At 37.6% G+C, this 72,089-nt stretch overlaps 1 protein-coding gene and 1 pseudogene across 2 annotated transcripts in view; both read left to right on the plus strand.

The window, feature by feature from the left end:
- The window catches only part of PRR16 (proline rich 16), a 278,577-nt gene extending 269,337 nt beyond the window's left edge, over positions 1-9,240 (plus strand). For both annotated transcript variants that reach the window (XM_018050670.1, XM_005682718.3), the window contains exon 3: positions 9,062-9,240. The gene's annotated coding sequence lies outside the window, so the exon portion shown is untranslated. The remainder of the gene's footprint in view (positions 1-9,061) is intronic.
- LOC102170867 lies at positions 44,093-44,492 on the plus strand (annotated as a pseudogene).

Genomic DNA, 72,089 nt, shown 5'->3' on the forward strand with positions numbered 1-72,089 from the left:
ATCCTTGGGTTGGAAAGATCCCCTGGAGAAGGGAAAGGCTACTCACTCCAGTATTCTTGCCTGTAGAATTCCATGGACAGAGGAGCCTAGCAGGCTACAGTCGATGGGGTTGCAAAGAGTCAGACACGACTGAGTGATTTTCATTAACACTATGTATTATACATGAATTTTACAGAGTATGTTCTTATTTCAGAAGGTAACATTTGTATGGCAAGTTTACACACTAGATAAAGCCTCTATTTTTCATTGAAAAAAAAAATCTTAGCAAGTGGGCACTAATAATTTACTTACAATAAAGTGGCCATTTGCTAAGATGTTGCCATGTCATACAAACATTTTAAGGTGTTTCTTTAGCTTATTTATGTAAATAAGCTTATTTTATGTAAATCCTTATATAGGTATGTGTATTGTTCTTATGTAGTTGCTTTTGAAGAAAAAACGGAAGATAACAGAACATAGTAATAGACAAAGCTAGACCTGTGCTTGGGGCTATTCTGAATTTCAAAGCTTAACTCCTTAAGCTTGGAGTGGGGCCAATGAAACACTCTATTTGGGACAACTTTCAATCATGGGTGTGTGGCCATTGCAATTGCATAGGGCCTTGTCTTCAGAAGCATCCTGCCCCCGCAATGTACCCACATACCGGTTTAAGCTTGGGGTTTAATGCTTTGCGGTCAATGTCTTGTAATTTTTATCTTTGAATTTGTGTTGCATAAGTAAAGTCTGATAGGATAATAGAGAATGTTCTGGGGCTTGAAGCTTTCCCTCAGGTGTGGTTCGACATTCACCACCCACCAGGATGAGCTCCAGGCTACCCACTGCCCCCCACATGCCAAGATCATTGCCTCCCTTTGGCTTGGCGGAGGCCAAAACACTGGCAGCCGCGTGATGTGCTCTGATTTGCAGGCCAACGCTTGTGTGAGTCTGCATTCAACCTGTCTCAGAAGAGCAGGACATTACATAGCACACAAAAGAAAGAAAGACTAGGGAGGAGAGGAGAGAGCTTTTGTTCTTGCTTTTTGCACAAGGGACATTCATTCTATTTTTCACTGGACTCTGCATATTTTGGAACTAGACTTAGTAATTTAGAAATAGTATTATTGAATGTCATGTCTGATACACTAGCTCAAATGAGAAGGGAAATTCTGAGGTGCATGGTATTTTAGGGTACCAGTTAGAAAATGACATCTGATTCTAAAGGCTTGGCTATTGCCTCTCTAAACTTGCTTTGTCAGGCACATATGTACTTACTAAATATCCGCAATAAATCCAGCATTACCTAGTTTGTTCAGTGTGTCCTGCTCATGGAATTACAGATTTCTTAGTCAGTATCTGCACTGCTCTGGGATATGAAAAACAGGGCAGCTATCAGAGAATCACACATATTTTAGAAAATGTCATAGATAATTCATAAGAAGAAATTAGTTGTGCCAACGTAGAACATGATGCTGGAATTAGCAGTGTGATTTTCTTCATATCAGAATAAACATTTTCAAGGTAATTTTCTCAGTATTCATAGTTTGTGAAGCATGAAATAAAATGTTATGCCAAACTAGCTAGATGTTTAATGGAATGCAAACATGATAATGAAGAACATCCATAACTGGCTTTTCCTAATTTAATTGTTTTAGACCAAGTTATATGTGTATCTGTGCAATAACTAAAAAAATTCAACTTTTTATAACTTGGACCCAATACATGGGCAGAATATAAAGCATACTACATGAGTGAGAGGAAATAGCACATAATGTATTTTAAAGTCCACCTAGGTCTTCTTATCTATGTACTAGAATGCTTCATTTACATTCTCTTTCAAACAGGTAACATTGCTTACCTATCTTTTGAGAAAAAGATTGCCTCAGAATTCTTATCATTAAAAGGTTTTTGAAACATTTTTTTTTGCACATATTAAAAAGAAAACAAACTCTGTCCAACTTCTTTTGCTATAGTGGCTTGTTCATTTTTATTAATTCTTTCTGGAAGACTGTTATTTAATCTCATTCAAAATTCTCACTTGCATCAGACTTTGTTATTGTAGGCTTATCATGACTAAGACAACTTTGGCATCATCCAGAGGGGACTCAGGTGTTAGTTACATCTTCAGATTATAGGACAAGATGCAGGGGGTACACAGTTTCCCCTTAAGCCTTCTATACATCACAGAATATTGAAGCCAATTACATTTTTGTAAATGCATGGATGAAAAAGAACCTCCATGTGTACAATACCCACTACTGGTTTTAGGCTCAACTGGGCAGTCAGTCTCACATGACCCTAATAGGCTACACCTGACAATGGTTTCATTAGAAGGATATAATGCAATAAACAAAGTGAATCAGTTGGGCACAGTCAGGTGATTCTTTAACATGACAGTTCCCACAAGTGTCTAGGGCTAAAGGCTTTCTCTAGCACTGTGAAATGACAGCTCAGGTATAAATCTGAGATCATGGGTAGGAATGAGACCTACTCTAACATTTCCCGTGTCCCAGATAGGAATTAGTATCTTTTATAATAGCCCATAAGCAAAAAATATCACCAGTTGCAAAAATGTACCTCACTCAAATTCCACAAGGTATTTATAGTCAGCCACAGTACCCCCAGACTAGATTCAGTTTACAAATAAGGGCTTATTTTTATGATAAGCAATGTAGCCTGATAATACAGCTGACATAGGTTTCCATGGAAACTAAGCTAGAAAGTTCTCTCAAGGTCATATTTCTTTTCATAAAGAAGGAGAAAATATTTTGCCATCCCTCCATTCATTTTGGACTTCCCTGGTGGCTCAGACGGTTAAGCGTCTGTCTACAATGTGGGAGACCTGGGTTAGATCCCTGGGTCAGGAAGATCCCCTGGAGAAGGAAATGGCAATCCACTCCAGTACTATTGCCTGGAAAATCCCATGGACATAGGGTAGGCTACAGCCCATGGGATTGCAAAGAGTCAGACATGACTGAGCGACTTTACCTTACCTTTACCACTCATATTAGAAAACACAAATATTAGGAATTTGAATTACCAAACAGGCCTTATTCTCTGACTTACAATGCAATAAAATTCAAAATTACAGCTATAGTGTAACTCAGAAAACTGAAAAAAGAATAATAAAATCTTCTCAAGAAAAGTAGATAAGAAAACTAATAAAGATTAAAAAAATTAACAAAAATTATCAAACTATGAAAGAATATTTGATTAAAAATAATTTGTTTCATTTTGAAAAGAATGTCAAAATAATTCTTTTTGCCAAATGTCTAAAATGTTAGGACTGGGGTTAACAAAAATACTAGACTGGGTGGCTTAAACAACAAACATTTATTTCTCACAACTGGAGGCCAGGAAATCCAAGATCAAGGCACCTGCAGGTTCAGAGTCTGGTGAAAGCCCAATTCTTGGTTACTTATCCCTGTACTTATTAAATGACAGAATGGGTGAGAGCTCTTTGTCGTGTTCTCTATAAGAGTACTAATCCCATTTGTGAGGGTTCTGCCCTCATTACTTAGTCACCTCCAAAAGGCCACACCTCCAAATGACATCAGATTGAAGATTAGGTTTCAATGTGTGAATTTTTAGGCACACAACTACTCAGTCTATCATGCCATTGAAGATGAGGAAGAAAAAAATAAATGAGGAACTTCAGGAATCAGAAGGAAAAGCATTTAAAGGGTTTCTATGTTTCAGTGTAGGTAGAACAGTTAATTTTATAGAAAAAATATAAATAACCCAAAAGCCTCAAGAAATATTAAAAACAATAACAAGAGAAGAAAATAAAAAAGCAGTCAAGACTTTCCCATATTATAGGAATAATAATAAAAAAATTTATGAACTACTTCTATCACTGACACTGTTTTAACATTTTACTAGAGATACTAAACAAATGAAAAAAGACAAAAATAAAAACCACAAAATGTCTAAACTTTGAAAAAAAGATGAAACAGTATTTATAGATGATATGATTACTTATCTTGATAATCCAAGAGAATTGGTGAAAACCTATTAGCTTCCCTGGTGGCTCTGCTGGTAAAGAATCCACCTGTAATGTGGGAGACCTGGGTTCCATTCCTGGGTTGAGAAGATCTGGAGAAAGGAACCACTACCCACTCCAGTATTCTGGCCTGGAGAATTTTGCAAAGAGTTGGAAATGACTGAGCGACTTTCACTTCACTTCACTTCATGTATTAGTACCAATAAGAGAAAGTAATTAAATTAGCTAGATATAAGGATATTTAAAAATTCAACATAGTCTTCTATACCAGTAATTAACACAAAATATGATTTAAGATATTCTATCAAAATAGAAACAGCAGCTATATACTATCTAGGAATAAATTTAACAAGAAATATTAAAGATGCCTATGAAGAAAATAGTACTGAGCAACCTAAAATGGAAGTCTAAATAGTTGTGATGATCCAATAAGTTCCTCATATTAATATTATAATAAAGATGTCAATTTTGTCCCAATTAGTTTATAAATCCCATGCTAACCCATAGAATTTTAAAAGAAATTTAAAAGAAAAAGACATCTGAACCTGAAATGTATACTGGAGATGACTAGTGTCCAGAAATACATCATGTATGTATGTGAATTGTTTAATAATAGCAATAGCATAGCAAAATACAAAAAGATTTAGTAATTCAGTAACCATAGTTAAAATAGTTGGCAATCCATTTGGAAAATATGAAGTTAGATTCATAAGTAATACTACAACAAACAAGTTAGATAGATTCAACCAGGATGGACAAACTTTTTCTATAAAGGGTCAGATAGCAAATATTTCAGTCTATGTGGATCCTACTCTGTTTTACAAATAGTCATCTCTATAGTGATAGTGTCAAATGGCATGGGGATAGTGAATTTGGCTTCAGGTTGTAGTGCTGACCCTGATTTAGTCTCACCAGAGCCAGAATGTCCACACTTGGAAATTGGTTAGAACATCTACTTCATTAGGGGCTTCCCTGCTGACTCAGCAGTAAAGAATCTGCCTGCAGTGCAGCAGATATGGGTTCAATCCCTGGGTCCAGAAGATCCCTTGGAGAAGGAAATGTCAACCCACTCTAGTATTCTCACCTAGAGAATTCCGTGAGCAGAGGAGACTAGCAGGCCTACAGTCCATGGAGTTGTGACTTAGCGATTAGACCACCACTATCTATTTCATAGCTTGATATAATGATTGAATAATATGTGAAAGTATTTAGCTCTGTGTTTAGATATAAGAGAAATCTAAGTTTTTATCCTCAATTTTCCATGCTTGGCCTAATATCTTCCTTAGAATAGGTACTTCATACATTTTTATTTGACTTTATCTTGCTGCTATCAGTTTAACAGTTTGGGGGAAATAAGACAGACTTTATTGAAATGACTTTGATCTCTTCATAGTTACTACTTCTTAAAATTAAGCAGATTCATGAAACATGACAGATTATCCCACAGTTTAAAATATTTTAAATTATATATATGTGTACATAATATATATTTATATATAAATACTTATTTATTTTATAAAATATATTTTAGAATAGTACATATTTATATAAAATTTATGTATTTATATTTAAGAAATATAAAGGAAATAATCATAAAAATTACAAAAAGTTTCACATAGATATAGAATCATGAGACACTTCTGTCTGGACAAAATTTTTGTAATATTTTCAATTTTTCTTTAGCATTATTTGCTGTTGTTGACATTTTAAAATCTTGTTGTTCTTGCTGTGTAGAAATGTTCTCAGTTACTTAAGATGCTACTTACATAAAGTAACTTGACATTTAATGACTCACAGCCTAAAAATTTTAAAAATGAAGCAATTAACCCACCAATCTGAAGAATGGATCAGAAAGCATTTCCATGAGCACTTCAATTTATTGATTATACAAAATTTTGGTATATGTTATTTATGTTTCATATTTCACTGCTGAGTAAATTTATTTAACTTGTGCAATTGTGATGTTGTATTACATGTTTCCATATTTGAAGCAAACATAAAAAAAAGAGAATACTGAGATTTAAAAATGTTTGTATTTTAAGACCTATAATAATGAAAATTAATGAAAAATTTTAATTGGGAAATTATACACAAAATATTATTTGGGGTTTTCTTTAGTGGGAGGAAATATTTGAGTCTGAGATTAACAGATTGAATTGATATCTAATACCATACAGTGAAAGGCCTGGATATTGGCAATGCATCTTCAAAACTCAGCAAGACTTAAATGTATTCCTTAATACCCAATCTTAGAATCTAATTGAGGACTTAGACATGTACTAGTTATTGAACAGAAGATTTTATTCTCTACTTTAAATGTATGATCACTTAGGGCTCAGAGGCAGTATCTGCTTCCATGAAAAACTTGGTGGAACAAGGAAAGTTTCATAATGTTTGCTCTTATCATAAATAGGTAGAAAATGAATGAAACCCTGTCCCAATGAAGTAAGAAAGAATGAGTTATTTTTCTCTCTTGAGTTTGCCACTAAAAAATCATCTGCAACTGGAATTATTAGTTGTTGCTTTCAGCCGATGGCTTTTCTATTGCTTCTCTGTGAATGTCTGCCATATGCATCCCTCCTCCCTTGCATTGTACTCTCCACATTTCCTCCAGGCACTCTTCTCATCAGAATTCTCCAGCTGTTCCTATTACATTTAAGATAAAAATCTAAATATTTTCACATGGAATAAAAAAACATTTTAAGCCCCTGCTAGCCTCATATTTTCTCCCTCCACTTCTATGCTATACAATATTAGAGGTACCACACTCTCCCCTGCTTCTGCACTGTTGCCCATGTGGTTCTCTCCATCTGCAATACTTACATTTCATAATAAATAGCAACATATCACTTTTGCAAACTCCAACCCATCCATCAAGTTTCAGTTCAAATGCCTTTTTCTGTAGGCTTCTACTAGCATGCTTCCACTTGTTATTTTAAATATATTTTTATGGCACAACTCTTCTTTTACTATGACTATTACCTTCTGGTACTAATCTTTTTGAGGGCAGGAGATTACATTTTTGTATCTCTGATTCCTAGAGCATATTTGATATACAATGGATGGTGAATACATATTTTAGAATGAATGATAGATTGTTTTACCAGTTTCAGTAAGTTGTAATAAATAATGATATAGCCTACTAAGGAGTTCTATATCACAGAGTTGCTGCTACTGCTAAGCCACTTCAGTCATGTCCGACTCTGTGTGACCCCATAGACGGCAGCCCACCGGGCTCCCCCATCCCTGGGATTCTCCAGGCAAGAACACTGGAGTGGGTTGCCATTTCCTTCTCCAATGCATGAAAGTGAAAAGTGAAAGGGAAGTTGCTCAGTCATGTCCGACTCTTTGCAACCCCATGGACTGCAGACTACCAGGCTCCTCCGTCCATGGGATTTTCCAGGCAAGAGTACTGGAGTGGGGTGCCATTTCCTTCTCCAATATCACAGAGCTATGAAAATATAATTGGCACATTGACTTTTGTCTTGGTCCAAAGTACATGAATTATGTTCCTATATATTTGTAGAAAGTCACCTTTGTGCATTTTGCATACTTTTAATAGTAAAACTGAAAGTTTAATTATTGTAGAACTGTTGCTAATACATTAGTAATTATTTGAATGCCAATTGCCTCTATATAAGCAAAAGAAAAACATATATAAAGGATTTATATTTCTAGGTGATACAAAATGACACAGGCAGATATAAGCCATGTTGCACTGAGTACAGGTTAGGCCAGTTCAGTCCAGCCTTCTCCACTCCTCTGTACTGATACAGTCTCGCATCATCTTAAACAACTACACGACCAAAGCTTGTCTTCTATGACTTCTCTTTCATAAAACATCTTTAATGATGAGCCAGATTAAGTCCTCAACACACATTTACTAATTATGTTGGGTGACTTCTTTAGTTTTAATCTTAGAGTTGAGTGAGAGCTTTTTTTTAAAAAAATTTTGATTATTTAAATTATTTCATTGTAGGACTGTATCCTGGTAGTTGAGAGTAAAAATGAAAATAATTCTAATTCATCCAATAGAATGGTAATGATTAAGGGTCTCTCACAGAAGGACTAAAAGATTTATGCTGTTGTCTATATGTATGTCTGTGTATTGGAGAAAATATCTTGAACTTGGGCCTTACCTACCCTCAAATGAAAAGGTTTAAAACAGGGGGTTCTCAGATGGATTTAAGGGATTAAAAATACACTTAAAACCATTACTCTGTGTCTTTGAGATTTCTAATAATTTGCTATTCAATTATGGCCCAAGATTTATTTTAATAACTTTTGGGATCTAGTATAATAAATTATTGCAGAAATATTCTCTATTACATCATAATGTAAAGAGAAGACCATACTTGCTCAACATTAGTGGTTGTTTGATGTCAGGAGGGCAGAGTGAAAATTGTGGCTAGGTTTTATTTTCCAGTGTTTTCAGAAAAATTTATTCATTAATTACAAATGTGGATATGCATTATTTTAAGGTGCTAATTTGAAAGTACCATAGATTCTAAAGAAAGGCTAGTTCTTGGGCAGTTGTGGTATATCATGAAAAAGGGTGTCTTTTGGCAGTTTGATAATATATTTAGGCTATATAAATTGCAATGAAACATTATATTAGGCAAAATGTTTGGAAAATACTGTTTGGTAATTGAAAATGAAGGCTCTACCTTAATAGGTCTGATTTCTTGATTAACTCTTTTTTGGGGGTGATGCATGTTGAAAAGTTTCTTGTCTTAAAATTTATGAACTATTTTGAGAACTTGGTACAAGTGGACAAATTTATCCTAAGTTTTAAAAACTGTCAGAGGTAAGAGAAGATCTTTTAATTGAAATATAAACATGCTGCTACTAAATTTTGATGAGTTCTCAAATATTGTTTTTATATATAAGATTTAAATGGAATATATGTTCAAAATGTGATTATACTTTTAAAGTACAATCCTTAATAATTAATTCAAAGAACTTTAAATTGCATACTACTAACAAATTATTTCTTCATTTTAAATAATTTTTATATGCTTTATTAAACTATACTTGCTATTTAAACTGATATTTTGTCTTTTGTTTTCTTTTTTCTGACAGCTCCTTCAGGTTGGAAGGAACACCTTTATTTGGAGGCATGTCAGTTCATTTTTCTCACTTCAGATTCATCATTATGACTTCTTGAGGCCAGATCTAATTTTGAAATAACCAGAAAACTGTCCATCTTGGAGCAGCAAACCCCTCAACTTGGAGCACAAATGATCACTGATATGGTCTGCTTAAAACTATCTGCCTCTAGTCTGACAGCCATGAGCAGAGCCCTGGGGGCAAAAAAAAAGCCACAGCCTTAAATGTCTTCACTCAGAAATTACCAAGAAGATTAAAAAAAAAAAAGAAATGAAAAAGACTAAATAAGCAAGCCTACAAAAAACCAAAAAGCAAACAAACAAAATTCATCTCACTTTATCACTGAAATTATCCCCAGATGTGAACCTCCCAAAATTCATATTTAGTAATTAAGCCAGTAAATTATAAATTGATGTATCATTTGGGAAGGTGAACATATAGAAATAGGTGTCTATACCTAGAACTACTCAGCATTTCAAAATATGTAAACAAAACAAAAACAAAAACATACAACAACAAAAACTGAACAGAGGAATATTGCCGCAATGAACAGTGTAAGGACAGAATGTCGCTGTTTGCAAAGAGAGAGGACGTTTTCCATTTTGTGTACACCTTCAAAGCCATAATGGTGTAAGAGTATTGTTGTCAATTGCTTGAAAAGTTTCTGTATTCGATCCTTCACTCCATACTGGCTGAGAGAGGGGAGGTCAGTTCTTACTGATTACTTCTCAATGCACTTCTACTATTTGCACTGTCACTTCCATTCAGGGTAATGATATGTGCTGTTATTTGCACAGATGGTCCCATGAGTTTTGAGACCACAACCAACAGTTTCTTGCAGGAGTCCGAAAAGGAAACATGTAAGAATTCTCCAGGCATTGATTTCTCATTCTTCTATTAAAAAAATCAGTTATAAAAAAATGGACTTGTCTCAGATTAAAGAACAACTACAGAATCATAATGAAAAAGCATCAGGGTGGTCGAATGAATGAAAAAGGGATCAAAAATTGTTGTTGGTTTTTTTTTTAGTGAGGATCATTTTATATCATTAACAGCGAAGAAGTCAAATACAGTGAACTGTACACTAAACATCTGTGTTGAACATCTATTTGTTCTCTTAACAAAATCATTTGTAATTTGTATTTGACATATAAGAGATTTTTATAGCCATTTATCTATGCCTCATGGGGAAATGTACTACACAAACAGCATTTTCAGTTTATTTTTCTAAATAAATGTGTTGTTTGTATTATTTGTAGTTGCTCATTTGATTTGCTTTTGATTACCTGGAAGATAAGTTTTCTTTGGTCATAGGCAAGCTTTTGCATACAAATTCAGAACTTCTAGAATACTAAAATTTCAAATGTTTTGTGGTATAAAATTGTATTTTCTATTCCCTAAACTCTGAAGAAGAATTGATATATTTTTCATCAGAACTTTCTTGTCAAGGGTTACTTTTTACTATTCTAGTTATGTTATCTGAAGTTAGTTTCAAAATACTGAGGACATTGCTGGAAAAGAGAAAGAAGAATAATTATTTTATCAATAAGGATGTCCTCTAAATTGTCTTGAAATTCTGCTCTAAAAGAAGATAATTTATGTATGTGTATATATATATGTATATATGTATGTATATATGTATATATATGTATATATGTATATATATAATTTATGTATATATATATCTATATGGGCAATTAATCATATCTAATGAGTCCTCGGTCCTTCTCAGAGGTCTGCTGAAAACTTCCATCATTGTATGTAAAAATGACTAGGCAATTATACTGGAGCAAAAACAGTGTTCTCATCAACAAGGGCTTATTGAGTGCCCACAAAATTCTCATCTTTACTTGCAACTCATCAGCTGGAGCCTGTATTATGATCATTGCTATCACCAGTAAGTAGTGTGCAGCTCCCACAAATTATTCCTTTTTTTAATTGGAATATAATTGGTAAAATTATGTTAATTTCAGGTGTACAATATAATGATTTGACATCTGTGTATAGTGCAAAATAATTACTGCAATAAGTCTAGGTAACATCTGTCACCACACAGTTATTTCTTGTGGTGGGAACTTGCAAGACCTCTTCTCCTAGCTACTTTTAAATATTCAATAGAGTGTTATTGACTATGGATATGTCTGTGATGCTCTAGAGAGTGGAAGACATAGCACCGGTCCTCTGAGGTCTTTGGAAAGGATTACACTCAACCCTTAGATGAGTATTTTGTAAGAGACTCTCAAGAAAACCTGTTAGTAAATGAACAGGGTCCTTTCGTAGAAAGACTGATCTGTTTCTGTTGCCTTTTGCTGTGCCCTGGGGACAGCAGCCCTTTAAGAACTCATTTTCCCTTGATTGAAATCACGTGGGACCCACAAGCATAAGCCCCACTGGCCACCAGAGCCAAGGCAATGTAGAAGTGTTCTCTGGTACCAGGCTGAAAACTTGGGTTGTTGGACAAGGAGATAAGTTCCTTTAGGGGACACACCAGGGAGCTGGAGCACGCAGAGGGAGAGCGCAGAGACTGCCTGTGTAACTGTCTTCATACAGACCCGCCCCAACCCAGGACCTTCTTAGGCCGTAAGCTGTGCTTTGGACCAGAAGCCTGCTGCTCAAGCTAAAGCTCCAGGAGAGGTAAGTAGGCCTTTTCCTCAGAAAGACTGGTCTTTCATTCTGGTCTCTGTGCAGTACCCGAGGGTGGTAGTTGGCCAAGAAATGGTTCTCTGGTTGAGCCCAGGGTCATATATCCCCCTGACCTCCAGAGCCAAGCAATTAAGGGATGTCCCCTGAGTGGCAGCTCACTGCACCCCTCCCCAAACCGGGGGCACTAGATGTGTGATAAACTCCCCTCTGAGAGGTATTTATTTTCAGGAGGAAGGCATAGAGAGAGTGTAGAAGGCACCATCGTGAAAAAAGAAAAAAATAAAAAAACTTAGAATTAAAAAAAAAAAGATGGTGTCTGCTACAGGTAAAAGGAAGCAGGGGGCGGAGCATGTAAGTGGCTCCAGCTGGGGAAAAAACATCTAAGCAGAATGTTGGAGGGGACCCGGAAAGAAATGCTTAAAAAAAAAAAAAAAAAAGATGGTGCCTGCTGGACAGAGCAACAGAGCAAGGAAGAGGGACTGCTGAAGGCAGTGCCACTAGCCAGCAGGTCCCTGGATGTGAACTCAATTAGATGCCTACCCCTCAGGCTGATGCTTTAAGATCAGCAAGCAAGGCTGGAGTTTTGTTCACTTAAGTCTGAAGTTTCTGGGTTGGCAGCCAGTGCATTGAGCCCTTGGTCAGGTGAGTCAAATGAGCCATTTAAAAGCGTTTCTTAGTTTGTAGTAGTCTTATGGAGGTGGGTTTTTATTTTTTATTTTATTTTATTTTTTAATTTTTTAATTTTTTATTTTTTTAAATTTTAAAATCTTTAATTGGGTTTTTAAAGTTAGATGTTTTAGGGTCTCGTTTCTCAGCTGCAGGTCTTAAAAGTTGAGGTGCTCAATGTGGAATTCAAACCCTTTGTTCCACAGGGAGAAAAGCTCCTGATTGAGTCCACTCCAGATTGTGGGTCTCTGCTCTATGGAGGCCGTTTATGGTGAGATTGTGTTCCACCCTCTCTCACCAGCTTCACTGTGGGCTTTCTCTTATTAGCCTATGCAGATGAGTTGCTTGGTTTTTAGCTTTTCTTCAGAGGAAGTTGTTCAGTATGTAGCTACAGATTCGGTGTGTTTGTGGAAAGAGATGAGTCCAAGAGCCTCCTGGGCCTCCTGCATCACCATCTTGTACTGGAACCCCCAACAGCCACAGACAAATTATGTTTAACAATTAGAAGAGTAGGTGTTGAGGTTTATTCCCAAAGTATGATCTGAAACTAAATTTTCGTTATATTGTTCTTCACGCTTAGATTGATTTACTCCCTGCAATATCTCTTGGTAATACTTAGAGTATCCTGTAGCATAATGAAGAAAATTAGTTTTTCACGCATGATTTCAACTCTTGAAAATGAAGACATTGTACATGAGAATAATCCAGCTAAGAATCAGATTGCCAGTTCTTGTGGAATGTGAGGCACTAAAGTATAGATACCTAGACTCTTTCAAAGTCTTTTAAAATCCATGCTGATTGCTTTGAGCTGTGAATTATTTAAAACTGTAAATAGAAAGCTACTCTCCAAATATCTAAAAATAAAATCCATTAAGAATGAATGGATAAAAATTGAATAAAACTGAATAAAAATTGCAGTTCTTCATTTTGTGAGTATTCTTAACAGTACACAGTGTTATATCTGCTGTGGTCTATGGAGAATCTCTAAAAGATTTTACAAAGATGTGACATAACCAGGAGTGCTATTTAGCAGGATAACTGCTAGTAATTTATAAAGGGAATGAGGCTAGGGAAGATGGGGCACAGACCAGAAAAAAGTCCAAAATTTTCCTTGGATTAAATGTATTTATTCTCTTCAACTTAGGTTTACTTTCCAAGTAATTTCACTTGTCTTTCATTGGATCTTCTTTCATCCTCTTCAAGAGGGTAGCTTTGCTGTCTTCACAATTCAGTATTAATTTTGCAAAATCTATTAAGCAATCTTCAGTTCCATTGAAAAGTACAACTTATACATACTTTTAGAGTTGAGAATGTCGGTGTAGGTAATCTCTGCTTCCTTGCAGTTGCTTTTAGAGTACAGGTGTGTTATATTTGCATGCACCTCTCTCCTTGCTGGCCCCACTTCATGTAATTATCAGGTTTATTGGATAAGAAATTCTCTTTATTTACTAAGTGCTCACTCTGGAACATGAATTGTGTTGAGCAGTAGGAAAAAACAGATTAACAAAAAAGATGCAGATGGTATTTTAATGGAATTTAAAATCTAGTTGGAGAGAAATACATGAAACATGTAATTTCACTAGTTAACAAAAAAAGTACAACTATACTAAGTTCTATGCAGAAAGGTATGCAATATGTCCAGACCATGTATCCAATGGATCTTACTCAGTGAGGGAAGTAAACCTAGGAATAAGATCTGAAGGGTGACTAAATCTGTAAAGGGGCCAAAATCACGGACAAAGCAGTGAAAAGGGGCGTAAAAATAGCATGTCAGACCACCTGAAAACAATTAGCTTGGAGCAAAGGGTAAAAAAGGGTAGCACAGGGAAAACTGGTGGAATAGAAGCCAGATCTTACTTAGTGAAGCAGAAAACAAACATCATGAAAGGTAAAAATAGTAAGTATATGGAAGTAATAGCATATGTATCTGCTGTAACAAATGTGGGTTTAATTCCTGAAAAGACTAAAGCTGATCCCACTCCTTCCCTGCCATACAAAGGTTTTATTTCTACTCCCAAACAAAATAACGCATACCGTTGCACAATAGAACAATGGGTTAAAGTATGTCTCAGTTCAGTTCAGTTCAGTCGCTCAGTCGTGTCCGACTCTTTGCAACCCCATGAATCACAGCACGCCAGGCCTCCCTGTCCATCACCAACTCCCGGAGTTCACTCAAACTCGTGTCCATCGAGTTGGTGATGCCATCCAGCCATCTAATCCTCGGTCGTCCCCTTCTCCTCCTGCCCCCAATCCCTCCCAGCATCAGAGTCTTTTCTAATGAGTCAACTCTTCACATGAGGTGGCCAAAGTACTGGAGTTTCAGCTTTAGCATCATTCCTTCCAAAGAACACCCAGGACTGATCTGCTATAGAATGGACTGGCTAACTGAATGCAAACCAGCAGGATTAAGAAAAAGCTCACTTTCTCCTTAAGGAAACTTGCTAAAATGTGTTCACACAATATTTTGGTATATTTGTTCTTGTTCTAACTGGCCACAGCAGCATAAGGGGGTAAGGAATGTAGTCCCTTGGGTGGGCACATTGCCGCCTTAAACTTGGAAATGGGACATTCCAGAGGCTGGGGAGAATGAATGAGAGTGTACACAACTGTCTAATTCTGCCACAAGACGTTAGAAATGTACCAATTCATCATGCCGTGAATTGAGTGTTGGAGATTTTGTTCTGCTTATTTTAAAAAACTGTATTTATTTCATTTTTGGCTGTGCTGGGTCTTTGCTGAGCATGGGCATTCTCTTGTGGTGAGCGATGTCTACTCTTTATTTCGATTCTTGGACTTCTCCTTGTGGTACCTTCTCTTGTGGAGCACAGGCTCTAAAGTGCCTAGGCTTCAGTAGCTGTGGCTTGTGGACCTAGTTGTTCAGAGACATGTAGGATCCTCTCAGACCAGAGATTGAACCCATGTCTCCTGCATTGGCAGGTGGATTCTTAACCACTAGATCACCAGGGAAGCCTTAAGTGTTGGAGATATTAGTCACTATAGTGACGTCGCTCAGTCGTATCCAACTCTTTGCGATCCCATGGACTGTAGCCTATCAGGCTCCTCCATCCATGGGATTTTCCAGGCAAGAGTGCTGGAATTGATTGCCATTTCCTTCTCCAGGGGATCTTCCCAACCCAGGAATTGCACCTGGGTCTCCCACATTGCAGGCAGACGCTTTACTGTCTGAGCCACCAGGGAAGCCCAAATTATATGCAAAACTTAGAAAATAAAATTTTCAACTCATCTCCAAGAGCAAACTAACATAGTCGAGTCATATCCTGTCAACATTTAATTTTTTTTTAAATGAATTCTACTATACTCGTGTCTTTTCCTTTCTGTAAACGTATACTTGATTGGTATCGATATGGATAAACCTCTATACATCTCCTGTTGTGAACATCTCATCACACTAATTGTGATTGTGGTCCAGAAGATAATGTGCATTTATAGATGATATAATAGATTTTTGACTTTGGAGATTTTGACACTTCATTGTGGTATTCTAATGTGTTGGTTAGTACAATTAATCAGTACCTCATTTGTGCACACCTTAGGGTGTTTTATCAGTTGTTTTTTGGAGAAAGGGAACATTAGAATTTGAGGTCTTAAATGTTTTCCCTTAATAGGCACCAGAGTTTGGGGGACTCATTAATTTATGCTGATTCTAAGAAAGCATTTTCTCTTTTTTTGGTTTGAGCATAGCTAAAGAGATGTTTTTTCATTGGTTCTGAGTTGTGTCTGACTCTTGGCAACTCCATGGACTGCCTGCTCCTCTGTCCATGCCAAGCTCCTCTTGTCCTGCCAAGCTCCTCTGTCCATGAAACTCTCCAGGCAAGAATATTGGAGTGAGTTACTATTTCCCTTCTCCAGGGGCTCTTCCCAACCCAGGGATCAAACCTGGGTCTCCCGCATTGCAGGTGGATTCTTTACTGTCTAAACCACCAGGGAAGCCCTGAAGAGATGTTTGTTCATTGGTTGTGGTGACAAGATTCAGATATTTCAAAGGCTTTAATAGAGGAAATCAATACACCATACAATTAAAAAGTAAATATTTAAGAAAGTAGATTTATGGGTTTCCATAGAAAATGTAGGTCCCCACAGATGTGTACACTTCCCTAACAAATCAGAGACATTTTAGGTCCTGTGCCAGTTACGAATGCATGCAATAACAGCTATTAATAAATGTATTTGAGATAATTTGACATTTAGAGGTGAAAAATAGAGCACATTATGGTAGGCAGTGTCATCTGTTAGTGAGAGGTAGTCCACACTTTCCAAGTTATGGCGGTCCTTTTAACAAGCTAATCCGTAAGTGACAATTTAACCAACCACAGTGAGCTTTCTACAACATGGAAACGTGCTCTGTTAGCTCCCTTCACTTTTCCTGAGGAAGTATTTAAACATTTCAAAAGTGCTTTTTACTTAATGTACAGATTGAATAGTCAATTTGCTAACCTGATATATTTTTCTGAATCATTTTTTGTTCCTATACTGAATGCAAATAAAATATAGAGTACTTTTTTAAAGTCTCCTTTTATTATAGTTTGTTTATTTTTGACAGTGCTGGGTCTTTGTTGCTGCACAGGCTTTTTCTCTAGTTGCAGAGAGGGGGCTATTCTCTAGTTGTGTGCTCAGGCTTCTCATTGTTGTGGCTCCTTTTGCTGCAGAGAACAAGCTCTAGGCATGTGGGCTTTAGTAGTTGCAGCACATGGGCTCAGAGTTGGGGTTCCCGGGTTCTAGAGCACATGCTTGGTGTCAGTAGTTGTAGCACAGGGGCTTGTTTGCCTCGTGGCATGTGGAATCTTCCCAGATCAGGAATGGAACTCATGTTTCCTGCATTAGCTGGCAGAGTCTTTACCACTGAGCCACCAGGGGAGCCCCTAGAGTAACTCTTTAATGAAACAAGAAAATAAGGCTGCGCAAGTGAATATCATTTAGTGCATTAACAATTTCTTTGGAAGATTATCAGGAAGGAAATATGCAATATGTTACCATAATCTAAAGAAATACTCTTTTTTTAAAATTGAAGTATAGTTGATTTACAATATTTTACTGCTCTCTGCTGTTCAGCAAAGTGACTCAGTTTTACACACACGCACTTTTAAAAATGATTTTCCATTATGGTTTATCCCAGGAGATTGGACACAGTAACCTGTGCTATACAGCAGGACCTTGTTTATCCTTTCTAAATGTAATAGTTGGCATCAACCAACCTCAAATTCCCAGGCTATCACTCTCCCTCCCCTTCCCCACCTTGGCAACCACAAGTCTAATTTCTATGTCTGAGAGTCTGTTTCTGTTTGGTAGATGGGTTCATTTGTGCTATATTTTAAATTCCACATGTAAGTGATATCATATAGTATTTGTCTTTCTCTTTCTGACTTACTTAAGTTAGTTTGATAACATCTAGTTGCCTTCATGTTGCTGCAAATTGCATTATTTTATTGTTTATTTATGGCTGAGTAGTATTCCGGTGTGTGTGTGTGTGTGTGTGTGTGTGTGTGTGTGTGTGTGTGTGTACATCACATCTTCCTTATCCTGTGTGTGTGTGTGTGTGTGTGTGTGTGTGTGTGTACATCACATCTTCCTTATCCTGTGTGTGTGTGTGTGTGTGTGTGTACATCACATCTTCCTTATCCTGTGTGTGTGTGTGTGTGTGTGTGTGTGTGTGTGTGTGTGTGTACATCACATCTTCCTTATCCATTCATCTGTTAATTGATATTTAGGTTGTTTCCATATTTTGGCTATTGTGAATAATGCTGTTATGAACAAAGGAGTGCATGCACCTTTCTGAATTATAGTTTTGTCCATGTATATGCCAGGACTGGGATCGCTGGATCATATGGTAATTCTAATTTTAGTTTTCTGAGGAGTTTCCATATTGTTTTCCATGGTGGCTGCACCAATTTATATTCCTACCAATAGCATAGGAGGTTTCCCTTTGCTCTGTGCTCTTGGTGACATTTGTTATGTGTAGAATTTTTGATGACTGTCATTCTAACTGGTGTGAGGTGGTACCTCATTGTGATTTTGATAAACATTAGAGTAAAATTCTTAACACTTTAATTTTGAATACTAAGAAATTGAGGGGAAGGAACTTAGGCATAAAATGAGGAAGTATGCAGTTTTCACTTTATTTTAAAATATATTTATAATTATTGCCATAAAAACAACCTTTATAAAATTTCCCACTTCCCACCATTTGCCCACCCCCATCCAGTCTCCAAAGGGACCTCTGTAACCTTTGGCATAGATACCTATACCAATAGAGAAATACTTTATTGATGTGCATATGAGTATATGTGTGATTTCTATGAATGGCATCATAATTTATATAATGTTTTATAACCTGAACTTGTACTATTCAAGAATAAATCTTATCTTTCCATGTTGCTGTTTGTATCTCCTGGTAATTCCCTATGCAGTTTTAATTATTCACTTCTTTGTGTTTACATGTTTAGTTTACTTGTTTTTTGCTCTTATAATCAGTTCTTCATGCAGCACCAGTTGAAGGTGATTTTCTGTGCACACGTACACACTCTAAGGCGGAAATTGAAATTCATTTTTTATTTGAACACACATGGCCAATATTATAGCATTTCAAATTTTATTATTAATTGGTAGTAGTAATAGTGGTATGTGAAGTCTTCATATCAGGAAATTCTACTCAATTAACAGGAAATGAAACTAAGAAGAAAGTAAGAACTAGATTTGAAAGGTAATAGGAGATTTCACTGGAAAAGTGCCATTTGATGGAGTAATTATTACTTTCCAAAAGTAGATGCAGGAATTAGTTTAGGAAACATGAAGACAGGAGATAAACATATTTCAAAAAGAAAAACATACTCCTTAATTATGCTTACAAAACATTGAAAACTTTGTTAAATGTGTGGTTTCAGTCACTATGGAGTTAATCTTTAATCTTCCTTTTAAAGATGCCATTAAACTTTTCTGAAATGATAATATGTTTTTAAGATAAAATAGTTGTTCAGTTATAGTATAAAATGGAAGATGTATTTTTCTGCATGATGATTTATGAAAACTGTTTTAGTCATGGAATTGCCTCCTTTCAGTTCAGTTCAGTTCAGTTCAGAGCTCAGTCCTGTCCGACTCTTTGCAACCCCATGAATCCCAGCACGCCAGGCCTCCCTGTCCATCATCATCTCCCAGAGTTCACTCAGACTCACGTCCATCGAGTCCGTGATGTCATCCAGCCATCTCATCCTTGGTCGTCCCCTTCTCCTCCTGCCCCCAATCCTTCCCAGCATCAGAGTCATTTCCAATGAGTCAACTCTTCACATGAGGTGGCCAAAGTACTGGAGTTCCAGCTTTAGCATCATTCCTTCCAAAGAATACCCAGGGTTGATCTCCTTCAGAATGGACTGGTTGGATCTCCTTGCAGTCCAAGGGACTCTCAAGAGTCTTCTCCAACACCACAGTTCAAAAGCATCAATTCTTCGGCGCTCAGCCTTCTTCACAGTCCAACTCTCACATCCATACATGACCACAGGAAAAACCATAGCCTTGACTAGATGGACCTTAGTCGGCAAAGTAGTGTCTCTGCTTTTGAATATGCTATCTAGGTTGGTCATAACTTTTCTTCCAAGGAGTAAGCGTCTTTTAATTTCATGGCTGCAGTCACCATCTGCAGTGATTCTGGAGCCCCCAAAAATAAAGTCTGACATTGTTTCTACTGTTTCCCCATCTATTTCCCATGAAGTGATGGGCCCAGATGCCATGATCTTCGTTTTCTGAATGTTGAGCTTTAGGCCAACTTTTTCGCTCTCCTTTTTCACTTTCATCAAGAGGCTTTTTAGCTCCTCTTCCTTTTCTGCCATAAGGGTGGTGTCATCTGCATATCTGAGGTTATTGATATTTCTCCCGGCAATCTTGATTCCAGCTTGTGTTTCTTCCAGTCCAGCGTTTCTCATGATGTACTCTGCATAGAAGTTAAATAAGCAGGGTGACAATATACAGCCTTGACATACTCCTTTTCCTCTTTGGAACCAGTCTGTTGCTCCATGTCCAGTTCTAACTGTTGCTTCCTGACCTGCATGCAGATTTCTCAAGAGGCAGGTCAGGTGGTCTGGTATTCCCATCTCTTTGAGAATTTTCCACAGTTTATTGTGATCCACACAGTCAAAGGCTTTGGCATAGTCAATAAAGCAGAAATAAATGTTTTTCTGGAACTCTCTTGCTTTTTCGATGATCCAGTGGATGTTGGCAATTTGATCTCTGGTTCCTCTGCCTTTTCTAAAACCAGCTTGAACGTCAGGGAGTTCACGGTTCACATATTGCTGAAGCTTGGCTTGGAGAATTTTGAGCATTACTTTACTAGCATGTGAGATGAGTGCAATTGTGCGGTAGTTTGAGCATTCTTTGGCATTGCCTTTCTTTGGAATTGGAATGAAAACTGACCTTTTCCAGTCCTGTGGCCACTGCTGAGTTTTCCAAACTTGCTGGCGTATTGAGTGCAGCACTTTCACGGCATCATCTTTCAGGATTTGAAACAGCTCCACTGGAATTCCATCACCTCCACTAGCTTTGTTCATAGTGATGCTTTCTGAGGCCCACTTGACTTCACATTCTAAGATGTCTGGTTCTAGATTAGTGATCACATCATCATGACTATCTGGGTCATGAAGATCTTTTTTGTACAGTTTTTCCATGTATTCTTACTACCTCTTCTTAATCTCTTCTGCTTCTGTTAGGTCCATACCATTTCTGTCCTTTATCGAGCCCATCTTTGCATGAAATGTTCCCTTGGTATCTCTAATTTTCTTGAAGAGATCTCTAGTCTTTCCCAATCTGTTGTTTTCCTCTCTTTCTTTGCATTGCCTCCTTTAGAAATCATCATTTACAGAAGGAGAGTACACATAGTAATTAAGGAAGACCAAACAGTTGACCTAAAACAAGTTGACTATCAGTTATTCCTCCAGCAAAATTGGGTTAATTTGGATTCAGAGGAGAATTGCAATTTGAGGTCTGCAGACTTCATGAGCCATGTGCAGGTCCCTTCATGGCAAGGGAAGAAGAATGCTTTCTTAGAGAGGATGGGGGTGTTGGGAGGGCTGTAGAACACAGTGTGCATGTATTTTTATTGGTTAAGTTCTTGCCAGAAAAGAAAATATTTTCTTCTTCCTCTTGTGAGAGCTGCCCCTTCTGGTATCCTGTGCATGCATGCTCAGTCATGTCTACCTCTTTGAGACCCTATGGACTGTAGCCCATAAAGTGTCTCTGTCCATGGGATTCTCCAGGCAAGAATACTGGGTTGGGTTGCCATTTCCTTCTTCAGAGAATCTTCCTGACCCAGGGATTGAACAGACATCTCCTGCATTGGCAGGCAGATTCTTTACCACAGAGCCACTTGTGAAGCCCTCTGGTCTCCCAAGTGTACCTAATTGAGGCATCTGTATTTAATTGAGGGTTGGGGTGGGTGGGTGTGTGTGTGGGTGTGTGTGGGGGTGTGTGTGTGTGTGTGTGTGTGTGTGTGTGTGTTTTGTACAAAACTGACATATCTTGTACAGTTACATTATTAATGTTCTGTATTAGTGTCCTCCCAAATAATAGTACCATCGGTTCAGTTCAGTCGCTCAGTCGTGTCTGACTCTTTGCGACCCCATGAATCGCAGCAAGCCAGGCATCCCTGTCCATCTGTATTTAATTGAGGGTTGGGGTGTGTGGGGGTGTGTGTGTGGGTGTGGGTGTGTGTGTGTGTGTGTGTGTTTTGTACAAAACTGACATATCTTGTACAGTTACATTATTAATGTTCTGTATTAGTGTCCTCCCAAATAATAGTACCATCGGTTCAGTTCAGTCGCTCAGTCGTGTCCGACTCTTTGCGACCCCATGAATCGCAGCAAGCCAGGCATCCCTGTCCATCACCAACTCCCAGAGTTCACTCAGACTCGCATCCATTGAGTCAGTGATGCCATCCAGCCATCTCATCCTCTGTTGTCCCCTTCTCCTGCCACCAGTCCCTCCCAGCATCAGAGTCTTTTCCAATGAGTCAACTCTTCACATGAGGTGGCCAAAGTACTGGAGTTTCAGCTTTAGCATCATCCCTTCCAAAGAATACCCAGGGTTGATCTCCTTCAGAATGGACTGGTTGGATCTCCTTGCAGTCCAAGGGACTCTCAAGAGTCTTCTCCAACACCACAGTTCAAAAGCATCAATTCTTCGGCGCTCAGCCTTCTTCACAGTCCAACTCTCACATCCATACATGACCACAGGAAAAACCATAGCCTTGACTAGATGGACCTTTGTTGGCAAAGTAATGTCTCTGCTTTTGAATATGCTATCTAGGTTGGTCATAACTTTTCTTCCAAGGAGTAAGCGTCTTTTAATTTCATGGCTGCAGTCACCATCTGCAGTGATTTTGGAGCCCAAAAAAATAAAGTCTGACACTGATTCCGCTGTTTCCCCATCTATTTCCCATGAAGTGATGGGACCGGATGCCATGATCTTCGTTTTCTGAATGTTGAGCTTTAGGCAAACTTTTTCGCTCTCCTCTTTCACTTTTATCAAGAGGCTTTTTAGCTCCTCTTCACTTTCTGCCATAAGGGTGGTGTCATCTGCATATCTGAGGTTATTGATATTTCTCCCGGCAATCTTGATTCCAGCTTGTGTTTCTTCCAGTCCAGCGTTTCTCATGATGTACTCTGCATAGAAGTTAAATAAGCAGGGTGACAATATACAGCCTTGACATACTCCTTTTCCTCTTTGGAACCAGTCTGTTGCTCCATGTCCAGTTCTAACTGCTGCTTCCTGACCTGCATACAGGTTTCTCAAGAGGCAGGTCAGGTGGTCTGGTATTCCCATCTCTTTGAGAATTTTCCACAGTTTATTGTGATCCACACAGTCAAAGGCTTTGGCATAGTCAGTAAAGCAGAAATAGATGTTTTTCTGGAACTCTCTTGCTTTTTCGATGATCCAGCGGATGTTGGCAATTTGATCTCTGGTTCCTCTGCCTTTTCTAAAACCAGCTTGAACATCAGGAAGTTCACCATAGGTAGGTTTTAAAATTATCGTGAACAATTAATAGATGAGAATAAAACCATCTAATTTTCTCAGTTAGAAATGCACCCTAACTACCCTTTCCCCACCAAAAAGAAAAAGAAAGTTTCTTTTCTAAATTCCTAAACTCCTCCATCAAAGAAGAAAGCCATTAGAGAGTAGACAAAGAGGCATAGTGAAACAAAAGTGGTCTTTGCCAATAGATTTTCCTTTGCATATCTTGTTTTCTCCAGCATGTGCGGTATAATCTGGACACTCAAATGCTTTCTTGAGTAAAATAATGTAATTTTACTGAGAAAATTAAAATAACTGGAGCAAGCTAAAAGCAAAAGAAAGCAGCCACAAAAGGGGTTTTTTTTAAACAAAATTTGAAAAACAGCCTCTTTTTTTTGTGAGGTGGCTCTTTGAGATTTAAATCTTTCACAGTAGAAAAGATCTGCTAACATTACCTGCTAGAGATACTGGGCTTCCATTGTGGCTCAGCTGGTAAAGAATCCACCTGCAGTGTGGGAGACCTGGGTTTGATCCCTGGGTTGGGAGGATCCCCTGGAGAAGGGAAAGGCTACCCACTCTAGTATTCTGGCCTGGAGAATTCCATGGACAGTACAGTCTGTGGGGGCGCGGAGAGTCAGACATGACTAACTTTCGCTTTTCACTTTAACTAGAGGTTCTGGCTGAGATAACCTAGATATTAAATTACTGAAAGACACCCTAAGGTATTCCCTTTCAGTCTCTTCTGGAAGCAGTTATCTCAACTTAAGAGAAATTACTTCCTTGAGTCTTCTTATAATCTGAAACGTTCAGGCCCTCTGTACTTTCTCCTACAGAGCCATGATCCTTGAATTTACAATAGATCCAGTTTAATATCTTGCTGTTATCTTCTTCACTCGTTCAACTAATATTGAGTGGATATTATGTCCCACATTTTCATTGCTTCAATGTAAAATTTAACTTGTAACTTTCTGTAAGTCCAGGCAAAACTGAAAAGGAGAGCCACATACTTTGTAGAAAGAGGAAGACAAACTGTCAAGGAATTAACTGTGCATTTCAGTAAGAGGAGTTTTGTGAGTTACTAGGCTAATGCAGTCTGTTTATTATTTTTCCAAGTCCAAACATTGGAATAACTGGAGGACTCAGTGTGTAAGCCCATCTTCTGTGTAAGCCAAACTTAGGTTGCTTGGGAGTTCCCAGATCCTCTGGATTTGTTTTGTCACCCTGAATAACCTCCCTCTAATCTCCTTCACATTGTGGGAAAAGCCAGCTTCTTTGCAAAGTCTCTGTGAAGTGTATATTTCTCCTCACTTCCAGCTGCTCCCCTTGCCCATGGTCACTGATCTGTCTGCATTCTGTCCCCTGGACCTGATGCTCTTCACAGCTTTTCTGCTCAGACTGAACACTGCACCTGTTCTGTTCTCGCCAAAGCACAAGCAGCACAAGACTTCTGAAGTCTACGATGTTTTACGAAAAGTAAGGAGAGATGGTGGAGGAGTTTAGTCTGGCTCGCATGCCAGCACTCACTTTACTTTATAGTTTATATGACAGTGACCTAAATTTTCACATTTGATAATGCACAAGGGGAGATTTCTCTTTGATTAGATCCCACTTTTCCTTTTTCCTTCCTTATCCAAATTACAGCCAGCTTCTCAGCCAATTCTGTTTAGGACCTTTATTCTCCCCTTCTAGCTGCCTTCAACCCCATTACTGTCACTTTATGATATACAGCACTTGACCAGTAAGACCCTTTTTGGGATATTTTCTTCAATAAAGACCCATCTCTACCAAGCTTCCTACTAAAACGTAGAAGTTAAGAGAGTACTCATTAACCCAAAGAGATTTTTAGGAACCTGGTTGGATTGCAGCAGAAATATTTTTTGTGTGTTCAGAATAACTCCTCAGAAGTTGTGGAACTGGGAGTAATGGTTTTGTTGCTACTGTTCTGTTTCATTTGTGTGTTTTCTTTCAATTACATCAGCACTCAGATAAATAGATTTTTATAAATGAATGTGTAACCCCTTATGATAAGATGATTAACCTGCACATTAACCTGGTTTTTTATTTTTAATTCCTGTGTTTTATTTGAGAAGACAATGTATTTGAATATCTGTTGTTCTGTCCATATTAATGGCTAAAATTCCAACGTTTGCTGGGAGTGACAAAGACACAGTAACCAAATGTTTACACAGTTAGATGAGTAGAAGAAATTTGAGAGAATAAATATATTTGATTACTTGAGAAGTATATTAATTTTAGAAGAAACAAATCTGTTAGAATTTCAAGAAGACAGGCTACCAGCTCTATAACATTAATTAATGGATTCAAAAAATATTTAAGCACTGTCTACTAGGCTAAGGTACTATTCTTAGAACTGGGATATAATAATACGTAGGAAAAAAACAGTGTTTGCATTCTGATGGAAATAGGCAGATCAAGTAAATACAAATTTAATATCAACTATAGAATATGTCTTTTTTTCAGAGTGAGGGGTTGCAAGTTACAGATGTATAATATAGAGATTCACAATTTTTAAATGTTATATTGTACTCAAAGTAACTATAAAATATTGGCTATATTGGATATATATTGTACAGTATATGCTTGTGGCATATTTTATACATAAGTTTGTACTTTTTACTCGCCTACCCCTATGTTGCCCCTCTGTGCTTTTCTCTCCCCAGTAGTAACCGCTAGTTTGTCCTCTGTGTCTGTGAGGCATTAGTTGTTGTATATTTTAGATTCCACATATAAGTGATATCATACAGTATTTGTCTTTCTCTGTCCAACATATTTCACTCAGCACAGTGCCCTCCACGTCCAACCAGATTGTTGCAAATGGCAAAATATTACGTTGTAAAATATCTGGAGAAAAATACAGTGGTATATGGGAAATAGGAAATGACGAAGGTTGGAAAGCCAGGGTTGTAAAGATGCTATTTTATTGAGCACTTGATAACGTGACATTTGAACATATCCAAAGGAATTTGTGGAGCCAGATTTGTGTGATCTGTGAGAAAACGATTTCAGGAAAGGAAAGTATATGACGGAGGACCCTGTGTCAAGTGTGGAAAAGTTGTTTGGCTTAGAGTAAGTGAGGGAAGAGTAATGGGAGATGGGGCTCATTGTTGTAAGGGTTATGTCAGGTTGTGTGGAATCTTGTAGTGATTTTTAGCACTTTGGATTTTATTCTGAGTAAGTTCAGTTCAGTCTCTCGGTCGTGTCCGACTATTTGCAACTCCATGAACCGCAGTATGCCAGGCCTCCCTGTCCATCACCAGCTCCTAGAGTTAACGCATACCCATGCCATTAAACCGTCTCATCCTCTGTCGTCCCCTTCTCCTCCTGCCCTCAATCTTTCCCAGCATCTGGAACTTTTCAAATGAGTCAGCTCTTCGCATCAGGTGGCCAAAGTATTGGAGTTTCAGCTTCAACATCAGTCCTTCCAATGAACACCCAGGACTGATCTCCTGTAGGATGGACTGGTTGGATCGCCTTGCAGTCTAAGGGACTCTCAAGAGTCTTCTCCAACACCACAATTCAAAAGCATCAATTCTTCAGCACTCAGCTTTCTTTATAGTCCAACTCTCACATCCATACATGACCATTGGAAAAACCATGGCCTTGACTAGACGGACCTTTGTTGACAAAGTAATGTCTCTGCTTTTAATATGCTGTCTAGGTTGGTCATAAATTTCCTTCCAAGGAGTAAGCATCTTTTAATTTCATGGCTGCAATCACCGTCTGCGGTGATTTTGGAGTCCAGAAAAATAAAGTCAGCCACTGTTTCCACTATTTCCCCATCTACTTGCCATGAAGTGATGGAACTGGATGCCATGATCTTAGTTTTCTGACTGTTGAGCTTTAAGCCTACTTTTTCACTGTTCTCTTTCACTTTCATCAAGAGGCTTTTTAGCTCCTCTTCCCTTTTTGCCATTAGGGTGGTGTCATCTGTGTATCTGAGGTTATTGATATTTCTCCCAGCAGTCTTAATTTCAGCTTGTGCTTCTTCCAGCCCAGTGTTTCTCATGATGTACTCTGCATATAAGTTAAATAAGCAGGGTGACAATATACAGCCTTGACGTACTCCTTTTCCTATTTGGAACCAGTCTGTTGCTCCATGTCCAGTTCTAACTGTTGCTTCCTGACCTGCATATAGGTTTCTCAAGAGGAGGTCAGGTGGTCTGGTATTCCCATCTCTTTCAGAATTTTTCACAGTTTATTGTGATCCACACAGTCAACGGCTTTGGCATAGTCAATAAAGCAGAAATAGATGTTTTTCTGGAACCTTCAGAATGGGCTTGGAAGCATTATTGTTGTCAAAAACATTCCTTAATTGTGTTTCTGAAGTGGTAAGTGTTTCTATTCTGCCTAATAGCTGTAATTAGCAGGTAAAAAAATGAATGTTTTTTTAATCATTCCATAGTTAAAATCTGTCAAGAGGAAATAACTGAATTCATTAAATACATCATTTTCATCCTCGAAAATGTAAAGTGATAAATCCAGGTGTTCAGTTAAAGACTGAGAATTAAAGTAGAACAAGATAATTTTCTCATTCTGTGCACTGTTGTAGAAATTCCCTAAGTGAGCATCTTTTTCTTTTTCAGTTAAATTCTTTGTTTGTTTTTGATTTATTTTAGGTCAACATTTAATTTATGAAAATGAAACTCTATTAAGACAGACCACACATACACAAATGAAAAATTGCTATTTGTCATTATCGTCATTGTCTTATAGGTAAATACAAGGTCTACAGAGCCAGATTCTCTGGCATGAAATCCTAAATTTAAACACCTACTAGTGTTGTGATCTTAGCTAAGAGTATTTAACCTTGTCTTTCAGTTTTGTCATTTGTAAAATAGGGATGAAAATCACATGTACTTCATAATGTTTGAATTAACTGATTTAAAACACATATATATACACATATACTTGGCCACCTCATACAAAGAGTTGACTCATTGGAAAAGACTCTGATGCTGGGAGGGATTGAGGGCAGGAGGAGAAGGGGACGACAGGATGAGATGGCTGGATGGCATCACCGATTCGATGGACGTGAGTTTGAGTGAACTCTGGGAATTGGTGATGGACAGGGAGGCCTGGTGTACTGCAATTCATGGGGTCGCAAAGAGTCGGACACGACTGAGTGACTGAAGTGATAACACATTTACATTGCTTGGCATCTAATAAATGCTTAATATATATTAGCTAAAAATATGAAAAGTGAAAGTGTTAGTTGCTCAGTCATGTCTGACTCTTTGTGACCCCGTGGACTGTAGCCTGCCAGGCTCCTCTGTCCATGAAATTTTCCAGGCAAGAATACTGGAGCTGGTTGCTGTTTCCTACTCCAGGAGATCTTTTCCAGGAATTGAAACTGTCTCTCCTACGTCTTCTGCATTGGCAGGTGGGTTCTTGACTGCTGAGCCACCTGGGAAATCTTGGGCTTAACTACATCTATGCCTAAATCTAACTCTTCAAGTTTACACACACACACACAGAATGAAATTGGATATGACTTAGGAACACATAACTACACACCTTCATTCCACTATAAATTCATGAACAAGAAGAGCAAATAAGCCTTTAATGCTTTCTAAAACTCTTACTTTATTTCACTCTTCCACTCATATATTCTCCTTTCTCTTCACATCATTAGTACGTGTCCTCTCAACTCATTCTCAGAGGTTGAGTTTGATTACTACTTCACTGTGCCAACTGAAGCTGTCAGGAGAAAACTTTCACAGACTCCCACTCCTAGTCTTGCCATCTACAGGTATCTATACCTACATAGTCTGCCTTTCCATCTATTATGACAGAGGATCCACGAGTACTTATTTATGTCCAAAGGAAATTCTTCTACTTGTGAGCTAGAGTACATCTTGCCTTATCTGCTTAAGGATAGCACTCCAGTAGCTGTCTCCAACTCTGCCTTATATCATTATTTTGTTTTTCTTATTTGTTGAATAATTCCCATAAGCGCAACATTTTCTATTACTCCTTATATTAAAAAAAGGCACAGCTATATAGATAGTTAAAGGATTTGTGGTTGTTAAGGATTTGGAGTACAGATGACTACATGGAACACAGGAAATTTTTCGAGCAGTAAAAAATACTCTGTATGATACTTTAATGATGGATGCACATAATTATACATTTGTCCAAACCCATAGAATCTACATGAGTGAACTCTGATGAACTTGGGTGATTGTGATTTGTCATTATAGGTTCATCAATCATAGAAAATGCACAAATTCTTAGTGTTTATTAATAATTTGGTGAGTTTCATAAATGTACAACCTTGTCAAGATACATGACATTTCCATTATTTCAGAAAATTTTCTTTTTTTAAAAAAATTTATTATTATTATTATTTTTTACTTTACAATATTGTATTGGTTTTGCCACACATCAACATGAATCTGCCACGGGTGTACACGTGTTCCCAATCCTGAAACCCCCTCCCACCCACCCCTGCCCCCCATGCCGCACCATCCCTCTGGATCATCCCAGGGCACCAGCCCCATGCATCCTGCACCCTGCATTGAACCTAGACTGGTGATTCATTTCTTACATGATAGTATACATGTTTCAATGCCATTCTCCCAAATCATCCCAACCTCTCCCTCTCCCACAGGGTCCAAAAGACTGTTCTATACATCTGTGTCTCTTTTGCTGTCTCGCATACAGGGTTATCGTTACATCTTTCTAAATTCCATACATATGCATTAGTATACTGTATTGATGTTTTTCTTTCTGGCTTACTTCACTCTGTATAATAGGCTCCAGTTTCATCCACCTCATTAGAACCAATTCAAATGTATTTTTTTAATGGCTGAGTAAAACTCCATTGTGTGTATGTACCACAGCTTTCTTATCCATTCGTCTGCTGATGGACATCTAGGTTGCTTCCATGTTCTGGCTATTATAAATAGTGCTGCGATGAACATTGGGGTACATGTGTCTCTTTCAATTCTGGTTTCCTCAGTGTGCGTGCCCAGCAGTGGGATTGCTGGGTCATAAGGCAGTTCTATTTCCCTTTTTTAAAGGAATCTCCACACTGTTCTCCATAGTGGCTATACTAGTTTGCATTCCCATCAACAGTGTAAGAGGGTTCCCTTTTCTCCACACCCTCTCCAGCATTCATTGCTTGTAGACTTTTGGATCACAGCCATTCTGACTGGCGTGAAATGGTACCTCATTGTGGTTTTGATTTGCATTTCTCTGATAATGAGCGATGTTGAGCATCTTTTCATGTGTTTGTTAGCCATCTGTATGTCTTCTTTGGAGAAATGTCTATTTAGTTCTTTGGCCCATTTTTTGATTGGGTCATTTATTTTTCTTGAATTGAGTTGCATAAGTTGCTTGTATATTTTTGAGATTAGTTGTTTGTCAGTTGCTCCATTTGCTATCATTTTCTCCCATTCAGAATGCTGTCTTTTCACCTTGCTTATAGTTTCCTTTGTTGTGCAGAAGCTTTGAATTTTAATTAGGTCCCATTTGTTTATTTTTGCTCTTATTTCCAGTATTCTGGGGGGTGGATCATAGAGGATCCTGCTGTGATTTATGTCGGAGAGTGTTTTGCCTATGTTCTCCACTAGGAGTTTTATAGTTTCTGGTCTTACATTTAGATCTTTAACCCTTTTTGAGATTATTTTTGTGTGTGGTGTTAGAAAGTGATCTAGTTTCACTCTTTCACAAGTGGTTGACCAGTTTTCCCAGCACCACTTGTTAAAGAGATTGTCTTTAATCCATTGTATATTCTTGCCTCCTTTGTCAAAGATAAGGTGTCCATAGGTGTGTGGATTTATCTCTGGGCTTTCTATTTTGTTCCATTGATCTATATGTCTGTCTTTGTGCCAGTACCATACTGTCTTGATGACTGTGGCTTTGTAGTAGAGCCTGAAGTCAGGCAAGTTGATTCCTCCAGTTCCATTCTTGTTTCTCAAGATTGCTTTGGCTATTTGAGGTGTTTTGTGTTTCCATACAAATTGTGAAATTATTTGTTCCAGCTCTGTGAAAAATACCATTGGTAGCTTGATAGGGATTGCATCGAATCTGTAGATTGCTTTGGGTAGTATACTCATTTTCACTATATTGATTCTGCCAATCCATGAAGATGGTATATTTCTCCATCTATCAGTGTCCTCTTTGATTTCTTTCACCAGTGTTTTATAGTTTTCTATATATAGGTCTTTAGTTTCTTTAGGTAGATATATACCTATGTATTTTATTCTTTCATTCACCACTACTATTCAACATAGTTCTGGAAGTTTTGGCCACAGCAATCAGAGAAGAAAAAGAAATAAAAGGAATCCAAATCGGAAAAGAAGTAGTAAAACTCTCACTGTTTGCAGATGACATAATCCTCTACATAGAAAACACTAAAGACTCCACCAGAAAATTACTAGAGCTAATCAATGAATATAGTAAAGTTGCAGAATATAAAATCAACACACAGAAAGCCCTTGCATTCCTATACACTAATAATGAGAAAATAGAAAAAGAATTTAAGGAAGAAATTTTCAAGTCCCTGAGACTCAATATCCACTCACTTCTCTGAGTTTTTTCACTATAGATTAGTTTTGAGTCTTCTAGAATTTTATATAAATCGAATCAAGAATGTACTCTTCTGTATTCAACATCTTTTCCTCAACGTGTCTTTGAGATTATTTATACAATCATGTTGTTTTATGTGTAAGTAATTTGTTCATTTTTGTTGCTGGATAGTATTCCATAATATAATCATACCCCAGTCAATTTGTTCATGTATTTTTCTGTTGATGGCCATTGGGGTTGTTTTTATTAGGTTTTGGCTATGGACATTTCTATGCATATTTTGTACAAGTTTTTTTTTTTTTTTTTTTTTTGTAAACGTACATCTTCATTTCTTTTGGATAAACAGGATTAGAATTTCTGGGTCATAAAGTAGGTATCTGTTTAACTTTTAAAGAAATTGCAGTTTTTCAAAGATTTTTTAATTATTTTACTTTCACCAGAGATGTGTGAGAGTTTGTGTACTTCTCATTCTTGACAATTCTTGAGTTGTTGTTCTGTTAAAAATTTTAAAATAAAGTTAGCCTTAGTCCCTTGGACTGCAAGGAGATCAAACCAGTCCATCCTAAAGGAGATCAGTCCTGGGTGTTCATTGGAAGGACTGATGTTGAAGCTGAGACTTCAATACTTTGGTCACCTGATGCGAAGAGCTGACTCATTTGAAAAGACCCTGATGCTGGGAAAGATTGCAGGCAGGAGGAGAAGGGGACGTCAGAGGATGAGATGGTTGGATGGCATCACTGACTCAATGGACATGAGTTTGGGTGAACTCTGGGAGTTGGTGATGGACAGGGAAACCTGGCGAGCTGTGGTTCATGGGATCAAAGAATCAGACACAACTGACTGAACTGAATTACCATTTTAGTGGGTGTGTAGTATATTTAATTTAAATTTCTATGATTAAAAGCATTGAACATTTTTTCCTAGGATTATTTAGCATTCATATACCTTCCCTTGTAAAGTATCTATAGTAGTTTTCCTGCTTTTTATTGGATTATTTGCTTTAAACATCACATTGTAGAATTATTTTATGTATTTTGGATATAACAATTTTATCAGATATATGTTTGCTGTGTTTTTTCCTCATCTGCAGTTGTTACTTCAATTGGTACAGTATCCTATGATTAACAGTTTTTTAAGAATTTTGATGGTTAGTTTATTCTCTTCCTTTTCAAATTATTCTTTTCCTGTGTCCTATTAAAGATATATTTACCTACTTTCTTGTCATAAATGTATTTCCACATCATTTCATCTAGGGCATTATAATTTTAGCTTTTATGTTTAGAACTGTAGTATAGTACATCTGTTTTTTTTTTGATGTGAATAATTTTTAGTTTTTATTGAATTTGTTACAATATTGTTTCTTTTTTTCTTTTAATTGTTTATTTTTGGCTGTGCTGGGTCTTTGTTGCTTAGGCTTTTCTCCAGTTGTGGCAAGCTGGGGCTACTCACCAGTTACAGTGTGGGGGCTTCTCATTGCAGTGGCTTCTGTTGTCACAGACCACAGGCTCTAGAGTGCAGGCTGAGTAGTTTTGGCACACTGGTTTAGTTGCTCTGTGGCATGTGTGATTTTCTGGAAATAGGGATTGAACCTGTGTCTCCTGAATTCACAGGCAGATTCTTTACCACTTAGCCACCAGGGAAGCCTTTGTTTCTATTTTGTATATTTTGACTGTTAGGCCTCAAGTCATGTGGATCTTAGCTCCCTGACCAGACATCGAACCTCCCCACTGGCTGCATTTGAAGGCAAAGTCTTAATCACTAGACTGTCTGGAAAATGCCTGTAGTACACCTTAAATTTATGTTTCTGAATTTGATGTGAGTTGAGTCAAGATCTTTGTCTACTCTCCCCAATTACTGATATCTAGTTGCTTCAGCATCGTTTGATTTAAAGATTTTGCGTCCACACACTGCTAAATTATTTTATTCAATTGGAATTTTAAATATAGGCCAATTTCTGGTCACCTTTCTGTTCCATTGATCTATTTGCCTCTCTTTAAGCCAGTGCCTTTGTCTTGCTTATTATAGTGCTACACGAAACTTTAAATCCATGTCATTAGTCCTCTAACTTTGCTCCTTATTTTCTTTTCCGAAATTGTTTAGGTAATTGTAAGCCCTTCATGTTTTCATGTAAATTTTAGAATTAGCAGTGTGTTGTTCAGCCTCCATATGTTGGAATTTTTAATAGTTTTCCTCCTGTAATTGAGATCTAATCTTACTGCATTGTGGTCAGAAAAGATGCTTGGAATGACTTCAGTTTTTTTGAATTTACCAAGGCTAGATTTATGGCCCAGGATGTGATCTGTCCTGGAGAAGGTTCTGTGTGTGCTTGAGGAAAAGGTGAAATGCATTGTTTTGGGGTGAAATGTCCTATAGATATTGATTAGGACTAACTGGTCTGTTGTATCATTTAAAGTTTGTGTTTCTTTGTTAATTTTCTGTTTAGTTGATCTATCCATAGGTGTGAGTGGGGTATTAAAGTCTCCCACTATTATTGTGTTACTGTTAATTTCCCCTTTCATACTTGTAGCATTTGTCTTACATGATGTGGTGCTCCTATGTTGGATGTGTATATATTTATAATTGTTATATATTCTTCTTGGATTGATCCTTTGATCATTATGTAGTGTCCTTATTTGTCTCTTTTCACAGCCTTTCTTTTAAAGTCTATTTTATATGATATGAGTATTGCTACTCCTGCTTTCTTTTGTTCTCTATTTGAATGGAATATCTTTTTCCAGCCCTTCACTTTCAGTCTGTATGTGTCCCTTGTTTTGAGGTGAGTCTCTTGTAGACAACATATATAAGGGGTCTTATTTTTGTATCCATTCAGCCAGTCTTTTGGTTGGGACATTCAACCCATTTGCATTTAAGGTAATTATTGATAAGTATGATCCTGTTGCCATTTACTTTATTGTTTTGGGTTCAAGTTTATATACCCTTTCTGTGTTTCCTGTCTAGAGAAGATCCTTTAGAATTTGTTGGAGAGATGGTTTGGTGGTGCTGAAGTCTCTCAGCTTTTGCTTGTTTGTAAAGCTTCTGATTTCTCCTTCATATTTGAATGAGATCCTTGCTATCTGGGCTGTAAGTTATTTTCTTTCATCACTTTAAGTATGTCCTGCCATTTCCTCCTGGCCTGCAGAGTTTCTATTGAAAGATCAGCTGTTATCCTTATGGGAATCCCCTTGTGTGTTATTTGTTGTCTTTCCCTTGCTGTTTTCAATATTTGTTCTTTGTGTTTGATCTTTGTTAATTTGATTAATATGTGTCTTGGGGTGTTTCTCCTTTGGTTTATCCTGTTTGGGACTCTCTGGGTTTCTTGGACTTGGGTGACTATTTCCTTCCCCATTTTAGGAAAGTTTTCAAATATTATCTCCTCAAGTACTTTCTCATGGTCTTTCTATTTGTCTTCTTCTTCTGGGACTCCTATGATTCAAATGTTGGGGCATTTAACATTGTCCCAGAGGTCTCTGAGATTGTACTCATTTCTTTTAATTCATTTTTCTTTCTTCTTCTCTGACCCAAAAAAAAAATGGGCCAAAGAACTAAACAGACATTTCTCCAAAGAAGACATACAGATGGCTAACAAACACATGAAAAGATGCTCAACACCACTCATTATCAGAGAAATGCAAATCAAAACCACAATGAGGTACCATTTCATACCAGTCAGAATGGCTGCTATCCAAAAGTCTACAAGCAATAAATGCTGGAGAGGGTGTGGAGAAAAGGGAACCCTCTTACACTGTTGGGGGGAATGCAAACTAGTACAGCCACTATGGAAAACAGTGTGGAGATTCCTTAAAAAGCTGGAAATAGAACTGCCATATAACCCAGCAATCCCACTGCTGAGTGCACACACTGAGGAAACCAGAATTGAAAGAGACACGTGTACCCCAATGTTCATCACAGCACTGTTTATAATAGCCAGGACATGGAAACAACCTAGATGTCCATCAGCAGATAAATAGATAAGAAAGCTGTGGTACATATACACAATGGAGTATTACTCAGCCATTAAAAAGAATACATTTGAATCAGTTCTAATGAGGTGGATGAAACAGGAGCCAATTATACAGAGTGAAGTAATCCAGAAATAAAAACACCAATACTGTATACTAATGCATATGTATGGAATTTAGAAAGATGGTAACAATAACCCTGTATGCGAGACAGCAAAAGAGACACAGATGTATAGAACAGTCTTTCAGACTCTGTGGGAGAGAGTGAGGTTGGGATGATTTGGGAGAATGGCATTGAAATATGTATATTATCATATGTGAAATGAATTGCTAGTCTAGGTTCCATACATGATACAGGATCCTCGGGGATGGTGCGCTTGGATGACCAGACGGATGAGATGGGGAGGAAGGTGGGAGGGTGGTTCAGGATAGGAACACATGTACACCCATGGCAGATCAATGTCGATGTATGGTGAAACCAATACCATATTGTAATTAGCCTCCAATTAAACAAATTTATATTAAAAATAAATTAAAAAATTATTTAAAAAATAGATTTAGCTTGTCAAATTTTACAAAACAGCTGGGATTATTGATTGGATTTGTATTGCATTTTGGCACGATTTGTGTTTTTAATTATCAGTTCAGTTCAGTTGCTCAGTCGTGTCCGACTCTTTGTGACCACATGAATCGCAGCATGCCAGGCCTCCCTGTCCATCATCAGCTCCCAGAGTTTACTCAAACTGACATCCATCCCAGTCGGTGATGCCATCCGGCCATCTCATCCTCTGTCATCCCCTTCTCCTCTTGCCCCCAATCCCTCCCAGCATCAGAGTCTTTACCAATGAATCAACTCTTCGCATGAGGTGGCCAAAGTACTGGAGTTTCAGCTTTAGAATCACTCCTTCCAAAGAACACCCAGGACTGATCTCCTTTAGAATGGACTGGTTGGACCTCCTCGTAGTCCAAGAGACTCTCAAGAGTCTTCTCCAACACCACAGTTCAAAAGCATCAATTCTTCGGCGCTCAGCTTTGTTCACAATCCAACTCTCGCATCCATACATGACTACTGGAAAAACCATAGTCTTGACTAGACGGACCTTTGTTGGCAAAGTAATGTGCCTGCTTTTGAATATGCAGTCTTAAGTTGGTCAAAACTTTCCTTCCAATGAGTAAACGTCTTTTAATTTCATGGCTGCAATCACCATCGGCAGTGATTTTGGAGCCCCAAAAAATAAAGTCTGACACTGTTTCCATCTATTTCCCACGAAGTGATGGGACCAGAGGCCATGATCTTCGTTTTCTGAATGTTGAGCTTTAAGCCAACTTTTTTACTCTCCTCTTTCACTTTCATCAAGAGGCTTTTTAGTTCCTCTTCACTTTCTGCTGTAAGGTGGTGTCATCTGCATATCTGAGGTTATTGATATTTCTCCTGGCAATCTTGATTCCAGCTTGTGTTTCTTCCAGTCCAGCATTTCTCATGATGTACTCTGCATAGAAGTTAAATAAGCAGGGTGACAATATACAGCCTTGACGTACTCCTTTTCCTATTTGGAACCAGTCTGTTGTTCCATGTCCAGTTCTGACTGTTGCTTCCTGACCTGCACTAGGTCTCTCAAGAGGCAGGTCAAGTAGTCTGGTATTCCCATCTCTTTCAGAATTTTCCACAGTTTATTGTGATCCACACAGTCAAAGGCTTTGGCATAGTCAATAAAGCAGAAATAGATGTTTTTCTGGAACTCTCTTGCTTTTTCCATGATCCAGTGGATGTTGGCAATTTGATCTCTGGTTCCTCTGTCTTTTCTAAAACCAGCCTGAACATCAGGAAGTTCACGGTTCACATATTGCTGAAGCCTAGCTTGGAGAATTTTGAGCATTACTTTACTAGCATGTGAGATGAGTGCAATTGTGTGGTAGTTTGAGCATTCTTTGGCATTGCCTTTCTTTGGGATTGGAATAATGAGCCTTCTAATACATAAAAAAGATACCTCTCTACTTTTTTTTTTTGTCTTGGCAGTATGTTCAGTGAAAAGTTTTTATATTTTTGAAAGTAAATTATCCAAGTGTATTATATGACAATGTTGTTAATACACCTCAAAAATTTTCCAGTTTTCTGCAATTATATAAATGATTTTTTTGTATAATGACTATACCTGGAAATTTTCTATCTTACTTATTAGTTGAGGTAATTGATTTGGAAATTAGAAGAATTATCTGCATAGAATTAAATGGCAGTTATGTCATTTTCAAATATGGAGACAGTTTTCTTCCTTTCTGATCTTTTATTTATTTTTTATCATCTCATTTCATTGCCTAGAACCCGCAGTATATGTGACATGTATGCAGTGTTACTGATCTTTAGGAGGGAAAATTCAATACTTCACCATGATATATGGTCCTAGCTGCATTTTTAAATAAGTTTTTGCAGAGTGAATGAATTATTTTTTAGTTCTCTTTTTCATCCTGAATGTGAGTTGAGAGGGGTTTTTTGTAACTATTGAGATAAATGTAAATTTTCTCCTTCATTCCATTAATATCTTGTATTATATGATATTAAAATGTTAAACTAAATTTGAATTCTAGAAATAAACCCAGTTTGGTCATGACATACTTTTTTTTAAAATTTAGAACTCAATATGCATCTTAGATTTGTTTTTTCAATCTGTTTAATGTTTTATTGAAATGTATTTATCAAATTTTTGTATAGGGTTATGATGACCACATAAATTGTAAAGTGTTTGTTTCTCTACAGTCTTTAAACATGTTTTTTGTATGAAGTTGCAGTATTTGTTTTTTGCAAGTTTTATAGAATTCACCAGTGGACTGCTATGGAGTTTGTGGAAAGATTTTTTAATTAATTCAAGTTCTGTAGTACTTACAATGATACTAAAAGCTTCTGTATCAATATGTCATTTTTGATAAGTAGGTTTTCTGCAAAATTTTTCCATTTTATCTATGTAATCTAGTTTACTGATATAAAGTTGATCCTAATAGTCTCTTAGTTTAGGTCCAAAGAATCTATAAAACTATTCTTCTTACATTCTGAATTTTGATAATTGTATCTTTCTATCCTTTTCCCTGATTGGTTTATAAGGTTGATTGTGTTTATTTCATTCTCATCAAATATTCTCCATACTATTTCTAATTATATTTTATAATACTATATTTAAGTCTTCCAGTATTATATTTATTCTACAGTTATACCTAAGGCTAAATCAAATATACTGTATGTCATGGCAAAAAAAAAAAAAAAAAAAAGCTAATTATAATAATATGGTTCTTGTTCAAGATTTTAAAAATAATGATTGTTGAGTCATTTTTAGAATTTATAAGTTTAAACAGATGTCTTCCTTATGGTGTTAATATTTATTAACAAATGATAATATTTCTACATTTCTACATTAACAAATGATGATCATTTCTGCAAATGATAATATTTCTACAATTTAACACAAAAACTTGAGCTCACATTACGTATTCATATGGATATATTTCTGCCTAAAATATAAATTATTTTTTTAAGTTGATGTAGTTTATAATTAAACCTTATGTAGAAGGCAATTCATTATTAAGCTAGTTATCTTTTCCTACGAAGCATTTTTATTTTATTCATAGGTTTTGTTTTTTAAGATAGTAAAGGGGAGACTTCCATTCATATCTCAGCCTATACTGAGCCATGCATGCAGAGTCATTATTAAAACATAGTTTTTATTAAACCTTTTTTTAACTCCTTGTTTTAGTATTAAAACATCTATTTTTACTTGATATGAAATTCTAATGTAAAAAGAAATTTCATGGGAAAAAAAACTGTGATCTATATGTTTAGAGGTAGAGCAATATGGACATATTTTGCTTAGTATTTTTGAAAGGCAAATTGTTGTACTTAATATTACATGTCTGAAAATTACTTTGAAGCTGCACAGGGAAAATGCCTAAAAGAAATTAATGATTAATTGTGGAGATTTATATGTGCTATCCCATTTAATCATAAGCTAAGAAAGAAATAAGAACAAGGAGGTTATAAGTCTGAAACGGAAGAAGACTCTATGGGCCTAAAGCCATTATTCTAGAAAATAAATCCTGCCACACATCACAGGGAATGAACACAGTAAATTTCAGGATTTAGAAAATGTTTCTTGTGGGAGAGAATCCCATTAAAGTAGATATGAATTACTTCAAAAGAAGGTCCATGGCAGTGTCAACTGCCTTTAACATGAAGAATACTTCTCTCCTCATTTCATTATGTTTATATCAAATTCTGTGATTTTTGTTTATGATCAATAAGCAATTTCTTCTAAGAACACTGAAAAGTTACAGCCTGGTTTGCTCACAGTAATGATGATTTACTGGAATGTGAGTCATCCCTATTTAATTCACCATATTGAGTCATCAATTATCAGAGGCCCTGATGGGTTCGTTGTATTTATAAGTGTCCTTTGGCTAATGGAGGTTTGAGTTCCTATCATAATGTAAGCCAAACTTGATTTTAGTTTATAAGACCCAGTTTCCTCCATCAAATATATTCTTAGTAGGAACCAGTATTACGTAGCTTCATTTGTTGTCAACTGAAGGAGAGACTCAATCCAGGAATGAACAGAGATGGGATGAATGGACAATTCTGAGTGCAGCTGATTTTCATGATTAACAGCAAGAAATTGACTAAGTCTGAAATTAATTCATTTAAAATTTTTCTTTTGCATTTCTGAAAAAAGTAAATATAACACATTTAACATAGCATATTAATACATGTAATAATCCTTAACACTTTCTTATCCACTAACAGTTAGTACTCTTATCATTTACTGTCTAAGTTAGTATGCAACTCTTGTTTTCCTTTTACCAAACGTATTACCTTAAAAATCCTCCACAGAGCTTTGCCTTTTTTCTTCTGTGTGGATAGTGTTGGTATTTGTTTCAGAAAATAACTGTGTTTATCATAGTCACATTTATTTCCTTGGGATCTATGTTTTCTAAGTATGTGGTTGTTTGTGACTAAATTCTGACTGAAGGCATTCAGGACTTTAAATATTTAGAATATTTAGAAATTTTAATAACTGATCAGTAACTACCCCAGTCCTCACAAAGACTGTTCTTTTAGCTCAGAATCTTAGCCTCAAAATCTACATGCTTTTTCTCAGAGAAGCTTGGTTCTTTCTTTTTAAAGTGCTGATGCTGCTGCTGCTGCTAAGTCGCCTCAGTTGTGTCAGACTCTGTGCGACCCCAGAGATGGCAGCCCACCAGGCTCCCCCGTCCCTGGGATTCTCCAGGCAAGAACACTGGAGTGGGTTGCCATTTCCTTCTCCAGTGCATGAGACTGAAAAGTGAAAGTGAAGTCGCTCAGTCGTGTCCTACCTGTAGCGACCCCATGGACTGCAGCCTACCAGGCTCCTCTCTCCATGGGATTTTCCAGGCAAGGGTAAAGTGCTACTTCAATGTAAATCACTGATTTTTTCTTTAATTGGCAGTTAATACCCAAAGTAATCTGCCAAAAATTTATCTTCTGTGATGAATATATAAAGTGTTGTATTTTTTTCTATAACGGTGTTTTATAGATCTGCAAATGCAACATTTTCATAGGTGTGAAAGTGAAAGGGAAGTTGCTCAGTCATGTCCGACTCTGTGACCCCAACGACTGTAGCCTACCAGACTCCTCTGTCCATGGGATTTTCCAGGCAATAGTCTTGGAGTGGACTGCTATTTCCTTCTCCAGGGGATCTTCCCAACCCAGGGATCGAACCCAGGTCTACTGCTTTGTAGACAGACCCTTTACCGTCTGAGCCACCAGGGAAGTCAAAACTGAGTGTCTTCTTAAGGCAAGGCATTGTACTAGGTATAAGATTTGTGGTCATCAATAGAACATACATAGACTCTATCCTTGTAGAACTAGAGCAAAAAATAGTAAAGAGCTAAATATATATCCAATTCATTACATTTGTGAAACATGCTATAAAGTTCAGTAGTGTTCTGAGTGTAAAATAGGATTGCCACTTAACATGACTAATTCATCACTACCAGAATCTTGATACTGGCAAGCTACCAGCATATAAAAAACATAAGATTGGAAACCTAGCTTTGTCATTTTATATTAAAGGAGACATATGAATAAGACAGATTTATCAAAGTCAGAAAATAAGCCTTAAATATAACCTGATAACTGTCCCTTAACTAGTCACTAAAGATCAAAAGGAAATGAGATTGTTCCTGATTTTTAGAAATTCATGGTATAAAGAGAAGTTATAGATGTACAAATGCCCTGGTGGCTCAGACTATAAAAAGTCTGCCAGAAATGCATGAGACTTGGGTTCAATCCCTGGGTCAGGAAGACCCTCTGGAGAAGAAAATGGCAACCCACTCCAATATTTTTGCCTGGAGAATTCCATGGACAGAGGAGCCTGGCGGGCTATAGTCCATGGGCTTGCAAAGAGTCAGACACGACTGAGTGATTGTCACTCGCTATACATATACACTGGGCTTCCCAGGTAGTTCAGTGGTAGAGAATATGCTTGCCAATGCAAGAGATGCAGGTTCAATCCCTGGGTCAAGAAGATCCCTTGGAGGAGAAAATGGCAACCCACTCCAGTATTCTTGCATGGGAAATCCCAGGGACAGAAGAGCCTGGTGAGCTACATTCCATAGGGTCACAAAGAGACACGACTGAAGTGACTGAACATGCACATACTTCTATTTGAATATGTTTCAGTCATAAATACTATAGTATTCAGGTTGTTGAATCTATGGATGCAGATCAGTATATAAGAAGGAACCACACAGAGTGAGGGCCATTTACAAGTTAGACTCCGATTTTCAACTGTGTGGAGGGTTAACAACTCTCTCATTGTTCAAGGGTCAACTGTACATTGTGATTCAGCTTCTCCTTCTACCAGATCTTGCCTTTCTCGCATTCTTACAGGCAAACGTCCCAAGAACACTGTCTAGCAACTTTTCTATTAAAAATTCACATTTTCAAAAGGGAACCCTCTTACACTGTTGGTGGGAATGCAAACTAGTACAGCCACTATGGAAAACAGTGTGGAGATTCCTTAAAAAATTGCAAATAGAACTGCCTTATGACCCAGCAATCCCACTGCTGGGCATACACACCAAGGAAACCAGAATTGAAAGAGACACATGTACCCCAATGTTCATCGCAGCACTGTTTATAATAGCCAGGACATGGAAACAACCTAAATGTCCATCAGCAGATGAATGGATAAGAAAGCTGCGGTACATATACCCAATGGAATATTACTCAGCCATTAAAAGGAATACATTTGAATCAGTTCTAATGAGGTGGATGAAACTGGAGCCGATTATACAGAGTGAAGTAAGCCAGAAAGAAAAACATCAATACAGTATACTAACACATATATATGGAATTTAGAAAGATGGTAACGATAACCCTGTATGCAGGACAGCAAAAGAGACACAGATGTATAGAACAGTCTTTTGGACTCTGAGGGAGAGGGAGAGGGTGGGATGATTTGGGAGAATGGTATTGAAACATGTATGGTATCATGTAAGAAATGAATCGCCAGTCTATGTTCGATACAGGATACAGGATGCTTGGGGCTGGTGCACAGGAATGATCCAGAGAGATAATATGGGGTGGGAGGTGGGAGGGGGGTTCAGGATAGGGAACTCATGTACACCCGTGGCTGATTCATGTCAATGTATGGCAAAACCAATACAGTATTGTAAAGCAAAATAAAAGTAAAAATTAAAGAAAAATTGGAAAATCCAATCATCCAAAAAAATTCACATTTTCAGGAAATGTGAGCTAAGATAGTAGTAGCACAAATCCCAGAACATCCATTTCTTTAAAATATGCTATTGTTTAAATTAAAAAAAATTTGTGGGGCTTATGACATAGGTAGATGTAGATTATTTCACAATAAAAGTAAAAAGTAGATGTGGGAATAATAGTAATATTCCTTTTATACTGAAGGGACATAATATTATTTGAAGAAAGACTGTGATAAGATGCATATTGCAAATTCTGGAGCTTGTACTGTATAAACTTAAAAATTATAACTAAGCTAGTAAGATAAGACCATGGTAGAGAAAAATGAATAATGAAAATATTTAAATAGAATTCAGAGACAAATAACAGAAAATATGGCACACTCTTTTCCTTGGTGCTGCCTGTGGAGGTGGTAGCCATTTCTTTGGCATCATGGCCACCCTCAGACCTCTCATGAAGTCAAAGATTACCAAAAAGAGGAGCAAGAAGTCCATCCAGTACCAGTCAGATTATGTCAGAATTAAATGGAATTGGCAGAAACCCAGTGGAATTGACAGTAAGGTGCACAGAAGACTCAAGGGCCAGATCTTGATGCCCAACATTGGTTATTGCAGAAACAAGAAGGCAAAGCACATGCTGCCCAGTGGCTTCTGGCAGTTCCTCATCCACAGCGTCAAGAAACTTGAAATGCTGCTGATGTGCAACACACATTGCTGTGATTGCTCACATCGTCTCCTCCAAGAAACTCGGAGCCGTTGTGGAAAGAGCAACCTGGCTGGCCATCAGAGTCATCAATCCCAATGCCAGTCTGCACAGCAAAGAAAATGAATAGAGAGCTTGTGTGCACATTGTATTTGTGTTAAAACCATAAAACTAAAAAATATGTATATATGGGATAAATTGAAAACAAATAGCCAGATCATACTTAAAAACAGCCATATAAATTATTAGATTAATTATAAATGTGCTAAACTTTTCAAATAAATCCGAAGAATATTATACTGCATTTTAAAACTAAATCCAATTGTATGTTATTTACAGAAAATGAATTTTAAATGTGAAGTTACAGATTGTCTAAGAGAAGGATGGAAAAATATACAGAGAAGTCTTCAAAACTAGGAGTATTAATAAAGATGAGAAGGAGCATTTCATATAAAAAAATGTCAGCTCAACATGAAAATATAATAATTCTGAAACTCTAATAATAAGAGATTCATAAACTTATGAAGCAAAAATTGAAAAAGTCTATAAACAAAATTAGGCAAATCCACAATTATGGTTGAAATTTTTGCAGAAAATTACAAGGCTATAAAAAACTTGAATAAATTATCAATCAATAAGTCATATTGAAACTTATAGAATAATTCACCCAACAATGGAACAAAGTGTTTTCAAAGAGCACATTAAACAAGTGGAGCATAAAATTGATTAATGCTTAACTGAAAAAATGATATTGAGCAGTTGTTCGGGACATCTTTCATCTGATTTCACATTAAATGGAAGCATGTTATGGGAATGACTCCTTTATGGTTACCCAGACTTTGAAGTACACACATCATTTATTAAAGATTATAGGAGCAATTTCCGGAGAAGGCAATGGCACCCCACTCCAGTACTCTTGCCTGGAGAATTCCATGGACAGAGGAGCCTGGTAGGCTGCAGTCCACGGGGTTGCTACTAGTTGGACACGACTCTGCGACTTCACTTTCACTTTTCACTTTTCATGCATTGGAGAAGGCAATGGCAACCCACTCCAGCGTTCTTGCCTGAAGAATCCCATGGACGGGGGAACCTGGTGGGCTGCCGTCTATGGGGTCGCACAGAGTCGGACACGACTGAAGCGACTTACCAGCAGCAGTGGCAACAGCAGCAGGAGCAATTTCATTTTGAAAGCAGGACCTTCTGTCTGCTTAATACTATGGTAGTATTGACTACATTAGTTGGAAATGCCTTATGACTAACTTTCTATTCCTTAACTGGTAGGGCATATTTTCTCCAATGTGGATACCTCAGATACTTTGTAATGTTATGTAAAAAATTTCAAGGAATTTTATGCAATTTTTAGCTTGTTACTTATATGTGATTATCCTAGAAAACAATCTCTTTCCCCTCAAATTCACTATTTATCTATTAATTATGTTTAATTACTCTTAGTACTTCCATATTGAAGAATGGGCTTAGAAGTATACAGCCTTTTGATTATGTGATTTTTAGAATGAATGGTTTGTTTGGTATATTCCCTAGCATCCTCTCCCTGGGCTCTTAAGTTGCATTTATTTTGGGCAGTTCATGTGATGATGTGTTTATTTTTATAGCCTATTTAGTATTTTTATCCTTTAAGATAAAAATTTTGTTTGACGTTTTCTTAAAATAATTGTGGCATATCCAAACAATAAATTGAAACTACTAGGCACACGGCATTTGCAAATATCAAAAATGTGCTGAGCTACCTAGGGCACAAAAGAACACACTCTATATGAACCCATGTATATTCTATTACAGAATAGGTAAACCTAGTCCGTAGTAGTAGCATGTCAGTTATTGCCTAAGCCAGAGGCGAGAGTGCATAAAATGCGAACAAGGGAAACTGGCAAGGGATTATCATGGAAGTATTCTGTATCTTGATAGGGTTGATGAACATATGAGTGTATACATTTGACAAACTCACCAAATTGTAAACTTAAAATATGTGCTTTCTTATCGAATGGAGATCACATTTCAGTAAATTTAATGAGTAAGAACAAAACAAAAACAAAAAGCTATTGTGTTGAAAGAAGAATGGAGGCAGAGGGATTAGCTAGAGTGCTGTGAATAATCTGAACAATGATGGTTTACATAATAGAAATGGAAAACAAGACAGATTTAGGATATATTTTGAAGGCAAATTATACATGATATCTTGATGATTTATATGTGTATATTCAACGGTGAGGATTCTGATGGATAATGAGAAATAACAAAAATCCCTGAAAATTTGGCATAAATTGGATGGAGTTATTTCTTCAGAAAAGTTAATCTGAGGAAACAGCTAGTTTGGTAGTTGAGTTCTATGGAGAATCAAGAGTTCTATCTTGACTGTGTTAATCTTAAGATGCTTTTTAAAATGCCTGTGGTACCTCATTGTGGTTTTGATTTGCATTTCTCTAATAATGAGTGATGTTGAGCATCTTTTCATGTGTTTGTTAGCCATCCGTATGTCTTCTTTGGAGAAATGTCTATTTAGTTCTTTGGCCCATTTTTTGATTGGGTCGTTTATTTTTCTGGAATTGAGCTGCAGAAGTTGTTTGTATATTTTTGAGATTAGTTGTTTGTCAGTTGCTTCATTTGCTATTATTTTCTCCCATTCAGAAGGCTGTCTTTTCACCTTGCTTATATTTTCCTTTGTTGTGCAGAAGCTTTTAATTTTAATTAGATCCCATTTGTTCATTTTTGCTTTTATTTCCAGAATTCTGGGAGGTGGATCATAGAGGATCCTGCTGTGATTTATGTCTGAGAGTGTTTTGCCTATGTTCTCCTCTAGGAGTTTTATAGTTTCTGGTCTTACATTTAGATCTTTAATCCATTTTGAGTTTATTTTTGTGTGGGGTGTTAGAAAGTGATCTAGTTTCATTCTTTTACAAGTGGTTGACCAGTTTTCCCAGCACCACTTGTTAAAGAGATTGTCTTTACTCCATTGTATATTCTTGCCTCCTTTGTCAAAGATAAGGTGTCCATATGTGTGTGGATTTATCTCTGGGCTTTCTATTTTGTTCCATTGATCTATATGTCTGTCTTTGTGCCAGTACCATACTGTCTTGATGATTGTGGCTTTGTAGTAGAGCCTGAAGTCAGGCAAGTTGATTCCTCCAGTTCCATTCTTCTTTCTCAAGATTGCTTTGGCTATTCGAGGTTTTTTGTATTTCCATACAAATCTTGAAATTATTTGTTCTAGTTCTGTGAAAAATGTTGCTGGTAGCTTGATAGGGATTGCATTCCATTCACACCAGTCAGAATGGCTGTGATCCAAAAATCTGCAAGCAATAAATGCTGGAGAGGGTGTGGAGAAAAGGGAACCCTTCTACACTGTTGGTGGGAATGCAAACTAGTACAGCCACTATGGAGAACAGTGTGGAGATTCCTTAAAAAATTGCAAATAGAACTACCTTATGACCCAGCAATCCCACTGCTGGGCATACACACCGAGGAAACCAGAATTGAAAGAGACACATGTACCCCAATGTTCATCACAGCACTGTTTATAATAGCTAGGACATGGAAACAACCTAGATGTCCATCAGCAGATGAATGGATAAGAAAGCTGTGGTACATATACACAATGGAGTATTACTCAGCCGTAAAAAAGAATTCATTTGAATCAGTTCTGATGAGATGGACGAAACTGGAGCCGATTATACAGGGTGAAGTAAGCCAGAAAGAAAAACACCAATACAGTATACTAACACATATATATGGAATTTAGGAAGATGGCAATGATGACCCTGTATGCAAGACAGGGAAAGAGACACAGATGTGTATAATGGACTTTTGGACTCAGAGGGAGGGAGAGGGTGGGATGATTTGGGAGAATGACATTCTAACATGTATACTATCATGTAAGAATTGAATCGCCAGTCTATGTCTGATGCAGGATACAGCATGCTTGGAGCTGGTGCGCGGGGATGACCCAGAGGGATGTTGTGGGGAGGGAGGTGGGAGGGGGGTTCATGTTTGGGAATGCATGTAAGAATTAAAGATTTTAAAATTAAATAAATAAATAAATAAAATGCCTGTGGACAAATATTCAGTAGATGTCGGATATATGATTATGGAGTTGTAGGACATATTTGGTTATTAAGGTACAGATGTGGAAGTCACAGTAAACAAGTTCCTAGAGAGCCTAGGACATTTAGTAGCTGAAGAGAAGAGGAAGCAGCAAAGAAGAGATGAAACAGCTAACAGTTCAGATGCTCAGTTACAAGCACATAGGGTCTTAGACGTTGAGAGATGAGAGAGTTTTAGTAAGAAAGGTGAGCAGCTATGTAGAAAGCAGTGGAAATATCTGGTTAAGTAATGAACGGTAACCACTGGATCCTTGTTTTTGTGACCCTGACAAGGTTTTTCCTCTGGAATAGAAGGGATGAAAACTTGATTGAATTGGATATGAAAGATCTTATGACATGACTCTTTATCAAAAAATTTTACAATGAATTGAGAAGGAATGGAACAGTGGTAGGAAGATAATTCAGGTCAAGGTCATGGGAGATTTTATTTGATTAGTTTTTAAAAACCCAATATCAGTGCTTAGTCGTATGCTGGTGATAATATTCCACCAAGAAATGAGAAAAGATTGATGCAGGAGAGGGAGTGTTTGAGGAAAGTCTTTGAGAAGCCATGGGATATAAACCCCAAGTAGAGGAATTTAATATATAATTTATACAGTATTTCATTTTGGGATACATAACATCATGCTAAAAGAATGTATTGATATTTTTGTGCTTAATTTAGAACCAAAAGAAAATCAGCAAAATAAGATTGGGCTCGAGTTAAGATTTGGTTAACATTCTCTGATTTATTTTCTGGTTTGGAACCATAATTTTCCCAGTTCTATATATTCTTCAGGAATATCTTGCCTTAAATACTATAAAGTGAAAATAAAAAGAATGCGTTTTCTAAAGGTCATACTATTTGTGGTTGTATTTACTGAAGGAAAAAAACAATTTTATCCTGATGGAAAAACAGATGAGACTGAACAGCAGATGAGACTGTGAAAACAAAAGACAGAATATGAGAATTTTGGTTTCAGGGTCTTGTGTTCAAAAGAACACAGTCCTTCAAAAATCTGCAGCCACAGAAACTGCCATTTCCAGTCCTGTGATCTACAGAGCATGACTATTAGATGTTACAGAATTGCACACCAGTCACTAGTGAAAGACTGAATTTCTGTAGTCAGTTCTTGACATTTGGAGCTAAAGACAGCTCTTCACATGGTGTGGTGAATGGAGCCAGTGAAATATTTAAGGGCCAGAGCATGAAGTGACTTTAAAATCCCATGAAACAAAGGGTGACTTACATATGAGAAGTACACATGAGGTTGTGAAAGCCTGAGCTCAAGTCTCAGGAAAAAAGAAAGTGAAAAAAGCAAATTATTTTCTCAAATACTTGCATGTAAACTTTTAGTCCTTCCACTGGGGTGACTACCAAAATTGTGAAAGGATATCCTATTCTTTCTGGTAGGTTTGGGAAACTTGGGTCATTCCCTTGCTCCTTCTTCTACCCCCACCAAACATTGTTAACACTAAAACAGGTGTTTCAGTTAGGATCCTTTAGGTGGAAATCACTGAATAAACTAAAAGTGGCTTAAACAACGAGGATAATGTGAATGTGCTATATTGCATAATTGGAAGTCCCAAGGTCAGCTCTATCAGATTTGGTTACCTTCTTGGCTCCATGGTGTGAGGGTTCCTGGTCACTCTCTCTGGGAGTCTCTAGACTTTCCCTCCTTCAGCCCAGAAAGAATACAAATAGCTCCCAACATAGAGATATCACATGGCAGTGACAAAGGTAGGAACAAGTGAATCCCTATTTTATTTCCCTTTTGTTAGTTATGAGAAAAACAATCCCAGAAGCCTCTCACTAGATTTTCCTCTTTGTCTTCTTTCTCTGAGACATGATAAGGGAAATGAAATTATTGTGACTGGCATAGACTGATGAACATCTGTCCCTGGAGATAGGCAAGGCCCTTAAAGATTCACAAAAAATTAGCTTCTTCGTAAGCTGGGTTTCTGCCAGCAAAGCAGATAGGATGACTGTGATGGCTAAGGGGGCAATGCATGCTAGATGAGTAGCAGAGTGACTAGAGAACAAAGGCATTTAGTTAATATTAAATGTTCTTACTGTTTTATCAAGCTGATCTTATGGGAAATACAGAAGGGGACCCCAGCCTCACAAACTACATTTTCTGACCTTCATCCAACCTGTCCTCAGTAGTATAGTTAGCCCTAGCTGGCTTTACTTTCTTTCTTTGGAAATCTTTTGTTACCCTGTTTGTCTCACTCCAACAGTAGTAGTTAATGAGTTGTCTGCCTCATTGATTTTCCAAAATTTTGCATATTGTAGCCAAACTGATCTTTCTAAAGGAAGATCTAATCATGTCACCATCGTCCTTAAGAGCCTATCACAGTTCCTCATTGTATTACATCTGAAGGTTGAACTCTTCGGAATCATGTCCATGTAGTTGGTCTTCAGTGCAGGTGGAGGGTGGCTCCTCTGCCTTTTGGTTCTGCCATATGGAACATACAGTCTCCTTGGGGCAGGAGAAAAACAGAAGACTTGCAAGTAGGGTCTCCATTGTCTACAAATAGTCAGGTGCCCAGCCCATCTGTCAGGGTCTGAGAAGTGCCATCTTGCTTTCACCCTGAACAGGGGGAGGACATGCTTTTAGGGAACACTGTTGCAATAGATGCAGAGATGTGCCTCCTAGGTCCCCCTTCAAGGAAATACTTGCTGCCCAACTGCAGAGAATTCATGTCTCAGCAAATGGGAGCTGGGAGCTGCCTTGTCTGACGTCATGTCTTTCCTGGGACAGTCCACTTGTAACTGAGTGAGGCAAAGAGATTAAAGACATGGCCATTTTGGCCCATGTATATAACTCTGAAAGGCACTGCTCACTCGCAAATTCTCTGCTGGGCTGGCCAGGGCTTTCTTGTGCTTGCCTTGCAGGTTGACTTCTTTCTCTGCTTTATTATCCTATTTCACCATTTCTTTCATATGTTTTGATCCCTCAAGAACATCTTGTATCCCATACTCTGCTTGGTATTTGCTTCTGTAAATTACAATCTGCAACAACTAGTAATTCCTAGCAGAAAGTCCTTTAATGCTCAACTTTCTTTTCTACCTCAATAATCATTACCTAACTTGAATATTTTTTGCTCCAGATGTATAGAGTTCCTGAGTGTAAGTACCTAAGTGCTGCTAAGCATTATTCTTTTTTTTTTTTTCTCTTTTTCACTCTCTCATTCTCTCTAAGGCTGCCAATGGGTAGATAAATACTTAGAAGAAAGTCATCTGCCCAGGCCCAGTAGGTACTAAATCAGGGAGTTCAGACTCAGATCCTCCTTTGCCCTTTACAACTTTATAGCCTGTTTCCTTTAAACAGTTCAAACCACCACTGACTGGACCATCCTTTCCACCTTCCCTTTGAGGATCTCACTGATCGTCACTCAGCTCAGCAACAGTAACTCCAGAAAACTTCCAAAATTATCCCCTCTCCTTGCATGGGCTGTATTCCTGTGTTACTCTGATAGCTAATAGCCCAACTGTTTATCCCCATCTTGGTACTTATCAATACTGTATTATAATCATCTTTGCCTGTCTAGTGTCTCTAATGGCTAACCAATACCTGGTGTATCCTTCTTTACCTACTTCTCAAAGGGATTTCAAGTGATTTAGTGTTAGCCCATAGTACGTACTGAAAAGCATTTATTGAACAAATTCAATAATGCTCTTTTTTTTGTCTAGCTTTGTGCTCACTCTATCATCCTAGGTGATTCAGTTAAAAGAGGAAAGAATAGTACCATTTCTAAAATTTATGCAAAAATCATCTGCAAGTCTAAAGGAATTTAGTTCATTTATATTTCGTTTCCAGTTCTGATAGTTGGCCATACCTGTGGCTGACTACACGGTGTGACATAGCACCGATAGCTTGAGAAGGGCAGAGTTATCTAGTGGATGGAGAGCTCTTCCTAGACAGAACTATTTTGTGTTCTTTTTTTTTTTTTCTCACAAATCCACGTTCAACATCTGTGGCATGCAAGGCTCCTTCAAGTTTTAGTATCTCAGTCAGTTTAGATAATCATTTTCAAGATGTATGTGTGTAAGGGGAATGATGGCATGTGAGTATTCACATTCTGGTTCTCTTCCCTGCCCAAAATACTCTCCTCATTCATTTTATTAACATATTAAGCAGATGAAGGGAGAAATATTCTAAGTAAAATCTCATCCCAGGTAAGATGAAGGTGAGTGTGGAATGATGATGGGAGTATAGATGTTTATATTGATTTTTGATTATTATATATCTTTCTACATAAGATTTAATTTTTGGCTTGTGAAGTAAGTTGATTAAACATTTCTTGTGAGTTTAATAATCCCATTTGCAGGAAGGAGAATGGGGGTGATCTGCAAACTCCATGGTGAGAAAAAGTGGTATCAGTGATGAAAATGCAACCTACAGTGGGATCACTTCCTATTCCTTGACGGTGGTGTCATTGTGGAAGTTAATCTCAAAATATGAAGTGAGAGGAAAACATAAGGGTATAGTATCTAAGCACTGTAATTGGATAGCAAGATGAACTATTGCCTGTTTAAAAATGCATCAGGGTTAGGAGGATAGGAAGAAATAGAAATTAGTCAAAAAGAACCTGAACATCATCTGTTAGAAAGAATGCTGCTACTGCTGCTGCTAAGTCGCTTCAGTCGTGTCCACTCTGTGCGATCCCATAGACGGCAGCCCACCAGGCTCCCCCATCCCTGGGATTCTCCAGGCAAGAACACTGGAGTGGGTTGCCATTTCCTTCTCCAATGCATAAAAGTGAAAGTGAAGTTGCTCAGTCGTGTCCGACTCCTAGCGACCCCATGGACTGCAGCCCACCAGGCTCCTCCATCCATGGGATTTTCCAGGCAAGAGGACTGGAGCGGGATGCCATCGCCTGCTCCAATTAGAAAGAATAGTATGTACAAAATCAAAAGCTGTATGGGGCTTATATTCATTTAGAAGGCACTGATAATAAACACTGAGCCTGGTAGATATTCACTAACCTTTTATATCAGAGATCCCCGAGTCTCCATGATTCACTCTCTGAAGGATTAGTACCTGGTATAATTCAGGGCACCTCAAGGATTCTGAATTCATGCAGTCACTAATGTTCTTCCTGATTGATGAGTGTCATCCTGATTGTCACCTCTGATATGCATGAATGTTTAAACAGAGTTTCTCCCTGTAAGCAGCAAAAGCCTCAGACATTTTATTAAATTAAATTTTAATAGAATAAATCCATTTTAGTGTCCCTTCAGTGAATTCAGAGTTCCTGAAGTAGGAGGTGATTAAATTCATTAAATCTGCTTGCCAACTGCCTGCTGTTCCCAGGTCTCATTCCTTTAAGGCACAGGACTGTGGCCTTATCTCCTCAGCAGCTCATCCAATAGATCCTGGATGTCTTCCTCTGTCTTATTTTGGAAAATTCTTTCTGTAAAGTGACTTTCGTCCATCATCTCCCCTTATCTGGCAGCAACACCTCTGTCAAGGGATTCTACTTTTCCTGATGTACATAGTGCCTACTGACAATACTAATTTTTCTTCTGAACAGATAAAGAGAGATAAAGAACGCAAAAAAGAATGAAAAATACTTTTTTTTTTTTTACTGATTTTTAAACTGAAGAACAAATGACATTGTCCATGTTGTACAATCAGAATAGCTTCTGCTTTTAAAAATAAGTATCTCAAACTTGATAAATAGCTGATCGTGATAATTTCAGTTGTACTGAAGGTTTGGAAAAATATTCAACCCATAGAATTGTTATACAGGGTATTGGGAGGTACTACATTCTTTTATAATAAAAGTGTTCATAACATAAATGTTTCTCTCTGGTCAAGGAATACTTATTAATGGAGAAATAGTTAATGCTTGATAATTGCTATGTTGGAAAAAAAAACTTGGATAGTTACAAGCCCATTAAGAATCTAAGTCTACAGTGCTACCCAGAGTGTACTTTAGAGTATTATTGTTTGGAGAATGAATGAAAATTACTCTAGTGGAAAAAACTACTGAACCACTCTAAAAAGAATCAGGTTGGAGATTATAAAATCCTCTATGGAACAAACAGTACTTTATTAAAAGCCAGAAAGAGTCTTTTATCAATGGGCACATACAAAAAACTGCCATTAATCTATGACAGTGATGCTAATGAGATCATCATTTTCCAGGTAGAAATTTCATTTATTTCACTGCATGAAAAGGGAGGATTTCTAGCATTTTTATTTCACTCTTTGTTGTAATATGCTTTGAATAAGATAATCTCCTTTATTTTTCATAGAAAAATAAAAAGCATGTACATTGCCTACACAATTTAAAATATAAATTTCAATGATTTAATTGCTGTGAAATATACAAATATAAAGACATGACATGAGAACCTACATTGTCCTGCACAGTAGTTAATAACTATGTCCTATAAATGAGTATGACCAGGAGAATTCCATGTTGTGGCAAGGTGGGCAAGGTGAAGCTTACAAAAAACGTTTGCTCAGTTGTAGTCCAGTAGAAGTCAGTTCTCAGGTGAATGTCAAAGTCAGGTCATATTTCACAGCAGTGACAGCCTTTTCACTCCATTTTTGGATACTCTTCACATTTCTAAAAGAATGCCCACTGGGTACCCCTTGCTGCCTTCTGAATTTTTTCTTTCCCTTTTGTTTTTCCTTCCATCTGGCTTTCCTTCCAATTCTCTTTCCATTCTTCAAAGTAGTATCTACCACCTACTCTGAGTTCAGCCATATCCTGAACCAGAGGGATAAAAAGATAAATAAGTCAGCCAATTATTGTTTCCAAGGGGTCTTAATTTTTGCCTCTCTCCTCAGTTTAGAGTTACATTTGCTTCCCCATCTATCACAATAGAGCTTCAAACTAGTTTCTGTAACTTTCTTCTCCTAAATCAAAAAGTTACTCGTTTCTTTTTCTATTTGATCATATTAGAAATATCTCATATTTACGGGCAAAGGATATTAATGGAATAAGGTTGTCCCTCACAGACAGATTTTCATATTTTCATCATCCTGGTTTGTGTTTACCGTTAAAAAATGTATCAACCAGTAAGAATTGTGTGCTCTAGCTAAGAATCTTTTTTTTTTTTTTTTTTTTTAAGGATATAGGTTTTAAGAAAAGGATTTGTGAATGTGTCCAGAGTTAAGCTCATGGAGAGAGACAGTTTGAGAAACAGTTCCTTGGTTGGCTCCCCGCTTGGCCATTTACTAATTATATGAAGCTGAGACCCTCAGTTTATTCATCTGAATTCGGTAATAGGGATTAAGGCAGACACAATGTGTAAGGTGTTATCAGTTAATAAGTCTGTGTTATAATTCTTAGGCTATTTATGCCTAAGCTTCTTCTCTTAATGTACTTGTCTAAAGTCTTATTAATGGAGAGTTGTATCCTTAGCATGTATTGTTATTTCTAGATACTTGTTTTTTTGCCAGTGTGTATGGCTAAAAAGTAATGAGAAGTGTTTTGAGTTGGCTGATTGTACCTCTGAAGATCTGATTGTGAGCATTTCTTCCCACATTCACATTGCAGTGTCATTAAAGCAATAGTTTGAAATAGGTCATAGTGGGAAATTTGATAGCATATAAATTAACAAACAGTACAAATAAAGACTTTGTTTTCTTCTGGGGAAAAAAAAAATGACTTTTAACTAGCACACCAGTGCAAATAGTCAGGGCAGAGATTGAGAGAAAAACCCCTTTCTTCTTTTCCCAAACAACAGAATCAGTTCAGTTCAGTCTTTTAGTCGTGTCCAACTCTTTTCAATCCCACAGACTGCAGCATGCCAGGCTTCCCTATCCATCAGCAACTCCCAGAGCTTGCTCACTCATGTCCATAGACTCGGTGATGCCATCCAACCATCTCATCCTCTGTTGTCCCCTTAACCTCCCTCCTTCAATCTTTCTCAGCATCAGGGTCTCTTCCAGTAATCAGGTGGCCAAAGTGTTAGAGTTTCAGCTTCAACATCAGTCCTTCTGATGAATTTTCAGGATTGATTTACTTTAGGATGGACTGGTTGGATCTCCTGCAGTCCAAGGGACTCTCAAGAGTCTTCAACACAGTTCAAAAGCATCAATTTTTTGGCACTCAGCTTTCTTTATAGTCCAACTCTCACATCCATACATGACTGCTGGAAAAAACACAGCCTTGACTAGATGGACCTTTGTTGGCAAAGTAATGTCTCTGCTTTTTACTATGCTGTCTAGCTTGGTCATAACTTTTCTTCCAAGGAGCAAGTGTCTTTTAATTGCATGGATTCAATCACTATCTGCAGTGATTTTGGAGCTCAAAAAAATAAAGTCTATCACTGTTTCCACTTTCCCTATCTATTTGCCATGAAGTGATGGGACAGGATGCCTTGATCTGTTTTCGGAATGTTGAGCTTTAAGCCAACTTTTTCACTCTCCACTTTCACTTTCATCAAGAGGCTCTTTAGTTCTTCTTCACTTTCTGCCATAAGGGTGGTGTCATCTGCGTATCTGAGGTTATTGATATTTCTCCTGGCAGTCTTGATTCCAGCTTGTGTTTCATCTAGCCCAGTGTTTCTCATGATGTACTCTGCATAGAAGTTAAATAAGCAGGGTGACAATATACAGGCTTGACGTACTCTTTTCCTGATTTGGAACCAGTCTGTGGTTCCATGTCCACTTCTAACTGTTGCTTCCTGACCTGCATATAGGTTTCTCAGGAGGCAGGTCAGGTGGTCTAGTGTTCTCATCTCTTTCAGAATTTTCCACAGTTTGTGGTGATCCACATAGTCAAAGTCTTTTGCACAGTCAATAAAGCAGAAATAGATATTTCTCTGGTACTCTCTTGGTTTTTCAGTGATCCAGTGGATGTTGATAATTTGATCTCTGGTTCCTCTGCCTTTTCTAAAACCAGCTTGAACATCCAGAAGTTCACAGTTCATGCACTGTTGAAGCCTGGCTTGGAGAATTTTGAGCATTGCTTTACTAGCATGTGAGATGAGTGCAATTGTGCAGTAGTTTGAACATTCTTTGGCATTGCCTTTCTTTGGGATTGGAATGAAAACTGACCTTTTCCAGTTCTGTGGCCACTGCTGAATTTTCCAAATTTGCTGGCATATTGAATGCAGCACTTTCACAGAATCATCTTTTAGGTCTTGAAATAACTCAACTGGAATCCCATCACCTCCACTAGCTTTGTTCGTAGTGATGCTTCCTAAGGCGCACTTGACTTCACATTCCAGTATGTCTGGCTGTAGGTGAGTGATCATATCATCATGGTTATCTGGGTCATGGAGATCTTTTTTGAGGTTAAGGAACATAAAACGTCAAGCATATGGTTTTATACAGTGCCAACAAATTGATACTTTTGAACTGTGGTGTTGGAGAAGACTCTTGAGAGTCCCTTGGACTGCAAGGAGATCCAGCCAGTCCATCCTAAAGAAAATCAGTCCTGAATATTCATTGGAAGGACTGATGTTGAAGCTGAAACTCTAGTACTTTGGCCACCTGATGCAAAGAACTGACTCATTTGAAAAGACCCTAATGCTGGGATAGATTGAAGAAGGGAGGAGAAGGGGACAACAGAGGATGAGATGGTTGGATGGCATCACCAACTCGATGGACATGAGTTTGAGTAAACTCCAGAAGTTGGTGATGGACACGGAGGCCTGGCATGCTGCAGTCCATGGGTTCTCAAAGACTTGGACACGACTGAGCGACTGTACTGAACTGTACCTCAAATAAAAGGAAAGTTGATTTGAGTGAAGATTAAACCTAGTAAACACTTTCCTACCCGTAAAATAATTCCATTTCAAATATTTTTATCAAATCATCCCATTATACACTTGAAATATCTTATGGTTTCATCTCTCGATTATTTCTCAGTAATGCTGAAAAATACATTTCTTCAGGAACACTTTCATATTTTTGAATATAAATTATTACTTAATCTGGGCCCAGTGACTGTTTTGTGTTGTTTGAAATAAAGCCAGAGGATTAGAAGGTACTTCCTAGAGTTTACAGAATCCAAATTGGTGGCCTCAGCCTGCAGCCCCTTGAAACAGGGTATTGGTTCCTGGCCAGAGATTGAAGTCAGACCGCGGCAGTGAGAACAGTGAATCCTAGGGACCAGGGACAAGAGTCTAGCCCTTCAGCTGTGTAGAAATTAATTTTCACATCAAGACAGAAAGTAGTAAAACCTTTATTAGGAGGAAAGTGTGTACATGTGGATAGACTTACAGGCAGACTCAGAGAGAGTTGCACACTTGTGGTTTGAATCACTTTTTGTGGGATGTATCTCCTGGGTTTCTTCGGCTAGTCATTTTGCTTTACCTGGTTCTGAGTCCAGAACCAGATGGATTTTGTTTTTCTCAGGGTTCTCCCATTTGTGAATGTGCATCTCTTAGCCAAGATGAATTCTAGCTAAGCGGCCTATTTGACATCACTACTATGGGCTAACGCTCGCCCCCTTTTTACCTCCAAGGAGCCTTTCTGCATATGTGTAGTTGGGAAGGTCTTCTTGACGTGGAGAATGATGAATATGTGGTCTTTCATCTGGGCAGGGCTCAGCTCTTCTCTTGTTCCTGCTAGTTTGGAATATTTGTCCACAGGGGATGAACTCCAACTGCTCAGCCTGGGGCCCATCTGTGTCCTGCCTCAGATACTACTGCAAAGCCACAGGTGTCTTTCATAGTGTGTATTAATATTTTCAGTAAGAAAATGTATTTTTTGTATTTTGTCTGTTAATGACCTTTTAAGTTCAAATTTCCTTTGTGAACTGGTATACTGCCCTGTCCATATAGATTATTTATATACATGTATATATATAGTATATAAACACACACATATACTAACATACTTTTATATATATAATTATATATACTATTACATTTATATAAGTATATATGCATAATATATATTATTAAACTATTTAACTAGAACAAGCAAATTATCAAAGAGATTCTTTCCAAGTGTATGCTTCTTTCCACAGTACACATTTTAAATATTTCAACAAGGAAAACAATATGAAATGTGGGCAAAGTTCTTGTCTACAACCCATTTTTGTTCAGAAATTATGACTTAAGGGCTTTTCTTCAAAAACAAGAACACATACACCTACAAAACTTTAGAGGAAGTTGAAGAGGTAGTCCTTACTCCTTGCCTCTTTGTTTCTTTGTGTCCTGAATTTGTAACTCTGGGTGATGAAAACAAACAGAATGAAACCTTGCCCAGAGGGAAGTCATCTCAGATGCTGGTAGGGGTTCCACTACCTTCCTCCAGCATCATCCTCCATTATCTTTGGAATATTGTAAATTTTAAGACATGCCAGTAGAATCTATGGGTTTCCCAGGTGGTGCTAGTGATAAAGAATCTGCCTGCCAATGCAGAAGACATAAGAGATTTGGGTTCAGTCCCTGGGTCAGGAAGATCACCTGGAGAAGGGAATGACAGCCCACTCCAGCATTCTTGCCTGGAGAATCCCATGGACACAGGAGTCTGGTGAGCTACAGACCATAGGACTGCAAAGAATTGGACACAACTGAAGTGACTTAGCATGCACAGTAGAATCTGTATCAAATATATTTTACTTGGAAAGAGATTTTGAGGTGGAATAAAAGCAAATTATCTTAATCCTTTCATGATCTGATTGATTTACTTTAATCTTGATTAACTAAAATTTGTGAAGACCCTAAGAAATTACATAAGATTTCATCTCAGAGAACATGCTTCTCATATATATAACCTTAATGCAATTATAGTACGGATTTGAGACCTGGACCATAAGGATGGCTGATTCCTGAAGAATTGATGCTTTTGAGCTGTGGTGTTGGAGAAGACTCTTGAGAGTCCCTTGGACTACAAGGAGATCCAATCAGTCCATCCTAAAGGAAATCAGTTCTGAATATTCATTGGAGGCACTGATGTTGAAGTTCCAATACTTTGGCCACCTGATGTGAAGAGTCAACTTATTGGAAAAGACCCTGATGCTGGGAAAATTTGAGGGCAAGAGGAAAAGGGGGTGACATAGGATGAGATGGTTAGATGGAATCACTGACTCAGTAGACATAAGTTTGAGCAAACTCTGGGAGATAGTGAGGGACAGGGAAGCCTAGTGTGCTGAAGTCCATGTGGTTTCAACCTAGCAATTGAACAACCCCAACAATAAAGCAATTAAAAAGCCAGGAATGGAATTTTAACTCAATACTCTTGAAGCGGAGAAATTATTTGCTTTCACACAATTTTCAATTTTTTCATGGTATAAGTCTCACTCAGAGCAAGATTCTCTGTTGCTGATAAGCTTTCCTAGTAATTTAGGGCACTGGCCTCATGTTTTCCCAAATAATATTTGTTGGTGCAAATAAATGTGTTTTTGTTATGGGTATTTCCCCAGATTTGCACAGGCTTATATTGATGTGTTCAATTTTGAGAAGTGTTATGGGATACCTTAAAAAGGAGTCAGTCCTTATGCTGAGAAGTTGAACCTAAAGATGCATATTACTGAGTTTTAAAGGTATGTTGGGTGTAATTTGAATCAAAATACAGGTCATGTGGCACATTTGAAAGGCAGCTTATGCCCTTGGTAGTGCCCTGAGAGAAGGCTAGTCATCTTCCAGAGCAGATGGAATGTTGTTGTCATTAGAGAGAAGAGTAACTATTAATGGCAGGTGGCATGGCATTTATATCGACATCTTGGATAGTAAAAACAAAGATGTTTCTAATAAAAATTTTCACATCAAAGCTCTAGGCAGACACTCTAATTTGAATAACTTTGTAGCATGTTTCTGGGTGACCAGTAGCGGAAAGTTATTTTATAATAGTTAACAGTTTTCCTGAGCTACAATCAGCAGGCTCCCTACTGATTAATAAAAACATGCCAAGTTCTTTGAGGTTAAGTTACTTGGGTAGGCTACTAAAGTTCCCTTAGCCAGAATTTGTTTATTCATTAAATGTCCATAGTGCCTGGCTCTGTAAGGACACAGTAGTCACCTGTTCTTTTTTTTTTTTTTTTTTAACAAGTGAGTGCACACCTATCTTATTAATAGGCAGGTATCTAAGATTAAATGAGATAAAGTGGCATCATGTAAACAGTTTTCATTGTGTACTTGGCATTCATTAAGCACTAATTTTGAGCTTCTTTCATATCAAATACCTTATTTAAAACAGACAATTTCTAGTTTTTATTTCAGATACATTTTACCTTCATTTTCAAACAGAACATTGAGACTCAGAGAAACAAATTGCCTATCCAATGTCCATGTGGCCAGCACATATCTGAGCCTGGAGTAAACACAGATCTTCAAGGTTCTGTTTCAGGGCCTATTTTCCAGCCCTGACACTACTCTTCATCTGCTTCCACTTTTGAATTCCAGTTTTCTCCTCTATTAATGGAAGGAGTTGAAGTTGTTGGACATGGTATCAACTAATATAATGCCCAAATCAACCCCATTAGCTCAGTATTCCACAGCAATACGCACTTACCTAGTTCACGATCTATTCGTCACCTGAGGGTCTCCTGTTCTAGGCTTATATATCCATGGATGGCTCAGTTCCACGCATCCCCTGATCTTCTCCTTAGCTAGCCCCACCTGGTTCCTCTGCTCTGGCAGATGTGAAAGAGAGTGGGTACAACAGCAGAAATGTATTTTCTGTTAACATTCTATCAACCCAAGCAGATCATGTGCCAAGCCCAATAGCCAGGGCTGGTGATATATCTTCTGTGTCCTTCATGGGAGAAAGTATTGCCAAGTCATGTGAAGGATATGGATAGGGAAGGGTAAAGAATTAAGGGACATTAATGCCATGTACTTCAATGGCTAAGATTGCTTTTAGCTCTACCATGTGATTTTCTTCCAGTTTACATTTGATTGGTAGTCTCTGTCCTCATTTACTTAATGTTTTTCCAGTTGCCTAGGAGAAACAATTTCATGGAAGGGCAGAAAACTCAGGTCAGTGTGCCATTCTGTGTTTTTATTTTTATTTTTTGGTAAATCTTGCTGTTTCCTGAATATATTTGTTCCAGAAGGCGCTACTAAAGGACAGTCTCATGGGAGGTTAGAGCATTACATTCTCTTCGTCATAAATATGGTTACAGGATTCGCACAAATGCAGGCCTTTTGTTTGAAGAGGAAAGAAGGAAATAATCCTTCTAGATGAAGAATATAGATATTTTGATCTGAAAAGAATATGAGGATGTTATGGGGGTTGGGAAGGAGATGGAGGAGGGGGAAGGTGTAGGCTCATTTCTGTTGATCAGTTGTAGATTTTCACTCAGAATCATAGGAAACTACATATTCAGTACCAAAGTTCAACTTCCTCTTTTCATTCAGCATCTGTCATCAGTCTGCCTATATCCTGAAGCTGCATTTCTTCCCTATTACAAAGTATTCTATCATTTTTCATTTATTGTTTTATATTTTTTGAAAGGACAGAAATATGGTGTACTCTTAAAAAACTTTTCAGCAATGCAGAAATACATATGGGAGAGTATTATTCTTTGATTGATATTCTTAAAAATAGTCACTTGATCATATTTATTCTTCAGAAAATTTACTAACAATCAATGTAGGGAAACAGGTGAAAAATAGTACATATTGGAAAGGGATATTTAAGATTCTAATCTTGCGAGTGGGAAGAAGGGGGATCACTAACTTCAGCCAATGCTGTTTTCATCCCAGCATTCAGGCATACCTGGAAAACTAGTGGTTTAGGGCAGGTATTTATCAATTTATGTGGGGGAATGAGGAGACTTCTAATAAAGAATTAATTTAAAGGGAAGCTAACTGAAAAAGACAGGTCATTGATATGGAGAAAATATTAAATTAGAGTCAAGTAATAGCTTCCTGCCCAACATGACAAAATCATAATGTTGTGAAATTGTAGGGGGGAAAAATAAACAAGAGCTAAAAAGGCTTAGAGTTTAAGGTGTCTGTGAATTTTTAAGAATTTGTGTGAGGAAATGCAGTTGCAAATGAAGTTGTTGGCTTTTGTGTAGGAATCACACCTGAACCTTGACATGTGTAGCCGCAGTGTGGCCATCTGCATCTCAGGAACTGGGATCATTGCCATCTGCACTCACAGCACTTGAGGAGCGTAGGAGTGATCCGTATCTACACAGAAAGCACTGTCATCAGTGTTTGAAACTATCAGAGCTAATTGTGACTTCAGAAAATCATTCCCTGCATCACTGGCTTTAGTGATCACCAACAGGTGAAACTTTGAGACAGATCAAATTAAAGATTTCTCAGTTGGTATATTGAAAGAAGGGCCCGTTGAGGGAGCAAATAAAACTGTCTTCCCAGGCAGGGCTCCCAGATACTTGGAAATCTATGAGTAAGGGATAAAAAGAGACAATAAATTTCTTCATTACTTTCACCTAAATGAGAAAATGATTTGCTATTTTTATTTAGTCACTAAGTTGTGTCTGACTCTTTTGCAACCCCTTGGACTGTAGCCTGCGAGGCTCCTCTGTCTATGGGATTTTCCATGCAGATTGGCATGTGGATTCTTTACTGCTGAGCCACTAGGGTAGCCAAGAAAATGATAGGTTGTATCTGAATGGACCTGAGTAGAAATTGGCTTTGCATTGGGTGGTTTTCCACTCATCTTCCCCTGTTCTAAGAGAGGTCAGTGGTGATGACAGAATACAACTCTTCTGTCCTCACAGAGCTTAGTAATAGCAGAACACAATGTTTTAAAAAAAGACAGTTTTGACACACCCCCATGGAGAATGATAAACTTCAGTTTGGATGCCGAAGTCAAATAGGGAATAGGTGGTTAGGATGAAGGAATGACAAATAATAGAACTCTATTCCTATTCAACATGCGGACAGGCTGATAGATAGAAAATTATACTTGATGAAACCTTGGGGAAGAATTTTCAGAAAATGATTATATTTTATTCTGGATTGCCTGGGAAATAAGCCAGCTGGAACAAATCCACTCAACTCTTTCTAGTGGAAGTGCTGTATCCAAAAAGTTTCTATGGTAATGGTGACCTTCTCTTTTATGCAGAAAGATTGCAACTTTTTATAGAGCTCTGTGAGGTGCTGGGCAGCTATCATTTCCATAAAGGTCCTATAAAAACCAAGCACCAAAATCTTGGTGTCAACGGAGTTTGTGTATCCTTTAACTGATAAGAAAAGTATTGGAGGAATGAGGTTCCTTCACTGAAACAGAAACCTGTACTTTGTTCCAGCAAATCTTCCAGGCCTCAGCATTGTTCTTTGGGAATGATTGGAAGATAGAGGGTAATTACCTTCTCTTATAAGCACATAGCTTTATACATTTCCCCTTTTCTCAGTTAGTTCAGTTCAGTTCAGTCGCTCAGTTGTGTCCGACTCTTTGTGACCCCATGAATCACAGCACGCCAGGGCTTCCTGTCCATCACCAACTCCCGGAGTTCACTCAAACTCACGTCCATCGAGTCGGTGATGCCATCCAGCTATCTCATCATCTGTCGTCCCCTTTTCCTCCTGCCCCCAATCCCTCCCAGCATCAGGGTCTTTTCCAATGAGTCAATTCTTGGCATAAGGTGGCCAAAATATTGGAGTTTCAGCTTCAGCATCAGTCCTTCCAATGAACACCCAGGACTGATCTCCATTAGGATGGACTGGTTGGATTTCCTTGCAGTCCAAGGGACTCTCAAGAATCTTCTCCAACACCACAGTTAAAAAGCATCAATTCTTTGGTGCTCAGCTTTCTTCACAGTCCAACTCTTACATCCATACATGGCCACAGGAAAAACCATAGCCTTGACTAGATGGACCTTTGTTGACAAAGTAATGTCTCTGCTTTTTAATATGATGTCTAGGTTGGTCATAACTTTCCTTCCAAGGAGTAAGCGTCTTTTAATTTCAGGGCTGCAGTCACCATCTGCAGTGATGTTGGAGCCCCCAAAAATAAAGTATGACACTGTTTCCACTGTTTCCCCATCTATTTCCCATCAAGTGATGGGACCAGATACCATGATCTTCTTTTTCTGAATGTTGAACTTTAAGCCAACTTTTTCACTCTCCTCTTTCACTTTCATCAAGAGGCTTTTTAGTTCCTCTTCCCTTTCTGCCATAAGGGTGGTGTCATCTGCATGTCTGAGGTTATTGATGTTTCTCAGTTAAGTCATTCCTTAATCCATACCACAGGACATTCAGAATTTATCCCAAGCTCTAGGGTAAGACAAATGGTCACCAAAAGCAGCCTTAGCTTGCACAACCCTGAGAAAAGACCCCTAGAAAGGTAGTCATTTCTGTGGTTTTCCATGTTGACATCTAACAGGGATTGAAACACTAGTGCTTGGATGCCAGTGTATCCATCACCATGGAATGAGTTGTATTGGTCTGTGCCAACAATAGGCATCCCATGCTCCTTTGGTAACAGTCATGGAACCCAATGGTAGCTAAAAAGAAGTCTTTTTGGAATGCTTTTTTAAAAGGTTTATCTTATGAATAGAAGAAAGGATGGTATGTCATTAAAAATCTGATGGTTGTGGGCTTCCCTGGTGGCTCAGCAGTAAAGAATCCGCCTGCCATTGCAAAAGACGTTAACTTTCATCCACGATCTGGGAAGACCCCACATGCTGTGGAGCGAGTAAGCCAGTATACCACAGCTGTTGATTCTGTGCTCCAGAGCCCAAGAGCTGCAACTACTGAGTCCCTGTGCCACAACTACCTGAAGCCTGTGAGCCCTAGAGCCTGTGCTCAGCACCAGGAGAAGCCACTGCGATGAGAAGCCTGCACACCACAACTAGAGAGTAGCTCGCACTCTCAGCAACTAGAGGAAAGCCCACCCAGCAATGAAGACCTAGCGCAACCAGAAATAAACAAATAAATGAAATAAAAAAATACGGTACCTTATAGAGGGGTATCTTATGACCACCTTTTCTTTAAGAGAAAGAGCTGAGACATTTTAAAGTAACTCAGGCTTTATAATCTGGGATTCCTTTTCTACCAAAAGAGTGACTTGACAATCCAAAGGAGAATGGGTATGAGTTAGCTGGGTCTGGTGCTTAGTGTATCACTAGAATAACATCAAGTTGGAGCCAGTGAAATGGTCTCTTTGGAAGCTAGAGGTCCTCTTACAAGCTTATTCAGATACTGGCAGAATTCAGTTCCTTGTGGTTGTAGGGCTGAGGTTTCTTCCTGGCTGACAGTTGGAGATTGCAAATGAATTCCAAGAGGTCACCTACTTATTATCCTTGCACAACATAACAATTTACTATTTTTAAAAAGCCAACAGAAGTACATCTCTATGACATCTATACCCTCTTTTAAGAACAACTGCTGACTTAGCATACTATTCCCTTTGATTAAGTCAAAATCAACTGATTGGGGAACTTCAGTCAGGTCGGTTCAGTTCAGTCGCTCAGTCGTGTCCGACTCTTTGTGATTCCATGAATCTCAGCATTCCAGACCTTCCTGTCCATCACCATCTCCCGGAGTTCACTCAAACTCATGTCTGTTGAGTCGGTGATGCCACCCAGCCATCTCATCCTCTATCGTCCCCTTTTCCTCCTACCCCCAATCCCTCCCAACATCAGAGTCTTTTCAAATGAGTCAACCCTTCACATCAGGTGGCCAAAGTACTGAAGTTTCAGCTTTAGCATCATTCCTTACTTAATTACATCTATATAATATCATTTTAACACCTAATGGAACCTAATCATGGAAATGAATTATAGATCACTCACACATTAAACAACGAAACTATCATATAGGGCATGTACAGAAAGGACCAGAAATCTTGGGGAATATCTTAGAATTTTTTCTATCACAATGATGTGTTTGCTATGTATCTGAAGAAACTGAGACTCAGAGAATTAAATAATTTGCTCAAGTTACATAATTAATAGATGCAGGACTATGATTAGAACTTTAGACTCCTTGATTCCCAAGTCTATACTGTTTCTGTTTGTAGCTTTTGCTGAAGGAATTTATAAACTGAAATTCTGTAAAGAAACATTTTCTTTAATTGCCAATTCCATTAATTCAGAAATAAAACATGTCAATGTTCTTTTTATTTAACATACTGTCTTTTAAATATTTTATATAGATCCATTTTTAGTCTTTAAAAATTTCCTTTATGAATTATTTCAATGCAATTTTTAACAGAAATTAGCTTCTCAGTTGTGAATTCTAATGGCAAATGTACTTTCAGAAGCTGATATCTCATATTTTAAAGTGTTGTATCATTGATTAACCTTCAAGATAAGATATAGTCTCAGTTTTTAAGAAAAGTTTCACATATTTGTCCAAATGAGAAGCAAGGTAGTTAGCAAACAGTGATTATCACACAGGCCTAGATTGAAATTATGGCTTTATCACGTCCTAATTTTGCTGTCTTGCCAAGTAAGTTACTTATCTGGCTTAATTTCTTCATCAACAAGTAAGAAATTATTAGGGTCAAAAATAAAAAATGTTAGATACAAGTTAAAGTAGTAAGGACAGATTTTAATCAGCAATAGGGAAATAGGACAAAGAGTCTAGTGTGAACTGAAGTCAACATTGATTTGTGCAGCGGTGACCCAGCATTTTAAATGGAGAAGGAGGCTGTAGGAGGGAGGTGGGCAGGGTTCAGTAGAGTCAGGGAAATGAAAAATTGTAAAACTCAGGGAACAAAAATTGGTCTACATGAAACCAATATGGTTTTGCTAACATAGCTTACAGAAGGTATGCATCTGTCTTCCCATGGAGACTGGGAGACAGGGGCTCTAGCTTCAGATATTGACTGGAACAAACAGTAAATTTTGTTGGTAGTTTTTTTTTTTAAGTTTTTGCAGGCACACAGTATTAGTGAAACTAGGTCATCCTAGGGATGTGTCCATGAGCTGATAGAAAATTTGTTGGTTGTCAAGTCTTTATATATCAATGTTTAGCCCTAGTTGACAAGGAGTCAGAGGAATTGAGCTAAAGTTTGTTCAAAGGGAGACTATTTGCATTAATCACAATGTGGTGGTTTAGTCACTAAGTCGTGTCTGACTCTTGCGACCCTACGGACTGTAGCCTGCCAGGCTCCTCTGTCCATGGGGATTCTCCAAGCAAGAACACTGGAGTGGGTTGCTATTTCCTTCTCTAGGAGATCTTCCCCATCCAGGAACTGAACTCAGGTCTCCTGCATTTCAGGCAAATTCTTTACTGACTGAGCTATGAGGGAAGCCCATTAAGCACAATAATGTATCTAAATGTCTGATACAAATGAGCTATCTGAAATATTAGCTATTTGAAATCACACTTCTGATTTTTACTTTATTAGCAATTAAGTTTTGCTTTACAGTTTTAAGAGTTTTTTGCAATTATAAGCAATTAATATTTCATTTAAAAGCAATTTAAAATTTTAATTTTATTAGCAAGACACTGTAACAAAAGAGGACTTTACTACAGAGTGTGCTCAGTCATGTTCAACTCTTTGCAACCCCATGGACTGTAGCCCTCCAGGCTCCTCTGTCAATGGAATTTTTCAGGCAAGAATACTGGAGCAGATTGCCATTTTTCACTCCAGGGAATCTTCCTTTTACCACAGTAAGTGTACATAAAATATAAAAACAAAACACACTGTCAGTCAACAAATACTTTTCTGCTTTAGAGTTGAAAAGAAAGAATAAAAATTTTTTTTATTGAATAATACTTCCCAAATATAGCTTGTATTAAATAATACTTCCCAAATATAGCTTTTTTACTCCATAATCCTTTATAATTGTGATGACTATACTAGTAATTCTTTCTATTATAATTTTATTCATGGTATTCATTTTGATTTATATTTTTTTACACATAGAAATCTTGCAGTTACTCTGTTGCTTTTGAGAATGACTGTTCTTTTTGAAATAGTTGGTACCTTATATAGGCTAATCTTTACAGTATCAAAAACCCTGTATGTTTTAAGAAAAATGCAGTCATTTTCATACAGCCAAGGGGAAAAATATTCCTGAATTCTAGTCTCAGAAACAACACGTGATGATGAGCAGTGCTGGGTAAATCATTGCATTCCTCCTCTTGCTCTCTATCATAAATAATAACTTCCCAATAGGTTGGGGCAAATATTTGTTTCCTGTTGTTCCTCGATCCAGATTAAATCCCTGAAAAATACAGAACTATCAAGCTAAAGTTGAAATTCAAGCATACAATTGTATAGTGTACTTGTCACATTGTTTTAATACTTACTTTGGTATCTTGAACTCAAGGAAAGCTCCCCATGAATGATTTTGCACTTTTTTAGTAGAATCATATTGCATAATAGAGCCATGCTATCACAGAATAAATCATCCATTTATTTTTCTGGAGGGACTTGGGGTCATCTAGCGGAACTTGTCTTTTTGTAGGTAAGGAAATTGAAGGCAGCGAAGGTTAACCTCTCTGAGCTCTGTTTTCTAGTTCCCAGTCCCTTGCTGTTTTGACTGGGATATCTATTCCTCATTCTTTTTTCTTTTCTTACATGAATTTTGTTTGCTTTCTCCATCTTAACTTTTTTTTTTTCCTTTGAGCTTTCTGAGGAAAGACATCAACAATGTTTGTTTACTACAGTAAACATTTTAGACTGCAACAATTTAAAATGCAGAAGAAATGCCTTGAGTTATAGAGCCAGGGTATTGATCCAGTTACAGTCACTCAGTTCAGTTCAGTCACTCAGTCATGTCCAACTCTTTGTGACCCCATGAACTGCAGCAGGCCAGGCCTCCTTGTCCATCACCAACTCCCAGAGTTCACCCAAACTCATGTCCAGTGAGTTGGTGATGCCATCCAACCATCTCATCCTCTGTCGTCCCCTTCTCTTCCTGCCTTCAATCTTTCCCAGCATCAGGGGCTTTTCAAATGAGTCAGCTCTTCACATCACGTGGCCAACATTTTGGAGTTTCAGCTTCAACATCAGTCCTTCCAATGAACACCCAGGACTGATCTCCTTTAGGTTGGACTGGTTGGATCTCCTTGCAGTCCAAGGGACTCTAAAGAGGCTTCTCCAACACCACAGTTCAAAAGCATCAATTCTTCGGCACTCAGGTTTCTTTATAATCCAGCTCTCACATCCATACATGACTACTGGAAAAACCATAGCCTTGACTAGATGGACCTTTGTTGACAAAGTAATGTCTCTGCTTTTTAATATGCTGTCTAGGTTGGTCATAACTTTCCTTCTAAGGAGTAAGCGTCTTTTTATTTCATGGGTGCAGTCACCATCTGCAGTGATTTTGGAGTCCAGAAAAATAAAGTCAGCCACTGTTTCTACTGTTTCCCCATCTATTTTCCATGAACTGATGGGACTGGATGCCATGATCTTCATTTTCTGAATGTTGAGCTTTAAGCCAACTTTTTCACTCCCCTCTTTCACTTTCATCAAGAGGCTCTTAGTTCTTCTTCACTTTCTGCCATAAGTGTGGTGTCATCTGCATATCGAAGGTTATTGATATTTCTCCTGGCAATCTTGATTCCAGTCACACTGTAGAAGTATATTTTCTGTGGAACGTCTAAACATAAGCACTAGAAAACAGTGCCTGCATTAAACGTGAAAAATTAAGTCGCATTGATTTTGAGTCTTCACTGTTCTTCCTGTTTCTGAACTTTTTCCAGTTCTTTCCCACAGGACAAACAATTACCTTTCAAACATAAAATATTGAGGATATGCTTTTTTAAAAATCTTAACGGACTAAAAGAAACCAAAAACAGACCTCGTAAACTGATTAACTGAACAATATTCCCTTCAGGTTGGCTTGTCTATTTTCAGGCTCGCTTCTTCCACCCCACCCTAAAGCCACCAGTTTTCTTGCCATTCCCTGACAGCTCTTTTCCTTAATCCAAAGGAAACCTTACATATTTTCACTTTGTTTGCTGAGATCTTATTTATTTTTTCATGCTTATGCTTTCCTTTTTTTGACTTTCGATGGAGTTCTTTGATCTTCTTCCCTTCTCCAGTAATATTTAAAAATCCACATATTAATTATTTTCTGGTTATGATACCCTTTTTATTTTTATTTTTTTTTCAAAATTGCTAGTATGAAATTTGAATATATACAAAATAATATCTATGACCTATGATTCAATATAAAGAATAACAATGCAAGCTCCTTTTTATTGACTATCTACCTTAAAGGAAAAAGGAACACAGGAAACTATCCAAATTCTTAAGATCTTTGAGGGTCCATCCAGATTGCATCCTTCTCCACTCACAGTGATACAAATTCACTAAGTGTCTTAACTAATACTTTAAAAAATATTTACCATGTATGGTTATATCTCTAAACAGAATATTATTCGGTTTGTATGGTTTTGAAGTTCACAAAAATGGAATTGTATTGTATCGTCTAACTTGCTTTTTTTCTCTCATCATTCTTTTCCTAAGATTCACCCACTTTTATGAGTGGGTATGATTTATTTATTTATGTTTTATTATTTTCATAGTATAAATATATTGTATCATATGACTACACCAAAAGTTATTTATCCAGTCTCCATGCTACAAATGATTTCATTCTATATCTATTTCTAATCTCCTCTGATCTGATATTGAACCTGGTTGGTTTGGCTATTTGAAGCCTTTTTTATTTCCATACAAATTTTAAAATTTTTGTTCTATTTCTGTGAAAAATTTCCTTAGTAATTGGATAGGAATTGTATTGAATCTGTAGGTTGCATTGGTTGGTATAGTCATTTTCATGTTATTGAGTCTTCCAATCCAAGAATATGGCATATC

The sequence above is a fragment of the Capra hircus genome, chromosome 7 (genome assembly GCF_001704415.2).
Source record: "Capra hircus breed San Clemente chromosome 7, ASM170441v1, whole genome shotgun sequence".
NCBI lineage: Eukaryota > Metazoa > Chordata > Mammalia > Artiodactyla > Bovidae > Capra > Capra hircus.